Genomic DNA, 72,089 nt, shown 5'->3' with positions numbered 1-72,089 from the left:
ACTTTAGAAATTTTGATTCCACTCTTTCACGTCATGATTCCACAAGCCAAATGCTTACAGTCATACAATAATTTATAAAAATGTTGTCAATTAAATTAACAAAAATCAATCTTAATACTATGGAAAAATTAAAATATATGCATTTTAACTTATTTCTATCAACAATGATAAAAAAAAAAGGGGGGGGGGGATTATGGTTATGATTAAAATCCAAATACTGTTATCCAAAATCCCTGTTTCGACCATTGAGTCACAAATTAATTATGAATGTTAGAAGGAAGATTATGACTGGATTTATGATTAAAATATAAAAAAATAATTTTTAAAAGTAGAAAACCCGTATGATGAAACCGTAAAAACCCTTTTTGTGAAGTTTAATTCATGACAATTGCACCAAGATAACAAAAGAACTCATGGAAAGGGAAAAATGAATGAGGAGAAAATAACTTTCATAAAAGATAAAAAGTGACAATGAAAGAAAAAAAAATACTTATACAAGGCACGAAAATTGTGAATAATTTATTGCTTTGTGATTTTGATGTCATATATTTATAGGGAAAAAATTGTTTCATCTAATGTAAATGAGTCCCTAAAAAGAATTAAGGAATTAACAGACCAACTAATAAAAATTTAGTTATATAATTGAAATTTTCAAAAATTTAAAAAAATTGGATTAAGCTTTTGGAGACATTTGAGAGCAGACGATCTTATAGGCATTTGAAATTTATAATGCCTAGAATTAAATTAATCAATCAAAAAGACATAGTATTTCTTTTGATTAATTATTTTTTTATAATTATTTAAAAAATTAATAACTATTTGCACAAACAAATATGATAAAAATTGTTTATTTTTATTTTTCTATTTTCTATAAATATTGTAAACATAAAAAATTAATTCAACTTTTGTAATTTCCTTTTAACCTTTTTACAATATTTGTTAAACTTTTTGCATTTATTAATAAATAATAACTATAATAAAATTTAAAGTGCATGTAAGTTGCATGTACGGGGGAATAACCGGTTTGTCATTTGTTGGTTCTCTCTCCTCCAATCCTGAGCAAAGATCGATTTTTGGAAAGTCGGTTCTCTCTCATTTTAAATGTTCTCCTTTCTCTTGACATACCATCCACAAATTTCAATGCAACCATGCACTTTTTTAATTTTTTTTAATAGAGAATTGACTTTTTAAAAGTCGATTAAGTCCACCGACCTCCACTGAATCCAATGTAAATATATATTTTTAAATTTTTTAATAAAAAATTGACTTTCCAAAGTCAATTCTCTCATCTGTTCTTGTTAAAATTGATTTTTAAGAGTTTTATTTCTATAAATATTAATCCACTTGCCATACAATTATGTTTATTTTATTTTAAATTAAATATTTATGTAAAAAACTTGACTCCCAAAAACTTACCCTTAAATATTGAGTTTTTTCTCAGATTATCTTTTTTTAAAATATATTAAATAATACCTCTTTCTGGGAAATATTTCCTAGAATGACTCTGACGTAATCTTGCTGCTCCGAATAGCGAAATTTACTTTTGATTGAAGGGCTCGTGTTGACGCGTGGCAAATCTCACTACTCCATCCAGTGAGATTTGCTTCGGATACTTAAATGCTGAGCCACCCGCCGTTTGACGCGTAGCAAATCTCGCTACTTGGAGTAGTGAGATTTGTTTCAGATTTGAAATGTCCGTTCACTCGGCTATCGACGCATGGCAAATCTCGCTACTCCAAGTAGCAAGATTTGCTTAAGCCTAAACTCAATCGTTCTTCCTCCTTCTATGCGCTAACAGAGCAGTACCTGTTTGCAGAGGGGAGGAGTAGCGCTGCAGGTTACCGTTGAAGGACTCTGGACGTTTGCGCAGGTGACCGTTGCTACAAGTGGGGTTCAAACAGTTGAGAGCATGCGTATATAAACTCGAGATGGGGTAAGACATTCTCATGTTTGCTTCATAAATTTTGTAATTAATTTTGTTTAATCCAAAGTTTGTTTGATAATCGAAGAGCCTTTGAGTTTAGAGTGCTGAAAGTTTCTTTCGGAAGCGCTTTTCTTTAAGGTTAATATTTGTATTTTTGTATTTGAATTTTATTTTTTATGATACTGTCCAGAACATGTAATTTTTTTTGTTTAAAGTGCTTAAATTTTTTTGTATGTATTTATATGATATATATATAACAGACACTTATACATATTACTGTTTACATATAATATATATGCATATATATAAACATTTTTGATTGTGCACAGGATTTCTATGTGTCCGTTTTACGGTTCACGTGACTAATCCCGCACCCCTTGAAATCGACCCCACAACTCCAAAGGGAGGTAAATTTCAGGAATCCAAGAGCGGAAACAAATCCGGAAGGGTTTGAACACCTGACCTTATGAGAAGTATTCTCACAGCCTACACTACCACCTGAACCACACCCTGGGAAAAATCAATAGACATTAATGTTTTAATAATTTATTCATTAGACTTTTCAATTAATCTATTTGCTTTTTTGGTGGAAATTAAAGTTAGTTCCAAACTCTAGAATTTATTTATACATAAACTTTTAATTCATCTATTTATTTTTTTGATGAAAAAGTTAGGTCAAAACTTTAAGTTCATTGATTCTTTAAACTTTGTATACATCTATTTGGTTTATGTAAAAAACTTGACGTACTAAAAAATTATAAAAAAGGGCCAAAAGATGTATTATAATAATAATTTTTAAATGAAAATAGTGAAAAGGAAAGCGGTGTCAGACGGGTACCCTGTTATTTTTCTTCCACGTGTGCACACAATCATTACCCTCGGAGGTCACGTGATAATTTTTAATATCATAACACACGAAGGTCACGTGATCATTTTCACCATCATCACGCAGTCATGCTTGGGTTTAGTACGACGCGCTAACGTCAACGTCGTGCCCTCGACGGACCGTCCTCCTCACTCCTCTCCTCTCCTCTTCAGCATTTTCTTCTCCACTTCTCCCCCCGTTTTCTCGAGAAAATCCCTTGAGAAAATTACACCGTCAGATTTAGCATTTCTCAGGCCTTTCCCCAGTCCTTGAAGCCATGAAGGCCACGCTCGCTACCGAAATCTTAAAGCCCCCCATTTTAGTCAAAATTACGGGTTTCTTCCTCTTCTCCCTCGCCTTTTTCTACCTCGGCCGGCGCTACTCCCCCGGTTACCAGCAGCTCACCTTCTTCTCTCTCCGCCCTCTGTCCACCCACCCCTCCGTCGTCGCCTCCCCGAACTCCGGCAACTCTTCCGAACTCGCCGTCTCCATCCTCGCACCGATCACAAACGCGCCGCCACTGGCAATCCCGCCCCCGCCCCAGCTGACGACTCCGCCACCGCCCCCGCCCCCACCCCCGGGGGTGGAGAGGACGGGAATTATTGATGAGAATGGAACGATGGCGGCGGATTTCGATATCGGTGCGTTGGATCCTGATCTGGATGGGGATTTGGGGAATTCGAGCGGGAGAGAGGAGGGAGAGAGTGAGAAGAGGGAGTCTAGGGTTAGGATGGAGAGATATAAAGTGTGTAGAGACAGCATGAGGGAGTATATACCGTGTTTGGACAATGTGGAGACGATTAAGAGGTTGAATTCTACGGAGAGAGGGGAGCAGTTCGAGCGGCATTGTCCGGAGAAAGGGAAAGGTTTGGATTGCTTGGTGCCGGCGCCGAAAGGGTACCGGACTCCAATCCCTTGGCCCCGGAGCAGAGACGAGGTAATCCCAATGAAATATTTAGATGTATTTAGCGCTAATTTCAATATGTTTGATTTTTTTTTTATCTGAATTTATACGCATGGATTGTTGTATGCGGAGTTGTTTTGGATGCTCTGTGTTTGCAGTTATTTTTAGATTATTTGTTCAGGCTCCAATGCATTGTGGGTGTAAAACCAAACTGAAAAAAACGCCAAGAATCATTTGTTTTGCATTTTGGAAGCAGTTCTGGTTTTACATGAAATTCTAATTGAATGTGTCTTAATAACAATAGAAGTACTTGCAAGATATGAACCAAGTAAGACTGGACACCTTATTTTCTCTTGGTGGATGGGTGTAGGGGACTAAGGGCGTTTCATTTTCTCTAGGTAATGGTATTGCCCTCATACAGACATGTCTTTATATTATCACTCTATTATTTATCTATTCATAGACTTCATGTCAGGGTAGCTACTAAAATTGAAAAGTTATGAGTGATTTTTTTGGGCCTAGGGTAGCGGAGAACAGAGATCATTTGTTCATTGCTTGTAGGTCTAAGATGGAAGCGGTTTTGGGCCTTACTATATTGGTGTATGAAACCATTGCTTTAATAGGTTAATGGTTATGGTGGTTTCCCTTTGTGGACAATTTTCTTTCGTTTGAAGTTATTAGAAATACATTTGACCTGCAGGTCAAGTCAATGGGTGGAGTACAAATGTGGGAACCAGATATTCTATTGAGAGTCCTTCAAGGTTTATTTCATGGACTTATCCTCTCTTCATTCCCTATTCTAAATTTAGTATGAGTAAAATAGGTCTCAAGTTCACTCATGGGAAGATATTTGGTTGGGTGATACTATGTTTTTCTACTCTTTGCCTAATTTTATTGTCTTTCTTAGGCGCATAATAATGTCATCCCTTTTGGTTTCCAATGGTTCTAGTATCTCTTGGGATTACTATTTTTGTAGAACTCATAATGATTGGTAGTTGGAGGAACTATCTTCTTTGTTGTTGGTTTTTTGATAGGAGGGATGCTCAGTTGTGGGCTTTTAGATTCTTTGAGGTTTATTCCTGTGAATCTGTTTTTTGATCATTTGATTAGGGCTAAAATCTCCTATAAGATTAAGACATTTATTTGGTTTGTTATTCTTAATAGTATTAACACCAACAATCTAGTGCAGAGTAGGAGGGGTTCAAAGACATTATCTTCAGAAGTATGCTTTATGTTTTGACAGTTTTGTCTTCTCATCTTTTTTTGCACTGTTCTTTCATTTGGAAGGTTTGGAATAATTTGTTTTGATTATTTGGAGAGAAATGGACTTCTCTGGAATTGACGGAGGATTTGTTGGCGATTTCCTCCACAAGTTTTGGTAGGAGTGAAGATGCCTTGGCTTTGTGGAATGGTGTGGTTTTTGCTGTGTTGGCGGGAATTCGGTTGGAATGGAATGTGCACATCTTTATGGATAAAAAGGTTATGTGTTCCATGCCCTAGGACAGGATCCATTATATGGCCTCCCTTTGGTCTTTTGCAGCTAATAGTTTTAGCGGAGAATGCTTTTCAAATCTACAACGGGGTTGGCAGGCATTGTTATTTTGATTTTTTTGCCTTGGTTGTTTCTTATGCTTCACTTTTTTTTGCCAGGGGGGGGGGGGGATTGGGCAATTAGAAGGCCTTATGTAGTAGCTATGCAGTGGGAGTAGCCTGTCTCCTCACCCCTCCCAACTCTATCTCATGGATTGAACTTGAGTGCTCCAAGATGGAAGTACCATGAGCAAATTGTTAAGGACTCGCTACAAAATTTCCAAAAAAAAAATAAAAAATAAAACTAAATATATGTCATAATTTTCCCAAATAATATATTTATTTCTCTCTAAAGTGCCAGTGGCACAGACGGTCTGTTCAATGCTAATCTCAACTTTACTTTTGTACTTCTTAAAATTCCTATATAAGTCATTGAAATTCAAGTCTTTGAGTTGAACCCTCATGTTATCACTTGAGTGGAGAATACTTTGAAGATTTGAAACGAAACTGATCTAAGCCCAAGACAATAGGATTGAAATTTTATATTTTTGGTGAGTATAACTGTGCCTTGTACATTTGGCATGTGCCAATTAGATTTCAATAACAATATTTTACTTTTTTTCTGAAGTTTTTATGTTGACTTTCCCATATTTTCTATAGCCTAGGAGTTGAGGACACGCACTTAAGGGCAGCCTAGGTTGTGCTCCCTTTGAACATTGTATTTTGGTTTCATAACTATCTTGATGGCTGATTCTTGATTTAATTAGAATCTTTAAGATATAATATTTGCTGATCATTGGTTAACTTACTGCTCTTCCACTGTTCTATTTAATGAAAATTGTTCTGTTGGTTATTTGATTGCATATGACTCTGTCAGCTGGTTGAAAGGAAGATTCTCTATTCTCTAGGCTAACTTTGATTTGGAATAACAGGTATGGTTCAATAATGTGCCCCATCCACGCCTAGTTGAGGATAAAGGGGGGCAGAATTGGATCTCTGTAAAGAAAGATAAGTTTATTTTTCCTGGTGGTGGAACACAATTTATCCATGGGGCAGATCAATATCTGGATCAAATTTCACGGGTAGGTTGTGTGACTTGTGTCTGCAATTTCATCAATGTGCCTATGCTATTTGAATAACATCATTGCCATCTTTTGACTTGATTGAGCAGATGGTTCCTAAGATTGCATTTGGCCACAATACTCGGGTTGCTTTAGATATTGGTTGCGGAGTGGCAAGTTTTGGTGCTTTTTTGATGCAGCGCAATGTGACCACTCTCTCAATAGCACCAAAAGATGTTCATGAGAACCAGATTCAGTTTGCACTTGAGCGTGGTGTGCCCGCCATGGTAGCGGCATTTGTAACACGCCGTTTGTTGTTTCCAAGCCAAGCTTTTGACTTGATACATTGTTCAAGATGTAGAATTAATTGGACCCGTGATGGTATGCACTTCTCTCTCTCTCTCTCTCTCTCTCTCTCTCGTTTTTTGAATGTTCCTCACAATTATTTCTTGTCATTATTATCCTGCTTTTCACTGTTAAATCATAAGACTTGATCATTTTTCTGTGGAAGTATGAATACCATTACGGCACATGGTTAACAAATTTTTATGCATTTGATTGAACTGATTTCAGTGTTCCCGTAGCCTATGATTCTTTCTTTATTAATATATGAGCTCTCTAATTGAGGAGGAATGCATTGTTTTGAGTGAATTACTAGCGCTTTTTGGTATGGCTTATGATTTTTTTGGCTTGTAATGCAGATGGAATTTTGCTTCTTGAGGTCAACAGAATGCTAAGGGCAGGAGGATACTTTGCTTGGGCGGCACAGCCTGTTTATAAGCATGAGGAGAACCTACAAGAACAATGGAAAGGTAGCTTATTTTGTTCTTGTTAATCAAATACAATTTGCTCAAGTTGTTTATCTTAGTACTTCGAAAAGTGCTGTCTGGTGTTTTTGATTTTTATCTGAAAATCTTCCTAATTTTGGACCAAAATTGTGATATAATTATTTTCTTTCATCATCATCATCATCATCATCATTATCATCATCTTTTTGGTTTTACTGTCACAATACTGTGTGAAAGATGACAACTATTGCTTTGGGTGTTGTGTGTCCATATTATGTTCAGAAATGGAGAACCTTACTACCCGCATTTGTTGGGAACTTGTAAAGAAGGAGGGATATATTGCTATATGGCGGAAGCCTTTAAACAACAGCTGCTATCTTAATCGTGATACTGGAGTGCAACCTCCACTTTGTGATCCCAATGATGATCCAGACAAGGTTTGGTAAGTGCAGCATTACATTCATGATTGAGATGTTGAAGTAACATGAAAATTTTGATATGATCTGTTCAAATATTGTGCCTCTACATCAACCCATTTCAATCAAATGGGTTGTTGATATAATTGTACCACTTTATCTGAATTAGTGAGTGTAATACTGAGGCATAGTTCTATGAATACAGTGGGATCCTGCCCATGCAGTCTGATCAAACTCAATCCCTTCCCTCATCTTGAGGCATTACAAACCTAGGGTTTAAACTTTTGAAACATCTTCCTTAACAGTTTGCTACTTGGATTATCAAGCTGGCTTTTTTATTGATTCGTTGTCTGTCACTTTTTTTCCCTTTTCCCTGCTCATGCCCCCTGAAGCCCCAATCATTAAAAAAAAAGTGATCAACATTACGTTTGGTTCACAGAATGAAATGAGGTAGGAGTGGAATGAAATGAGAAATTGAATGAAGAGTATGCAAAAATCTAGTTATAAATTTGATTCCACTCTATCTGATTCCATTCCATTCCTACTCTGAGCACTCATCCTCACAATTATCAGTTGCCTGCCATCAAAAGTGAGGAGTATAAATTTTCATTTTGTAAGTAAATTTTTTTTTTATATTAATATGTGAAATCTTCTGAATCCTTTTCAACAACCACCCCCCCCCCCCCCGGGGCAATGCTTTACTATTGGCAGTTGGCACACTTAACAATTTCCACAAGACCGTAATTATCTAACAAAATTGGGGATTAGCTACAATAGAATATTGCTTTGTAGCAGGCTCCTGAAGCATAGTTTTGTTCATTTGATAATAAACATGTTGGATAAAAATATGGAGCAAAATTGAATTTTTGAATACTTGATGCAACTTTTCATGCTAAGCTATCACTATCACCAAATCTTTAAATCTTTTCTTGCTAATTGGCAGCAATCTTTGGGTTTACTATATCAATATTGGTTATATAAACAATTTTTGTTTTAATTGGATACACAAGAACAACATCAAACAAGTGACAACTTGGTATAGATAAGAAAAACTGTGTCATTATCTTAATTTTGTGCAGGTATGTTGGTCTGGAGGCATGCATCACTCGATTACCTGAAAATGGTTATGGAGGTAATGTTACCACATGGCCTGCACGCATTCATTATCCGCCAGACAGATTACAGAGCATAGTAATGGATGCTTACACATCCAAGAAGGAAATCTTTAAGGCTGAGTCAAAATATTGGAAAGAAATTATAGAAAGTTATGTTCGTGCTTACCGCTGGAAGAAATTAAAACTTCGAAATGTGATGGACATGAAAGCTGGCTTTGGAGGGTATTTCTTTAATGTTTTTTGGGCATCTTTCACTATTTTAATCAGTATTTGGATATGTGTGAAGCCTCCTTTAATTGCAGATGCTTCTTTACAAAATTTTTCAATTTGTTGTGGATTTTGATTGTCAGGTTTGCTGCAGCATTACATGATCTTGGGATTGATTGCTGGGTCATGAATGTTGTTCCTTTTAGTGGGTTCAATACTTTGCCCATCATATATGACCGAGGTCTGATTGGAGTCATGCATGATTGGTATGATCTACACATCATTTTCTATCAATTGTTTTTTAATTTGCTCAGTTGAACTTTAGGTGCTTCAATAGCTTTATCCATTGAGATGTAGTGAGCAACTTTAATTTTAAGCACCCCAGACCTCTGATGGAGTGGGAGCCTTGTGAACTTCATATACATTTTTTTTCAATAGCACCCCAGACCCCTGATGGAGTGGGAGCCTTGTGTCTCAAAATTGTAACCACGGTTTTCCTCCGCCATAAGTGAGGGGTTTTCTAATAAAGTTTAGGAGGTGCCGCTCTCTTTTTCAAAAAAAAAAGAGTGGGAGCCTTGTGCACTTCATATACATTTTTCCATAGCACCCAGACCCCTGATGGAGAGAGCCTTGTGCATTAATTTATTGCTATTGCATCAAAACGATTTAGACTACTGGTGCCGCTGGAGCTTAAAATTTAGGAGTGAATTTTTTTTCTTTTGGTATGGTAAATTTTGGACGAGGTGAACTTCATTTGCATATGTTTATTGGATTCCATCTTGTTTTTCTCTGGACTGCGAGTGCCATGTGGAATCCAGGAACAGAATAGAAGACTGATGCAACAAAAATATCATTAAATTTTTATTTCTTGATGCACTAAGCAAAGTTTGTATGTGAAGAAAGGGTGCACACAAAAGTGGCTGTCTGGCTGGTTTCCTGTAAACATAATAATTGACTTGCAAGGGGAAGAGCAAGGCCAGGAATGGAACTTCCAGCTTCAGCTTAGTTTTGGAAGATTATGACAATAAGTCAACATTATGAGATCACATCATCTTTGTTCCTCCTGTTAATGCCAGAAATTTTATATTGCAGGTGTGAGCCATTTGATACATACCCAAGAACATATGACCTATTGCACGCGGCAGGTCTCTTCTCTATCGAGAAAAAAAGGTGTAAATTCTGGTCTAATATTTTGCCCTTTACATTTTCATTCATCTGGCCCACATTGGATTTTTATTTTTTGTAAGGGATTTTTAATCATCAAGTCTATTTAACAAATCTGCCACAGATGTAACATATCAACCATCATGCTTGAGATGGATCGAATGCTTAGACCAGGTGGACATGTTTATATCCGTGACTCATTATCTGTTATGGATGAGATTCAAGAAATTGCGACTGCCATGGGATGGACATTCACTCAACATGATACAGGTGAGGGTCCCCATGCCAGCTGGAAGATATTGATATGTGAGAAACACAACTTACATTGAAAATTTTTTAGCAAAGCAAGTCATTTGTATTCTTCACTTCAAAGGAAATATGGAATCCGTATGAAATCTCACTGAGAAAAAGACTCTGCCTGCCCATTCTGAAATCTCAGCAATAGAAAGAGAGGCAGTGCCATTTACTAATTGTTCATGTCTTGATATATTTATTTCTGTACATTACTTATGCATAGCTAACTAACAGGATGCTTTGAAAGTTAACAGGTGCCCATTTGAATAATATTGAAAGAAGAAAAGAGAATTTTCTTTTTCTTACCATTTTAGTTCAAATCATGTTGCTTCATGTACCGCACCTAGTGGGCATAAGGCTTGGTTTTTTGTTGTTATTTTTGTTGTATCATGTAGCTTGTTGGGAGATCTTGCTGTTAAGGAAACCATTGCAACTAACCTATACTTTGAACATCAGTAATTTTGTATCTCCTTGGAATTTAAGTTCTTGGGACACTTCACCTCAGATGAATTTTCAAGTGGTGCCTTGGAGGTCCTTCTGAGTTTCTTTACCTGCCCTTCATGCTACCTCCACCAGAAAACTACTACAAGATTGGACATTCTAGAAAAGCATTTCGCATGTTAAGAATAGCTAGGATTTCCAGAAGAAGATGCCATTTGTTTGATGAAAAATAAAACGATAAATTTTATTTACCCAGAAAGTCTAGGGTAGGGTAAAAGGGTTTTTTCATTCGATGATATGAAAAATCCATTTTTTGTTTTCCATTGATGTTTTTATTTTCCCCTCTTTTTGACGAATGCCCGAATAAGTATTCACTGATATCATTAACCGTGCTAATCTTGGTATGGAAGTTATGCATGAACGTAATTTCGGGGAAAGGATCTCCCGAATATTGGGTAGCTGTCGTTAAACCAAGCCAAATACAAACTCTTCCCCAGTGAGCTAAAAAGGATAAATGGTTTTATAGAACTTCTATTCTTTGTAGTAGAATGGTATAATGTAAGGATTTGATACCTTACCAAAATAAATGTGTTATTGTAAAGCCCAATTATGGTGCACCATATCATTAATTCATAAAATGAAACATATCAGGAATGAGTACTTCAAAAGTTCACCACTATCCTTTTGGATGGAATAATATAAATATAACATGAACAAAAACAATAAAAAACTAAGGGCCAAGTCCCATTAGATGGGTATCAATTTACATGATTCTAAGTAATTTCTTCCAACAGTTTGAGGGCTATTAAATCCTTAAAATCTCATTTCAAGGCATTTTAGGCCTATCTCTGCCTCTTATACTGCCACTAAAAGTAATTTAGTTACTCCTGTCTGATGCTCTGTTTGGCCATTACAGATGTTGAAACAATACGAGCTGATCTTATCTTATCTTTGTATTATCCCTAACATACCATGAATTTTTTCTTTCCTTAGCTTTTTTCACCGTTATACCATTCATTCATCTAAACATTTTCATTTCATCAACCTTTACTCTTTGGATGTGTTTGTTTCTTGGTTGTCTACATTCTAATCCATATATAATAACTCATCTTATAGTTGTTCTATAAATTTTCATTCTAATTTTAAGGGCATTCGATGATAAACACAACATGCCTGAGGCATTTCTCTATTTTCACTTAACTTCATGTGTAACATCTTTTTCGACTCTTGCTTCAACTTGCATGGTTGATTTATCGAAATTTACTAATACTATTAATTTTTATACCAAGTATAATATTTTCTCTAACATTCCTCCTACCATTGTTGCATTTCATGTATTTTGTTTTATTTCTAATTATTCTAAAAGAAAAAAAAAACTTGTAGATTCCAAAGTTTTGTCTATAAATTTTACATGAGTGACTTTTTAAAATTTATTCTTACCCTTATGTTTGGGAGAGACCTTTGGATAAGATTTAATACAAAATTGTATAGAATTTGGTTCTCATTCAAATCAAAGACCTAAAATTCATGCTCCCAAACGCAACATTATATAAAATTTAATCCTTTCACATCTTTTTATGTTTTATTACATTTTATCTCTGAAAAGACATTTTGCAAACCAAGTGTAAGATAAAGGAAAAAAAAAAAAAAAACATACCATATTTTCAACAGTGCCTAAATGGATAGTAATCTTGTCATTAAGAGAGTCCAACTACTCATGTTTGCATGATAAAATTTGTTTTTTATGATCTGAAAGGAAATATAACTGTAATTGCAAGTGGATTACATAAAGAGACCACGAAGGAATTACCATGGGCTTAGCGGCATGCCCATGCCCTCCAGAAGAAAGTGGCAGGGGTTGGAATTCTCCCTGGTGTAATGAGAGAGTATGGGGACAGATTTGTCTAAATATCAGAGGGGGCTTTAGGAGAGAGTACATAAAAGTTATTAACCTTCATTACAATGGGCTCAAATGGCTGCTTGTTTTAAGGGAACGGTACTGTGAAATCTAATGAGAGTTTGTTGGCCAGCTACCAACAGCAGCTAACTTGGAACCCAGTTCAAGCAGTTCTTTGCTGGTATCATCCTTGTGCACAATCGCCTCAATGAAGCACAAACAATCCTTCTTCTCCCCTACTGCCATCTCAATTGCCAAAATGAGCTCCTCCTCATAGTGCACCTGCAATCACATAATCACAACATACGCTCATTAGGTCACTAATTTCTCCTGGCTTCACCAGATAACACGCTGAACCAACTTCTTGGACTCACCCTAGCAGTCCAACGCCGATCCTCCCCACCATTGATAGCATCGACCAAATATGTGTAATTCCAGTTCTTAATTATATTGTATGGTCCGTCGTGGATCTCAGCTTCGATGGTGTATCCACCATTGTTGATCAGAAAGATGATGCTTTTTTGCCCACATCGTAGCATGGTTGATACAGCTTGTGCGGTCATCTGTCAATCATTGACCAAGCAAAACAATGGTTACTTTGTTACTCCAAGTACTTGTCTGGTTCCATTAAAAGTGAAACCATGTATAATTCTTGAGATTCTCATACTTATAGTAATGTTAAGGTAGCATGGAGCTGCCTGTACCTGGAAGCTTCCATTACCAATGCAAGCTATCACTCGCTTATTTGGTGCAGCCTGTGCATACCCAAGAGTAGCACCAATGGACCAACCGATGGATCCATACTGCAATTGGGACTCATACCTGCAATGCACACTTAGTATACAACTCTTTTCTCAGGACTATAGGCATCAAACAGTATGATATCTCCAGCACTTACCCACCAATTTTAGTTTCTGGCAGTGAAACCACAAATCTCTGCAATCGCTGTTGTGTTTTTTGTCAACAACCTCTGGATGTGGTTGAAGAGAACATTAGCCCTCAAGGTCTCATTAGGCTCAAATAAGAGAGGAAGCCCTTCTGGAACAAATATCCGGCGGTGGTTCTTGTAAGCAGTTGTATTGCGATTAAGCTTCTTAGTGAGTGCTTTGAGGAAATCCTTCATACAAATGCACCCGAACGTAGGCTCATTTGCGATCACCACGTGATCTTGATGCACCATAATCGCCTTCTCCTTATTTAGCAGCAGTGAGAATCCAACGGAGGTTATGTCAGTAAAAACAGGCCCTGCTAGTAGGTAAGCATCTGCCGATTCCACTATCTCTGCACAGAAGGCAGTGCTTATGGCGCCCTCGTAGGTTCTGATAAACAGCGGGTGGTGCTCTAGCACAAGCCCTTTGGCTGAGGGCATCATTGCGAATGCATAGCCACATTCATCTTCCAGGTCAACAAACACTTCATATGCCTTCGCGGTTCGAAGATTAGGCCCCACCACCAATACTGGTTTCATTGCCTTGTTCAAGAACTCCGCTGCTGCCGCCATTGTAGCATCCAAGCCTGTTTGGTTACTTAATCTGCATTTTATAAAAGAAAATGAGAGGATATAATTTATCCCACTTTTATTTCCAGTGTCATGAGATTTCTATTGAGGATCCAAGAAGTTACCCAGGAGACGGTAAGAATGGAGCCAGGACAGGAGCGAAGCAGGATGAGGCATGGCTGCCAAATTACAGCTTATGTTAATATAAACAGGGTTGCTTGCTCTCAAAGCTGCTGCTATTGCTTTATCAATCTGTTGATGTGCTCCTTCCAAGTTATTGACGATTGCCTGAAATATTCAGATGGCAGTGAATAGAAAAGAAAACATAAGTGCGTACTTGCCTAATTATACATCCACAATACATATTTCCCAGTTAGGAGTTACCTGATGACAAGTAACAGCTTGGAAACATTGGAATTCTTGACTGAAATCCGGAAAACCGTGGGTGTGATGCAGAATTTTGTTGGGCATTCCATAATCATTCGAGTTTGGACCAACCCTCAATACAAATCACAGCAAGATTCTCGGCATATGCACCAGTGATGGCATTAAGAATACTGAGACCACCCACCATGAAGGTGACAATACAAGCAGCGACGCCCCGAGACCTTGCCTAGCCATCAGCAGCATAACCAGCATTGAGCTCATTGCAGTAGCCAATGAGGTTCAGACCTGGTTCTGCAAGAAGGTGATGGAGAAGGATGAGGTTGAAGTCTCTGGGAACAGAAAATACATCACTAATCCCAATCTCAACTAGTCGACGAGCGAGGTGGTGGCCAAGTGTGGATCCCTCAGATTGTTTGGTGCGGTTCTGGGCCACTCCATTGATACTGGAATGCGGGCAGCATGTGTCATTGTTGGTGATGGGCTTGGTGTAGCTACAGATTCCAGCAATTTCTGACATCAGTGTCCATGGAATGCCAGAAGTGTACTACCGAAGACCAGGAGAAGCAGCAGTACTATCAGGATTTTCCAGCAAAGGAAAATTCCAAATTGAAAGGAGGAAAGTAGGGAAAACTGGTCTGGGTATGGGTTGGAAGTCTTAGATAGGAGAGTGGATTGTGTCATATATGTAGAGGCATGGATGTAGCATGATTTTCGTGTATGCGTGGATACAAGCTAGCAGCAGCCAGGTCGCTGTACGTCACAATCTAGGTCGGTGTACATCACAAGATCTAAAAATAATCACAAACAGACCGGCTTTGGCCCACGAAGCCTTTGGATATAGACCCGCCGGCAGCCTAAACCCTATACCGGCTTTGAACCACCACCACTAAAATCTCACCCATGTAACATGCCCCTCACTCTTACATTTGCTGTTGGCTGCAAGGGTTTTTTGGGAAGCATTTTGCAATGTGTAACGATCCTAGACCCAACTCCGATGAGGTATTATCCGCATTAGCCCACTGATCTTACGGATTTGTCTTATAAAAAAATGTTCTATATAGTTGGAGTCCAAACCATCCTTATAAATTTAAGATCTCTCTAGTACACATCTGATGTGAGAATGTGACACTCTCCTGTTCAATCTCTAACGCCGTCGTTAGAGTGGCTTATACCTCTGTGTAGAATTCACCTACATGATAATGCCCCTAGGATAGCTCTGATTCCAAATGTAATGGTCTTGAACCCAAATTCGGTGAGGTATTGCCCGTTTTGGCTCACAAGTCTCACAGATTTGTCCTATAATAAGTTTCTCACATACTTGGAGTCCAAATCGTCCTTATAAGCCTAAGATTGCCCTAGTAAGTGGGACCTTGACACAATGCATAATTTAACTCTCTCTCTCTCTCTCTCTCTCTCTCTCCAAGGATGAATATTTTGCAAATTGTAGTGCTTGGATACGCCGGATCACACCTATTGAGCCATGACTTTGGTCAAATCATTATCCACATCAGCACATGCCACATGCACAAGTGGCCCTCATGAGAGGAGATAATAAAGCGTTTATTTAGTTGTGTAAAACAATATTTCATCTTTAGTTTTTGGATATTAAAATAATTATTAAAAAAAAAAAGCTTTTTCAAAGTTTTAAAAATTACATATAAATTTGTATTTAGAATCATGAATTTTAGGGTTTCAATTTGAATTTGTGCGGCTTTGAAAGAAATTCAATAGATAATTCACGCAAATCAAAATCCATCATCTGCATTCCATGCTCCCATATGGAAGGTAAGAAGTCAAAAATTAAAAAAACAACAGTAACATATGTGTTTTTTTTTTAAAATGGTATGTCTTTATAACTAATTGAAAAATTAAAAATAGAAAACAAAATTATTATCATAAGCAAATAATGCCAAAACATTTTATAATTGTTCATTTATTTTATACAATTGTTGTACATCCAAAAAATTAGTTAATTTTTTTGTAATTCATTGAAAAACTAAAGTGGAATATAAAATTGCTTCGGCAACTAAACAGGCACTTAACAATCCTAAACAATTTGAAAATATGTCAAACTCATTTTAAATTCTAAAAATTTGTTTCATTTCAAATTATGCGCTAAGCAATGTTAAAAACACTTTCTTAGATTTTTAGGTATTTCACAACTAGAATCTCTAATTACTGACAACGCATCAAAGTTAGTTCAAATTATATAGTAGTGTAGTAAACTTGAACTGAACTCGAGTTTCAGCCTAATGGTTCGCTGCCTAGCCTCTTGTAGGGAGGTCTAGGGTTTGAATCCAATCGGTTCCCAAGTTTTAGAATGGGAAGGGGGGGGGGGGTGTGATATTCAATGACATTGTATTCAAAAGAAAAAATACAGCAAAATAAAATAAAATAAACTTGAACTAGCACCTAATAAGAAAAAAAAAAGTTTTTGAACTAGCAAATTTATTTCACTGATAACTTCTTACACCTCTTGAAAGTATTCTTTTCACCATATAACTCTGTACGACTTTGTAACCATATCCTCTCATGAGCATTTAAAGTTAAAGCTATTTAAACCCTAAGAAATGGTCCACTTCTACACTCACATCTATTAAAATATACTATAATTTAGATATTTATTATAACTTCTTAAGTTATAGGCGAATTAAAAAATATATCCTCAAACCAATGATTGGCAAAAGAGATTGCATGATTGTTGTTAGCGCACATTGTGAAATATTGAGATCTTATCCAAGACAATGAAAATTGCTATTGAAGGAGTCTATCCTTGTGATTATAAATGGTTTTTCGAAGCACAATACTTTATCCTAGAACCAAGGTGTTGGTTGACAAAAGGAGACCAAATAATTGCTCTTGAATCACATTTTGAAGTATTGAGGACACCTCAAGACATAATCGAAACTAAGTCTCTAGATTCATAAGAAACTTCTATTCAAAACTCTTTAGAATCTTAGATCATAACTAAACAATTCCTCAAGCTATCTCCCACAAAAATAATTGGATGAAACTCAATGAGTTACTTGCGGAGTAGTAGTTTCGTTAACACCAACCAATGAGTAATTATGTACATGACTCAATTCTATTTAAATACCATCAAGCAACTCCACCATTAACAATAGTTTTTTTTTTTTTTTTTCATCTTGTTAGATATCAATAGCCATTGTTGCCTTGAACAAAAGTTGACATCTTCACTAAATAATGGAGATAGAGTACAAGGAATTCCTAAGCTTGCTTAGAGAAAGTCTTCAAAAGGATGGGGAAAATATGGGTGGTTCAAGGAAATATTATACTTTTGTGGAGACATGGTGCTAGTCAAATTTCATCACAAACAAGTCAAGCCTATCTCTAGGGTTAGGGTAGGAGAGTACTTTGCAAATATGAAAGACAAATTTCATGCCAACTGCTCAAGCCTTTCTGCATTGACAATGAAGATCCAATATGCAATAAGTCAACCAGAGCATCAAACAAGCTGATAGAAAGTAACTCAAAAAGATCTTTGCAAATAGAGTTTAGATCATTAATGCACCAATAAAAAAGTAGTTTTTAGAGAAGTGGAATGGCCTTGTGGATGAAAATTAATTAACTAGGGATTAGCAAAAGACATGTTTCCTCTTGAACAAAGTTCATTGATACTAACTGTCAAAGTCTACAAGAACATCAATCACATAAATAAGTGAGAATGTGATTACTAACTAGTTGAAATTTGTATATTATAATTAATTTAGCTCAACCGTGATATTAAGTGAAGTGTTTCCACTAACATGGAGGTAAGATGGCTATAACGTTTGTCGTAGCTAAATTTAGGATTGACATCCCTGAAAGTAAAATTATGATGATATCAACAATTTGATGTCGCTAGAGCTTTATTTTAGTAATTTTTAAAAGTTATGTCCTAATAATTCTATCAATGACAACTTTGATGCCAAAGTTGTTTGTTCGATTAGTGCAAGTTTAATCAATTTTCTAAATGTTCATACACGAATAAAGATGTGAATATGTTATAATGAATTGAAAAAAAAAAATCAATTCAAAATTTTAAAAAATAAAAGGCATTGACATCTTCTAAAGTTTGGCAAAAGATGATGTGTTGTGATCATAAAGAAAACACATGACTATGTAAAAGATTTTACTAAAACATTGAATGAAACCACTAGGAAATAATTATTTTCAAATTTTATTATGAAAATTTATATTCCTAACATATTTACATTGGATCAATTAATATAAACTTTTATATGAATGGCTTATATTTAAACATTTTTGCATCATATCATATCCCATTTCTTGTTAATTAATAAATATTTCACAAACTAAAAATAATCTAAGTAAATTACAAACTCAAATAAATTACTACTTTCTTATCAACATTATTTGTCACATGACACAATTTCCCTCATTATAAGTTAACAAATAACCTTTTAAGTTAGACGACTTAGAACTAAATCTTTGTTTTTCCCCGCGAGTGTATTTATTATTATATCATTGGCATAGATATGTGTCCCACTGCATGTGATGTGCTTCCCCATATTTGCAACATAGAGCTTCTAACATTCATAAAACATGCATCGATGACAAAGTGTGCATCGGGAAGTATAAAATTTTAAGGTAGTATTTAAAATCATGAATTTCAAATTTTGAATTTGAAAAGACTTGAAAAAATTTTATGGTGTATTTTATGCAAATCCATACAATATCTAATCTAAATATTTCGAAATATGTACTCTCAACAGTAAGGTAAGCCTCAAAAATTAAATTTGTGTGGTTTTAGAAGAATAATTTTGTGTTATATTTTATTTATAATTAGTCAAATTCTAATCATAACGTTGAAAATTAAGCTCCCAAAAGTTGAAGTTTGTTTAGAATGTAATATAGGGAAGAGGGAAGATGGGTTTGTAAATTTTGTCTTACATGGAAGTTTTGAAAGAATTAGAATAGGATTTGTAAGACAACTGACAGCCAACATAAAATTAGTTATATTTAATTGGTGCTTGGCTCTAATTGGCCATTGACACAATGTGTCGCTTGAATAGCATCCATTAGAATACTATTCTATGGTGGCTTGGACGAGAAAGTAAAATAAGCACTTAACAGTGATATGGAATGTTTAGTTATGCAATTTTATCTCATGGATTTAGACATGATAATGTTGACAAATATATTTATCCTAAGTTTACAGACAAGTCTATATGGTATTATTATATGTATTTAGATGGATGACATGCTAACTACTGAACTAACATGAAAAGTGTGAATGATAATATTAAGAAGTATTTATTTTTCACAATTTAAATTGAATGGTCTAAGTGAAGTGGATATTATCTTGCACATAAAGGTAAAGAAACATAGTGGTGGTTATACTTATGTCAATCTCAATAAATTGAAAAGTGTCTCTTTAAGTATAAATAATTAAGAATTAAATCTTATGATTTTTTTTAAAAAAAGAGCTAAAAATTTTAGTAGATCAAAGTTTGCTAGTACAATTGGTAATCTTATATATGTCATGCATTACGCTAGGCAGATATTGCGTTTGCAATTTGCGAGCTTTACAGTATAGATGTAATCCCAGTACTAGCCATAGGAAAGGAATTGGAAGGATCTTGATTATTTTATAACCAATTTCTTGGAATACTATAGGATTACACTTTTTTTTTTATTGGAGAACTAATACAAGTGATAATAAATCCATGTCTAATTGTATGTTTACGCTAAGAGGACGAGTAATTTCATGGGGATCTAAGAAATAGGCACACAACAACAACAACAACAATAACAATAATTGTTGGCCTGGTAGTATGTCTAGAGGGGGGATCAATAGACTTTCTTCAGTGATGTGATTACTTTCTACAAACACTGAAATCTTACCAAGAGCAAGTGCATAAAATTGTTGTGTAAAAGGAAATGTAGCAAATCACAATAACAATATAAATGAGATAAGAGAGAAGAAAAGCTTAACACATTGATATTTACGTAGTTCGGCACCCCGCCTACGTCCACGCCTTGAGACCAACTCAAGGATTCCCAAAATCCACTAAAATCCTCCTTCAGGCGGAGAAGCCAATACACATCAGCTCACAAAGAGTTTCAACAAGGTGTTCACTTAGAGACACCCAAAAACAACCCACAAAGAGCCCTTTGTTTACAAAAGAGTAAATGAAGATTAAATGTAAGCTTGAATACTCCCTTGAGGTAGTTAAACCAATAAAATCCTTACTCAAGATCTTCTGTCAATAGAGTGAATGCAATACTAAGAGTAGCAAGAAGAGGGGAAGTGAGTTTGTGAGTAAACCCTAGAGATGACAACACCAATGAATGTTCTTCTTTCAATATAATTTCTCTAGATGTGAAGTGAATGCTATTTACTTCAATTTATACATTAAATGGGCAAGAGCAACGCTGGAGAGCCGTTTGGCATTTATGAATGTAAGACAAAATTCAAAAATAGCCGTTCGCAGCATTTAATGTTCATTGCTGCCGACATTCGTCGACGAAGCCCTGTGTTCGTCGACGAGTTGCTGGTTCTAAATTCAGGTACCTCTCGGTATCTTTTCGTCGACGAGACCCTGTGTTCGTCGACGATCTATTCAGTAATTTCGTCGACGAGGCCCAGTGTTCATCGACGAGTTGCTGGTTCTGAATTCAGATGTCCCTCGGTATATTTTCATCGACGAGAACCTGTGTTCGTCGAACGAAGTTTCCACTAAACTCGTCAACGAAGCCCTGTGTCCATCGACGAGATCCTCCTTCTTAAATTTTTGTCCTTTTAAGTTTCTGAGAAGGTTCTTGTCCGTTTGGTAGTTTCTTTATACTCTTTAAAAATGACTTTACTAGTTTTTATTATGTGTGTGTGATACGCCCCTTTCTTGCTCTTAGTATTGAGTTCCACTCTATGTAAAGGATATTTACAAGATGATATCTCTCTTATTTTACACACTCATTTTTCAGATGACTTTTGCACATTTGTATTGTTCATGAATGCTTTGAGAGACTTGTACTTCTAGTTATGACATGAGTTGCTTTGACTGTTTGTTGGTTCAGATGCCATTCTATATACCTGAAACATATTTTAGAAAAACGTTAGTGACCTTGAGAGCAGCTAATGGGTTGATAACATCAAAACATAGTAGGAATGAAAGACCTTTAACTATTTGGTCTAACAATAACAATAACAATAAGCCTCAAGTCCTACTAGGTGGGGTTAACTACATGAATCCTTTCTCGCCAATTCACCCAATTTAGAACGGTTTTCTCTATTAGATTAAGTGCTATTAAATCCTTCATCATAATCTCATTCCAAGTTGTTTTAAGCCTACCCCTACCCCTTTTCATGCAAAAAATAATAACTCCCTCCTCCTCACAGGTACTCTACTAGGTCTGCGTTTCAAATACCCAAACCATCTAAGTCACCCCTCCCTTATCTTGTTTTCAACTAATGCTATACCTAAATAATTGCGTAAATGTTCATTTCTTACTTTATTTTTTAATGTTAAACCACTCATCCATCTTAACATACGCATTTTAGCAACTTTCATTTTTTGTATATGTTGTTTCTTAATTGCCCAACATTCTGAATCATAAAACATAACTGGTCTTATAGTCGTCTTACGAAACTTTCCTTTTACTTTTAAGGGTATTCTATGATCACATAATTGTTGTAGTATATGGCTTATATTGAATGGAACACGTGTACACAGAGAGTAGAATGATGTCCGACATCAGCCTTTTGGGCTTGTAATTTATTGTTTTATTAGTTAGGACGATTGATAGGTTGAGGGTGCAGGGGCAATGCCTCTGCGGTACAGTATAAGGGTATTTGAGAAAATTTTCTAATACCTCTGTACGGCTAGGGTTAGTATAAAATACAAATGATGTAACCCTACTTTCTATAATAGTAAAATTCAGCCGCAGCTCACTCCTGCGGATGTAGTCATATTGCCTAACCATGTTAAATCTGCGTGTTTTTGTTGCTTTATCTATCTCTTTGTTTTTCGGTACTATTCATCATAATTGCCACATGTTTCACAAAAATAACACATTTGATGCACTCCACCATTTTAAGCAACCTATCGTAATTCTATATACTACATCTTCTTCAATTTCCCCTTCAACTTGCATAATAGATCTAAGATATGTAAATCTATTAATGCTACTAACCTCTTTATTATCCATTTTAATCTTCTCTTTATTGTAACTCCTTACATTCCTGAAATTACATTTCATATATTCTATCTTGTTCCTACTTATCCTAAACTCTTTAGACTATAAAGTGGCTTTCCAAAGCTCTAGCTTAGATTCCACTCAACTTCTACTATCATCAATCAACACCATATCATCTGCAAACAATATACATCAAGGGATCTCATTTTGGAAATTCCTAATTAGTTCATTAATTACTTAAATAAAAAGATAAGGACTCAAAGTAAAACCTTGATGTACACTAATTATGATTGAAAACTCTCTAGAATCTCATCCTCCAGTCCTAATGCTAGTCACTAATCTATCACATGTATCCTTAATGTCTTCGTATATGTATTGCAAACTCCTTTTTTTTCTAATATCCATCAAAGAACTTGCCTAAGTACTTTATCATAAGTTTTCTTTAGGTCAATAAAAATCATATGCAAGTCATTCTAATTTCCCCTAAATTTTCCATTAAATTGCTTAAAAGACAAATAGCTTATGTTGTTAATCTTCCAGATATAAAACCAAATTAATTTTCTGAAATCTTCTTTTCTAATATTATTCTGTGTTCAAATACCCTTTCTTATAATTTCATCGTATGACTCATAATTTTGGTTTCAAGATAGTTATTACAGTTTTGAATATCGTCCTTATTTTTGTATAAAGGTACTAACATACTTTTTCTCCATTTTTTTTTTTTTTGTCATTTTCTTGATTTTTATAATAGTGTTGAGTAGATTAGTCAACCAAATAATTCATTTGTCCCCTAAACATTTCCAAACTTAAATTGATATTTTATCTGATCCTATAGATTTCCCACTTTTCATCTTTCTTAATGTCATCTTAATTTCAAGGACTCTAAATTTGCAAATAAATATCCTAATTTTAGTCTTCTCCTCAATTGTCACTTCCAAGTTCAATCTTTCATTTTGGTTTTCATTAAATGACTTATCAAAATATCTCCACCACCTCTTTTTTATATCTTCTCTAATTAAGACATTATAATTCTCATCTTTATACTTTTTACATCACCTAAATCTTTATATATATTTTTTCTCTAACTCTAACAAGTTTATAACTGTTTTTTTCTCCTTCTTTTATATCTAGTTTAGTATATAAAGTATCATAAATTTTATGTTTAGCTTCATTGATAACATTTTTTTTGTATTTTTTTTTCGCTTCTTTATATTCTTAAGATTTCCTATATTTCTACAATTTTACCATATTTTATAACAATTTCTTTTTGTATTAATGACTTTTTGGACTTCTTTATCCTATCATTAACTTTCTCTACTACCCGAGCATCTTCCTTTGGATTCACCTAAAACTTCTTTTGTTATCCTTACTAGAATTTGCCATTATATTTCAAACAATATTTACATCAACCTTATCCCCTACTATCTAATCACACTCTTTGTTTATTTTATCTTTGAATTTTACTATATTATCTCCATTCAAGTTCCAACATCTAGTCCTATTGTGTTGATTTATACTACTCTTTCTCTTCCATTTTTTAATATGTATATCTAGTACTAAGTCTCTATGTTAGGTAGTCAAACTTTCACTTACAATAATTTTAAAATCCTTACAAGATAGACAAATCCCTTTTTATTTAAGAAGAAATCAATTTGACTTTTATTATACACACTCTTGAAAGTTGTTAAGTGTTCTCTTTTTATAAAGCAAGTATTCAATATAACCAAATTGTAAGATATCAAAAAATCTAAGATTGTATCACCAGCCTCATTTTTATCTCCATATCCATGATCTTCATGTATCCTCTCATATCCTATATTATCTTTGCCAATGTGGTCATTCAAATAAGTTCTTATGAATATCTTTCCAAAAATTGGTATCCCTTATAAAATACTATCCATATCTTCCCAAAATTATATTTTCTAATTTTGTGTTAAGCTTATTTGGAAAGCATACGCACTAATGACAGTCACTATCTCCTGGCTTAAAGTTATCTTGATTTTAATCATCCTATCCGCTATTTTTTTTTTTTTTAACATCTATTACATTATCTTTTATATCTTTATCTACAATAATACCACCCCATATTTATGTTTCTCTTTACTAGTGTACCAAAGTTTAAACTCTAATTTTTTTAATTTAAAGTTTAAACTCTAATTTTTTTAATTTCTTTAGCTCTCTCTATTTCGTATCTTGAAGACAGATTAAGTTAATTTTTCTTCTAAACATTATTTCTACTGTTTCCACACTTTTCCCCATCAGTCCCTGTATTCCAAGTTGCTAATCTTATCTTAGTTCCTTGAGCTAACTTATTAACCCTTTCCCTTTTATACTGACCCGATCTATTGCTTTCATCTAAGTGAATTTGGAAAGAACCCATGATAACAGACATGTATTACACATTTATTAATAGAATTTGAATTTGTGTCATTAGCACAAACAAACAGCAAAATGACTAAGAAATTTACTTACTACATGTTAGCTTATGGCAGCATTTGATGTTAAGTTGTTAACCATCTACCTGCGCTATAATTGGGAAGTGATTAGATTATGTCTACAACATTTAGTGAATTATATGATAGGAAATCTAAACATATTAGCTTAAGATGTGAATATGTTAGAAAACTACTTTTAGAAGGAATAATCATCATTGCATATGTTACAAGTAACAACTTGGCAAGTCCATTCACTAGAGGCTTCTCAAGGCTGATGTTGAAAACAACATTAATTGAAATGGGTTTAAAACCCTCTTAAAATCACTAGGAGTATGATTATGTTGCAAACATAGTGGTAGTTATACTTCCGTCAATCTCAATACATTAAAAAGTATTTCTTAAGTATAAATAATCAAAAATTAAGTCTTATATTTTTTTAAAAAAAATTTTGAAAACTATAGTAGATCAATTGCAAATTAAGTATGCTAGTACAATTGGTAATCTTATATATGTCATGCATTACACTAGGCAGATATCGCATCTGCAATTTGCGAACTTTACAGTATAGAAGTAATCATAGTACTAGCCATAGGAAAGGAATTGGAAGGATCTCAATTATGTTATAACCAATTTCTTGGAGTACTAGGAGTACACTTGTAAATTGAATAACTAACACAAGTGATGATAAGCCCATATCTAATTGTATATTTAGACTAAGTAAACAAATAATTTCATGGGGATCTAAGAAGTAGGCATGTGATGCACATTTAATAATAAAAATTTGAGTTTGTGTCATTGGCTGCTGAATGACTAAGAAACTTACTACTACATGTTGACTTGTAGCACCAATTGATGTCAACCATCTACTTGCTCCATGATAATGAAGCGATTATTTCTAGAGCATTTAGTAAACTGTATGATAGAAAAACTAAACATATTAGCCTGAGATGTGAATATGTTAGACAACCAATTTTGGAAGCAATAATTATCATTACATATGTTAAATCAAATAATTTGACAAATCCATTTATTAAAGTTTTCTTGAGAGAGATGGTGAAAACAACATCAATTGAGATGGGCTTGAAACCCTTTTAAAATCCCTAATAGTATGAACCCAACTTTTTTTCTAGTTCCATTGTTAGTTAATTGCTTTAACAAGTTATTAATACGTGTTTGAACACACTAGAATTAAGTATTTTAAGAATAACTAGAGACAATCGTTGCAGGTATACGAGGATATTAAAGTTAACAATTATATTATGCTTGCAATAACAGAGGCATAATGAAAATTCATTGATATCAATAGGACAAGTGGTATTGCTTCTAAGAAAAAGTTATGGAGTTGAGCTTTTGTAAGTGCTTAAAAATAATTAGAAAATAGTACAAGACCATAACAGTGCTAACATTTTTAGAAAACTTCTAGCTAAAACATAATAGAAACCAATATATGACATTTCCAAGTATAATATAAAGGGATCTTTGTTTAAGCTTAGGCCACTATAACTGCCATTAGAACAAATATGAATACACAAGCATATGCCTTTAAATTATACTACAATTTAAGTGATGGATTGTTGAAGCTCGTATAAGGGATTCCCAGCTTCTTGTTGAAATCTATGAAGTTTATCTCTCCAAACAGGTTAATAATGCTGGCCCATAATTCTTCCCCGAATCCATAATAGGCAAGTTTAGTTTCTCCTTCCTCCTCCATTTTTTGGTTATTACTTGTACACGATTGAGGCCTCCTTGGATGAGCAAATGGCCTATGATCTCATTGTATTGGCATCAAAATATAAAGTGAAACACGTCAAAGCCTATTGTGAGAATTTACTGGTATAATTTAGTAGTGAGCTTTGCATGTCGGCACAATGCCAAGCACCTGCTTGATGCTGCTTTGTCACTAATTGTAGAAAACATAGAGAAGCTAACCAATCTAGGAGATTATACACAGCTTGTGGAAAGGGATCCCCAGCTTATTGTTGAAATCTATGAAGCTCATCGCTCCAAGCAGGTTAATACTGCTATCCTATGAAGCAGTATTAACCTGTTTGGAGAGATAAGCTTTATAGATTTCAACAAGAAGCTGGAGATCCCTTTCCATAAGCTGTGTATAATCTCCCCAATTGGTTAGCTTCTCATGTTTTCTACAATTAGTGACAAAGTAGCATCAAACAGGTGCTTAGCATTGTGCTGGTGTGCAAATGCAAATCTCACCACTGAATTATCCCAGTTCAATTTCGATACCATGAAATTCTCACAACGGGCTTTGACGTGTTTCACTTCATATTTCGCTGCCAATACATCACTAATATTGATTCTACCACTCCGGCTTTCCTCCATTTCATTCTCGAGCATTGCTTTGAAAAATGGGGAACGGCTTACCTAAATATAAATTTAAATGATTGAAGAAACTGAGGGAAATCAGTAATGAGAGGACAACCTAACATTCATGGTACACACACTACAGAAGACACAGATGACATTAATAATCAGAATTCGTATGCCACAACATATAATCAATCAGAATTCATACGCCACAACATATAATCAAACAAGCGAATTTTTTTGTTCAAGGACTGTTAAACAAGAAAAAGCATGAACAAATTTGTCCAGTCAAAAAAAGTTACCAGAAAGCCTCATAAATCATAATTCTAAAAAATTATTTGAACAAACACACACACACACACACACACACACACACACATACACACACACATTGCATCAGAATCACGTGTTTATTCCACAATTTAATTACAGTAGTTCTTTCCTAAGATTTATGTGAAACTGCTTCTAGATTGCAGCATCAACCAGCACAAATACTTTTCTAGCATGATTGTTAAAGTAAAGATCCTACATTGGGTCAGTGAGAAGGTTGGCAAGATCAAGTGAGTATCGCAAGTTTCTAATATCATCAAATACTATTTTTCATAAATTTAAACATTATAAACCCTAAAAAATTGTCTAATAAATATTCAAGACAAGGAAAATAACAAGTAAGAAAACTAGTAAGGTAAAGCCCCAGTGAAATGAGGAGATTAAGAGCTCAAATTGTTGCATTCTTAATAAAATCAGCTTATAATGAAAAAAGGAATACAGTGATACAGAAAAAGAGACAAAAAACATAATTTTTAACACAAATTTGTCAAACAAATATGCACATGAGCATCTAAAACAAATTTTAAAGTTAGCAAACAAATAACAAAAGCCTAACTATCAAACCAGCTCATTAAAATCAGTTTGAACATTCAAATGGTTCATCAATATTACAGAGATCACGAGGGGTCACTTCATCAAGCCCATCACTATAACCATCTTTTCATAATCATCTCTATTATAATCTAACAAATTAGAGCACAAAATATCTACATACCTCTTTAAAGTTGGACTTGGTTGTGCCAGGTGTCAATTATGTGGGTGTGTTAACCGGAGCTTTTTCTTTTTTCAGTATTATTATCTTTACTAATTTGTCTTTCTGTTGCTGTGTAGTCTTTGCAACATTAGCTAAAATGATTTTGTCAATGGTTGTAATTGTTTGCTCTTGGGAGTATAAATTTATTAAATTATTCTTACCTTGCATTTTTTTTTTTTTTTTGGTGATCCGCTGCGAAGTGTGGGCTCTCTGCTAGTAATTTTGTTAATATTAGATAAAAAAAATCACTTACTAAGCTGTACAATTCATATACAAGCTGTATGATCTTCCTATCCCACCATAATCCTACAAATCCCACTGATCCTACTCTGATCCTAACAATTTGCAATTCTGACATAGGTGGTAATTCAGGTTAAATCATCTCACATTACTTCCTTGAACTTATGTAATAAAGTTTGCACTATGGTGGAAACCTCACCTTGGATAGTCTCCTAATCCTTTACCACAAGAGCACAACTCACTCCCATCTACAAGGAATGCTAGACTAGAACTGGTCAAGAATTCTGACTTTCCTTAGCTTTGGTAGCCTTGGGATGAATAGGATACACATTATCCTTACCCTCATGAGTAGCATTCAAGTCAAAACTGTCAAGGCCTACCCAATAGTAGGCCGCATGCATCTATATCCACAACATCACTCAAAACCGCACCTTGGCACTTGCCAATAGCAAAAGAATTAAGCATCGCTCGCTCACTTTGATTTTGCCAACTGCCTTAATCCAACCAATTTTATATAAGATTGGGTGCTTCTCACTATGCGAACACAATTTTCTAATGATGTCTTTGGACATGATATTCTTGCTCCTCATGCAATCTATAATGACATTTTAAATATACGTTTGATTTCGAATCAAGTTGGAAAAATGTTATGGTGCTAGGAGTCCTTTATCTCCTTTGCTTTGGGATCCCATCAATCTCCTATTACAAAAAAAATCAGATTCTCCTTCCTTCTTTTGCGTATCATTCAAACCAATATATAACTAAGCTCATTCATCTTCACACTCAAGGTAATTCTTTGGGTCACAGTGTTGTTCACATTCTACAACATTGACCTGCCTCCAATCTCTTCCCCTATCGCTATTTAGGAACTTATCAAATTGATACCCGTACTTTTGACAGCTTTTAAAGATTGGCTTGGCATGAGGATTCCCCTGTGCTTCTTTCCATCTTGCTTGTTATTTTCTCCCTCTCAATTTAAAAAAACATGTGGTTAGGTTAAGCCTCTGCAAGTTGCTTTATTTTAGTCACTTTGCTGGCCACAAAAGTTGAATCAAGAACAAACCTGCTTATATACTGAGTTCATTATGGATCCCTCTCCAACTACATCTATAGTCTATCCCTTCATATATACACCTATGTATCTAACTTCTAAAGAGTATGTAGGGAAATTCAAACTTGTCTCACTAGAAGAAGACCATTCACATACCTCAACACTTGTTGAGCTTCAGTTTCTACTAAGTTAATGCGAGATGTCAAATTGATGAACTTGTTCATATATTCTCAAAGGGGTTGAAAATCCTTGTGACAATTCTAGAGCTTTTGAAATAGGTACTATCATAGCCTAGAGGCAGAAACTTGGAGATTTGTATGCTACATACTACACCTACTTGTCTTCTAGGATCCTCAAATAGTCAAAAAAAATGTCTAAGCTTCATGGATCCAATGCAATAATTCATGTATTCCCAAATTCTTATTGAAGCTAAGTAGATCCAATTTTTTAATCCAAAATGGTGTGGATGGCCAGCAGCTTTAGAAGGCAATTTATAGCGGTTTTGTTAAAGCCAGCTCAGCCTGGCCCAGCCAAAACCCAGTGCTCCAAATCTAAAAACTGGGATGATTTTTCATGTTAACCAGTAAAACAATTGACTTAGTCAAACAAAGTGAAACCCAGATTGACCTAGGCAGGTTTGGCTGACCCAAAAATTTAGTTGCATAAGTTTATAATTTCACAGTTTTTTAAGATAATAAATATGTCCATTAAAAAGAAAACATAATTACAATGAAATGAGGATAGGAAATTCCCCAAGAAAAAAGCACAAAAAAAAATTACATCATAGCTGGCTTCCTATCCCTTTAAATATCAGGCAGAAAAAGACCACCAAAAATCGCAAAAGAATGAGCCCAAAAAGAAGCAAGAAAAACAACTTTCTCCCAAAGAAATCTTAGAGAAGTCTATCGATCTTTAAAAATTATAGCATTCCTTTCCAGCCAAAGCGACACAAGATTGTAAAAACAGAGCTCCAAAATATCCTCTCTCTTTCCTTCATCCCAGAACTTCACGTTGAAAAAATGCTGAATTGTAGTTGAAGCCACCCAAGCCTCACCAAAGTACAAAAACAAACTGTTCCACATGCATCTTGCTACTTTACAATGAGCGAACAAATGACTAGTAGTCAGCATTAGACTTCTTTTTGGTAGCATAGCATTTTTGTTGATCTTGTTGAATTAAAGTCCAAATGAAGGCCCGGATTTGAAAGGAATCTTTGCTTTCCAAACGGCTTTGTGTAAGAGGAAAGGGCTAGGAAGCCCAGGATTTGCAGACATTTTTTTTATCAACAAAGAGAAAATAATATTAGCAAGGCATCAAGGGGACAAACCCGTGTACAAAGCATCAACCACTCTGTGGAGTGTCGCAAACATCAAGGATTACATAATGATCATTAACAATTTTCCCACCAAGCCCACTGGAGACCGCAGCAATCCATTGGTCTTTGCAAGTTTGACGCAAAGTAGTTGAATCTAAGATATGGAAAAGAGAGATTTTGAAGAGAAAGACCCTGAAGCATCCCCAATCCAAAGCCTTGTATCCCCCCACAAATTTGGCATGAAAGAGTCCAGCACACCCAGTAAAAAGTTAATTCACCAACATCTCTTTCATTGAGACTTCTAAAGAAATGAAAATCCCAAGAAAGAGAGCCCCGCTCAATAGAATAAAAAGTTGAAATTGGTGCATTGTGATCAACGGAAAGTCTAAGCAGACTCGGCACCAACAACTCCAACAAAGACTCACCAACTCAAATTCCTCAGAAAATTAAATTTTATCCCCAATACCTACTTTAAAATGTATGAGGGGAAAGAAAAGACCATCAACTTGGGAAAAAAACTTCCAAGGACTCGCATGAGTGGCATAATTTTACACAGTTCGTGTTCGTTTTTAATATATATCGTTGGCTCCATTTCATTTAAAAAATTTGTAGGTTTTTTTTTTTTTAATTGAAATTTAAGACATCAGTTTTCTAAAATTTGTTACTTCAACTAATACATGTGTTCCATAAACATCATATTCTTCCCAATGGCCTACAATTAGCATACTTCGCTTCTTAGTTTAGTTTTTATCTTGGTAATATGAAAAAGTTAGATTAAGTTTGCCTCAAATTTTAGATTTAAAGATGTTAATTCTTAATGTTTCAGTATGAATATAATTTTGAATTTAAATAAACTTTACAATATATAATTTCTTTGAAGTGTATTTTATATGAAAAAAATAAAATAAAATGAAATAAATTATTAATTAGATTGTTATTAGTTCACCATCTGAATATTGATAGCCAGTTGTATTAAAATATTTTTCAAAGGGATATGTAATAATTTCTCCCCCAAATCCGGAAAAACTCAATCCTCCAGAGTTTATTTACATCCAGAGTTTATCTTCATAACCAAAAAAAAAGAGAAACTAAACTTACTATGGATTCAGGGAAAAATATGGGGCAGCAGTTTGGGGAGATGAGCTTCATAGATTTCAATAAGAAGCTGGGGATCCCTTTCCACAAGCTGTGTATAATCTTCCCGCTTGGTTAGCTTCTCCATGTTTTCCATAATCAGTGACAAAGCAGCATCAAGCAGGTGCTTGGCATTGTGCTGGCGTGCAAATGCAAAGCTCACTATTGAATTATCCCAGTTCAATTTCGATACCATGAAATTCTCACAATAGGCTTTGAGGTGCTTCACTTGATATTTCTCTGCCAATACAATGAGATCACAGGCTATTTGCTCTTCCAAGCAAGCCTCGGCCGTGTACAAGTAGTTGATGAACATTCGAAGGGCATCATATGAAACATTGCTAATATTGATTCTACCACTCTGGCTTTCCTCCATTTCATTTTCAAACATTGCTTTGAAAACTGGGGAATGACTTGCCTAAATATAAATTTAAATGATTGAAGAAACTGAGGGAAATCAGAAATGAGGAGAGGGCAACCTAACATTCATGGTACAAACACTATACAAGACACGGTTGGCATTGATAATCAAAATTCGCATGCCACAACATATAATCAAACAAGCCAATATTTGTTCAAGGACCGCTTAGCAAGATAAAGCATGAACAAATTTGTGCAGCTGAAAAAAGTTAACAGAAAGCCTCATAAATCATAATTCTAAAAAATTATATGAAACACACACACACACACACATACACATATATTGCATCAGAACCATGTGTTTATTCCACAGTTTAATTACAGTAGTTCTTTCCTAAGATTTCTGTGAAAGTGCTTCCACATTGCAGCATCAACCAGCACAAACACTTTTCTATCAAGACTGTTAAAATAAAGATCCTACATTTGGGTCACTGAGAGGGTTGGAAAGATCAAGTGAGTATCGCAAGTTTCTAATATCATTATATCCTATTTTTCATAAATTTAAATATTATAAACCCTAAAAAATTGTCTAATAACTGTTCAAGACAAGGAAAATAACAAGTAAAAAAACTTGTAAGGTAAAGCCCCCGTGAAATGAGGAGATTAAGAGTTCAAATTGTTGCACTCTTAATCAAATCAGCTTATAATGAAAAAAGGAATTCACAGATAGAGAAAAAGAAAGAAAAAAACATAATTTTTAACACAAATTCGTCAAATAAATATGCGCATGAGCATCTAAAACATATTTTAAAGTTAGCAAACAAATAACAAAAGCCTAACTATCAAGCCAGCACATAAAAATTAGTTTCAACATTCAAACCAGTATTTGGTTCATCAATATTACAGAGATCACGATGGGTGACTTCATCAAGCCCATCACAATAACCATCTTTTCACAATCATTTCTATTATAAACTAACAAATTAGTGCACTAAATATCTACATCTATCCTCAACCTAAATTTTGATGTCTGAAGTGTGAACCACTTAATGAACACCAATCTAAAAATGGATTTTTTTAGTTCATCTATATACCTCTTTAAAGTTGGGCTTGGTTGTGCCAGGTGTCAATTATGTGGGTGTTTTAAGTGGAGTCTTTTCTTTTTTTATTATTATTATCTTTACTAATTTGTCTTTATGTTGCTGTGTAGTCTTTGCAGCATTTCTTAATTATTACTATTTTTCTTTTTGGAGGCTGCTTCCATCTCCAAGCCAGTGTGCTCCTACTGAGAAAATGCCTCTTCTTCCCAACTCTTGCTGTTCACCTTCACGACTTCATTGGTGACTCATCTTCTCCTACATTCATGGCAAAATTATGTTCTCCCCTTCTCTAAATTTATGTTTAAATTTATGTGTCTTTTGGGGGTTTTTCATATATAACTATGACCATTATGTGTGCCATGCCTTAATAAGGATACCAACCTATTTAAATGGAAAAAATATGGGAGTGCATTAAGGGTGTTATGGAAATATGTAGAAACCCTAGGATTCTCAGTGCAACAACATAAACTAAACGTGGAAATACCCAAAGATCAACAAAAATTCCTGGGAATCTTACTACATAAGAGCATTACAGTCAATACATCCTAAGCAATGCTCAATGATTTATTCAACACTCAGCCTAATGAACAAGAATTTCTAGGAGCAACTATCACTCCGCAGTATTGGATGTAAGTGTGTTATGAGCCAAGCTTGTCTGTGACCACTTATCTTATGTGCATGCGAGGGATTACCATCATGTTAATTATCTTATGTGCATGGGATGGATTACAAGCATGTTAATATTAATAAAGATTTTATATTTTAAGTGTAAGACTTAGTGTAAAAGGGGAGTATAATTCCTTAGATAAATTGATATTTCCTAGTGCCAAAGTTGGCATATAAAGCTCTTTAGGAGAAGTAAGAGTTCATTAGTCTTGTATAACTCACTAGCATTTGTTAAATAAATTTAGCCTACTTGCCTCCCTCGCTAAAGACACGTTACTTACAGAGGTGTTGTTAATCTATACATTATTTCAATGTTTACTGCTTAAGTGCCATTTATTTTCATGAATTGCTTACTGTTTTCACTTACTTTACATTTAACTGCTGTGAATATGTTCTTGTGATAAACCACAATAATCTTTGGCTAACTAGTCAAATAAGAGTACTTTAGCTAGTGTTACTCAACCCCTTCAAGGTGTAAAATGTTTTGTTGTCAAATGCTTATCAGCCTCATCTTTGCAAAGAGTTACTAACTTTCCATTGTTGAAGATTAAAGAATGATTAATGATGTTATTCAATTGCCCGAAGCCTACCACCTGAAAGGGCTCAGCCGTTCTACTAGAAATGCAGTATAAACAACAGAAGGAAAAATTCTTCGACAGACACCCCACTAGTGTTTTACAAGCTCCAACAAAGAGGGAACTTTCTATTCCCACAAATGACAAGGATAAGTCTTCAAAAAAAATCCACAATATCTAAGTATTAACAATTCATGGCGGACAAAAGAAAAATATTGACGGTTTCAGTTTTAATGTATCTTCCAACAGGCACTCCAATCATTTGCGGTAATTGAAGAAACAGATATATTTTGAAATAATCGTTGCTTCATGCGCGATACTACATTCATTGGGATCAAATATCAAACATATAATTCATATTTGGGCTGATCAAACAATTTTTAAAAAATAAAAATGAAAAAGTAATAGTGATACCAAATGGGTACTGACCAAAACAGCCTTTTGAGCGGGGACGGGGGGAGAAACGTGATCCGAGGCAACCAAAAAGACGTCGGGGTAGGAACGGTAATTTCCAGGGTGATTAAGAGGAGACCAGAGCCTGAGAAAGGCGACTTTGTCCGTGAGGTCTTCCATGCCGTTCGGCTCCCCGTTTTGGGCGCCGACGATAAGAGGCGGCTAGGGTTTCTTAAATGCAATAGGTGAAGATGAAGACAAAGTCGAAGATGGGATGACGAAGCTAGAGTGTGTTGGGCTTGGATTTGGGCTGATTGTTCGAAAATAATACAGCCCATTGGACTCTTCGATGGGCTTGTTGGTTAAGAAGGCCCAAAAGTAGTCTTCAAAAGTACGCTCTTTACAGTCCTACTTTGTGACTCTAGAATGAAATTTGTTTGCAAGCATGTCATATTTTGATTTATGTTTTTATTATTTCATGTTATAAAAGATTTAAAAGTTGAATAAAATATGTGATTATAGATAACTAGGGAGAAAAATGTTTTTAATAAATAGATTTGTAAAATAATGCCAATTCTAAATGAGCTTTGGACTATTTAATGAGCCTAAGCCATTACACGACTTAATTTTTGAGCTTATATACAAAAAATTCATGAACTTAATTGTCTCATTACTTAACTCATAAGCCTAATAAGCAACCCTATTGTAAAACAAGTCAACTCACGAATTAGTTCAATAGGCTGACACGTGAGCTCACACCTGAGTTTAATGAGTTGAGTATCATCGAATTCAAGTTTGGTCGTTTAGTTATCGAGCTACAAATTTAAACTTAAGTTTGACTCATTTATCTTAATGAATGAGTTTATATAAGTTATTATCGAGTCGAGAACCGGATAACTTATAAAATAAAATAAAAATTGGCTCATTTGCTGTCCTAGTTACTTAGACAAAAAAATGCACAAGGAATGAGTTTTATTAGCGCATGTCACATGCTTTCCTAGATCCCGTTAGTGTTTTTGCATGCCTTCAAAAAGGAATATGACTAACAATAGTGGAAAACATTGGTTATTGTTTTACATCCAGACAATAGGCTCAAACAATGGTGGACCTAAATTTTTTTTATCAATAGGGGAAAATATATATGTAAATAAAATAAAAATATTTCTCATCAAGTAAAAGTTAAAAATTCTGTCTGTGATGCACTTAATGTCCAAATTTTTTCACACACAGCTTGTCTCAAGTCCAGGTAAAGGAGGAGGGTTGTGTTAGGTAACTGACAGTAATCGCAAAATATGTCAGATCATTATGATATGAATTCTTACCAAATATTTGATGGGGCATTCCTTATGAGCGACGCATTGCACTTGAATCACCTGAGTGTAGCGAAAAGTTGGCGAGGGTAGACTAGGTCATCACCCGGGTACGGTGTCAAATATGCGAGGGTTCTGGCACCATTCAAGACGTGGGCAATAAAGACGTTAGTTCAGGAAATTAGGATTAGATTAACAACTTGAAATATAAGAACACTTACGAGTAAAAGCATGGAAATTGTGGATAAAATGATCAAAAGAAGAATTAATATAATTTTCATTCAAGAAACTAAGTGGGTGAGGGAGAAAGTTAGAGACATTGATAAATCAGGATTTAAACTTTGGTACACTTGAAAAGAAAAACATAAGAATGGAGTAGGCATTATTATAGACAAAAACTTAAAAGATAGTGTTGTGAATGTAACTAGAGTAAGAGATAGAATTTTAAAAATCAAGATGGTAGTAGGACAAGAGATAATAAATGTCATTAGTGCTTATGCTCCTCAAGTCAGCTTAGCAGAAAATTTTAAGAGGTAATTTTGGGAAGATATGGAAAATATTACACAAGGCATACCAAGGACTAGGAAAATATTTATAGGTGGAGATCTGAATGGATACGTTGGAAGGAATAATAAAAATTATGAGAGGATATATAGAGGATATAGATATGGAGACAAAAATGAGCCTAGGTAGATGATCTTAAACTTCGCTATGTTATATGATTTTAGTATAATGAAAACTTACTTTACGAATAGAGAATAACACTTAATAACCTTTAAAAGTGGATAAAATAGAAGTCAAATAGATTTTTTTTTTTAAAACTAGGAAGGTAGATCGTCTATCATGTAAGGATTGTAAAGTTATTCTAGGTAAAAGTCTAACCACACAACATAGAGTTCTAGTGTTATTTTTCAATTTCTTTAGCTTAAACCCTAATTTTTCAATTTCTTTAGCTTTCTCTCCTACCCATTTCGTCTCTTGAAAGTAGATTAAGTTACTTTTTCCTCTAACCATTATTTCCTCTATTTCCATACTTTTTTCCGTAAGAGTCCTATATTTCAAGTGGTTAACTTATCTTAGTTTCTTAAGTAAATTTATTAACTCTCTTCCTTTTATTCTGACCCAATCAATTGCCTTAATTTAGGTGAATTTGACAAGAACTCATGATAATAGGCATGTATTACACAATAAAAGAATTTGAATTTGTGTCATTAGCTAACACAAACAAATAGCAGAATGACTAATAAATTTACTTTCTACATGATGACAGCATTTGATGTTGGGCATCTACACTATAATAGTTAGATTATGCCTATAACATTTAGTGAATTATATGATATGATACCTAGACATATTAGCTTAATATGTGAATATGTTGGAAAACTAATTTTAGGATAAATAATTATCATTGCATATATTACAAATAATAATTTGGCAAGCCCATTTGCTAGAAGTTTTTTTGAGCGAGATGGTGAAAGCAACATCAATTGAAATGGATTTGAAACCCTCTTAAAATCACTAATAGCATGTGCAATACCCCAAACCCCAAAGGATATGGGGTGTTTACCTTTTACCATTAATTTACAGTGAAAGTAAAAAAACTTGATTATTATTAAATTAGAGTGCTAATTAACCATATTACAATCATTATTCCAAAAGAAGAAAAATTACACAAACATAGTCATCTGTCATCATATTAATATTACTAATCAAGCTTCTTTTTTTCTTCTATTCCCACCCGCATGTTTGCTATGCCTAATGTCCGAAATGTAAAATATGATTGGGGTGAGATGATGCTTAGTAAGTAAGTAAGATTATTATTAGTGTGTGACCAAAAAGAGTTTTTATAATTTTGTAAAATAATATTTAATACTATAACTTCAAAATAGTTTCTAAAATAAATTTAAATTTAAAAATTTCTACATAAAACTTTTACCATCAATTATAACAATAAAATTTAATAATCATATATTGTGACTGTTAAATTAAACTTTTAAAAAATGTCCATTTTATAACAGTAAAATTTAATAACCATATATGCATTATCCATCAGCTTATAACTCTATTCACAATTAAACACAAGGTAACTATTATGTTGCGGTAAACTTGGACATCATGCACCTTAGTGTAGGTTTCGTCATAGGGATATTATTATTATTATTTAATAAAACAATTGTAAAACAAAACCATGCATTACAGACAGTCGACAATTAACAAGGGCAATAGAAATAAAGTGTATTTGCTTTGAAAAATGAAAAAGAAGAAAGTTCTAAAAAAGATAGCATATTCTAGCAAACTATTAAAAAGAAATTTGTCGCGATAAAATGATCAAATCTATTGTAAATCAATTGTAAAACAAAGCCATGCATTACAAACAGGCAATCAACCATGAACAAGGCTACAAGAGACAAAATAAAGCACTTCATAGAAAGCAAACATTGAAAAATAGTAAAAGTATTTTTGTTATTGGTCTTATTATTATTTTTTAATATATATGTAATTTTTTCTTTTATTAATATTTAAATTTATATGATCATTTAATTTTGATTTTAATTTAAAAGTATATAAAATAAATAATTAAATCTTAAAAAATTAATTCTGGATATTAAAATTTCTGGCAATAGGTTGCCAAAACAACTGACAACCATAAAATTTGATTTTTGATTTTTTGATCAACAATTGAAAGCAAGCAATAGAAACAAAAAATCAACAATAGAACAAATGCTTTTTTTATAATCTATTTTTTCCCTGTGCACGAACAAAAACAACAACGGTACCAAAGAGGCCCTATCTTTAATTACTTGGCACTTAGCTATTTGGCGTGTGTATAAGGGGGGCATTTATTAAGGTCTTATATTTGAAATTAATTTTTTTCAAATTTAATAATTAAATTTCAAAAATACAACTAGTTCAATTTAAAATTTATTTTGAAGTTCAAATATAATAGTCATAATCATTTTAAAATGTATACGCTAATATCTCTTTAAACAACCGTGTTTGTTTGAAAGGGAATATGAATAGTTCTTCACGTCTAATAAGAGACCTTAATAGCATGTTTAATCATCAAAAAAAGATTCGACTTTCCCTCCCTCCTATTTTGTTCCGTCTAAAAACATTCTACCAAGAAATCTTGACGTTTGATGCCCACATAATTTATGATTTTATTGCATTTTAAAAGTAATTTATATTATTTTTTTGCAACAAACTCATTTTGAGCCGGTAAAAACATTGAAGATAATGAATTATTCACGCATCAAAACTAGAGTTTTCTGAATTTGTTCTCTTGGCAACACATTGCCCAAATACCAAATATGAATAATTTATTTAAAGAGATGCAATTCTTTTTAAATTTAAGATATAAAAGTGTGACACTGCAGCACCAATACACAGCTATTATTTTTAAAGCAACATTTTTTTTGGGTATACAAGAAGCAAGCAATGAGAATGTTTTTTTCTTTTTTTAGCAGTAGTCTTGTAGGGGAAACTTAGGGGTTTAAGCTTGAAATTTTTTTTGTTTAAAGCTATTTTGAAAAAAAAAAAAACACACAAATGGTCTTGTAGGAGAAACTTTAGTTGTTTAAGCTTTAAAATTTTCTGGTTTAAAGGTTCAAGCTTTGAATTTTGAAAAGGATAAGAGAGAATATGAAATGAAAAAATGAGTTATCTTTCTGCGTTGCCTACACGGCTAATCCAGTATAAACCTCCAATTGACCAATAAAAAAACAATAATAAACTACCAATCTAAAGCGAATTCCTATGGCACAATGGCACGTGAACAAATATTACACTTCTCCTAATTAGTCTCCGGGCATTTAGTTTGCACAATCATGTACCTAAGAATCCTATGGACATTCTTTTCGCAGAATTAACATCCTCTAATGCCATTGTTTTATAAAGGACTTGAAGGTTTATAATTCTGTATGAGGATTCCTCAGATGTCAACCATGCATGATTTTCGAAATGAACCAAATGTGAACATTAAGAATTTCCGGAATTTATCAAAGATTCCTTTAACCAAACAAGCCAAATAATAATAAGCATATATATTTATTCATTTGTTTATCTATTTGTAGCACAATAACAACAAAAACGACAAATGGGTATACTTATTTATAAATTTATCAATTTTTTAATAGCCCCTTGTATGAAAACTTTATTTATTGACTAGTTTTTGAAAGAACATAACCCTTTTAAGCAATTATATAGGAGAAAAACGAAACACAAAATTGTCTGCCCTCCCTTCAGTGGTTTAACTGCTAGTCAGGTCCAGTTTCTATCAACTGAAAATGGGTATGAACCAAAAACAGAGAGAGAGAGAGAGAAGTTAGGCCATTTTCAGAAATGCCAAAAATATTTAAAATTACAAAAATAAAACTAAAATAGAGTTCATTTACATCCAGACTTTATCAGCATAACCAAAAAATAGAGGAAAAGGGAGAAGCTAGACTTGCCAATTATGGATTCAGGGAAGAATTATGGGGCAGCGGTATTAACCTGTTTGGAGAGATAAGCTTCATATATTTCAACAAGAAGCCGAGGATCCCTTTCCACAAGCTCTGTATACTCTTCCCGCTTGGTTAGCTTCTCCATGTTTTCCATAATCAGTGACAAAGCAGCATCAAGCAGGTGCTTGGCATTGTGCTGGTGTGCAAATGCAAAGCTCATTACTGAATTATCCCAGTTCAATTTCGATACCATGAAATTCTCACAATAGGCTTTGAGGTGCTTCACTTGATATTTCTCTGCCAATACAATGAGATCACAGGCCATTTGCTCATCCAGGCAGGCCTCAGCCGTGTACAAGTAGTTGATGAACATTCGAAGAGCATCATATGAAACATCGCTAATCTTGATTCTACCACTCAGACTTTCCTCCATTTCATTTTCAAGCATTGCTTTGAAAACTGGTGAACGACTTACCTAAATATAAATTTAAATGATTGAAGAAACTGAGGGAAATCAGTAATGACGAGAGGACAACCTAACACTCATGGTACAAACACTATACAAGAGACAGTTGGCATTGATAATCAGAATTCGTATGCCACAACATATAATCAAACAAGCCCATTTTTGTTCAAGGACCGTTCAGCAAGACAAAGCATGAGCAAATTTGTCCAGTCAACAAAAGTTGACAACAGAAAGCCTCATAATATCATAATTCTAAAAAATTATTTGAGAAAAAAGAAAAAAACACACACACACACACATACATTGCAAAAGAACAACGAGTTTACTCCACAGTTTAAGTACAGCAGTTCTTTCCTAAGATTTCTGTGAAGCTGCTTCCACATTGCAACATCAACCAGCAAAAATATTTTTCTAGCATGATTGTTGAATTAAAGATCCTACATTTGGTCGCTGAGAGGGTTGGCAAGATCAAGTGAGCATCGCAAGTTTCTAATATCATTGTATGCTATTTTTCATAAATTTAAATATTATAAACCCTAAAAAATTGTCTAATAACTATTCAAGACAAGGAAAATAACAAGTAAAAAAGCTTGTAAGGTAAAGCCCCCATGACATGAGGACATTAAGAGATCAAATTGTTGCATTCATAATCAAATCATCTTATAATGAAAAAAGGAATACACTCAGAGAAAAAGTGAGAAAAAAACATAATTTTAACACAAATTTGTCAAAAAAATATGCACATAAGCATCTAAAACATATTTTAAAGTTAGCAAACAAATAACAAAAGCCTAAATATCAAGCCAGCTCATTAAAATTAGTTTGAACATTTAAACAAGTATTTGGTTCATCAATATTACAGAGATCACCAGGAATGACTTCATCAAGCCCATCACTATAACCATCAAATCTAAAAAATTAGTGCACTAAATATCTACATATATCCTCAACCTATATATTGATGTCTAAGGTGTAAACCACTTAATGAACACAAATCTAAAAATGGATTTTTTTGAGTTCATCTATATACCTCTTTAAAGTTGGGCTGGGTTGCACCAGGTGTCAATTATGCGGGTGGTATAAGTGGAGCGTTTTCTTTTTCTTTTTTATTATTATCTTTACTAATTTGCCTTTCTGTTGCTGTGTAGTCTTTGCAGCATTTCTTTATTATTACTATTTTTCTTTTTTGGAAGCTGCTTCCATCTCCAAGCCAGTGTGCTCCTACCGAGACAATGCCTCTTCTCCCCGACTCTTGCTGTTCCCCTTCACGACTTCATCGACGACTCATCTTCTCCTACCTTGATATAAAAATTATGTTCTCCCCTTCTCTAAATTTATGTTTAAAATTATTCCTACAGCTTGTAGATTCCTAAAATTTATAAATATTTATTTTCTAAAAATCTTTAAAATTCCAAGCATCAATTTCCTAAAAATCTCTATGTTTTCTCATCTTTAATTTCACAAATAAATGTTCCTATATAATTCCATCTACCAATATTTTCAAGTTTCTCAATTTACCTGTTTGTCTCCCCTTTCCTAAAGCCATTGCTGATCTCTGCAATTTTCCTTCCCATTTCAAGTAGTTGAATTAAATTTCTTCATTGCATGGCCACTCCAGTACAAGACTACTTCCATGGCTATTGCTCTTCTACATATCTAACCACGCATGGCTCAATCCTTTTTTCTTATCTTAATTCGCTGCTCCACAATGACTCCTAATTCTTTCTAAAAAGTTGGACTTGCCAAAACAATGAACCCACCATTGGCAGTTTCCAATGCTAAAGTACTTCCAATATAATCATCCTTCCCATTTTCATATAATTTAGTCAATATGCAGTTATTGTTTAGAAATATTGAAATTTTGAAATCATTTCCTATTCAAAAGCAATGGATTAGTGGTTAATTCCTACTTCATGTTATCTTTTATATTGCAGGCACTGTTAGCATCTAGACTTTTGTTTCTCTGTTATTATTTACTTTCATATGCTAATTTTGAAATTTGTTTTCTAATTATTGTACATTTAGGCTACATAAACCAGTTATTGTTTTTGGAGTTGAACTCTCTGTGCCCATTGTTGCTGCCTTATTCTTGAGCAGTTTAGTGCTTTAGTGATGTTTGGGAAAATGCCCAAATGAAGTCATAATGCGTTTTGAGAGAATTCCTAGATGAAGTCAATGTTGTGTTTTTCCTTTCCACATGCGTTTGTGAATGTCCACACAAAAAACAGGGCTTTGTGTGCATGTGATGTATTTGTGAAAATGCATCAATGAATATAGCAAGTTTAGCAACTGCATTAGTTTGAATCATTTTGTTTGAGGCAGTTGCTTATGGGTATTAAAGAGCTGGGGTGCCAATTATGGGACTGGAGTGCCAATCAGCCTTTGCATGTTGAATTTGTGCATGATGTGTTTGTCAAAATGCAAGTGAATAACCATTGCAATAGCTAAAATGTTTTTGTCAATGGTTTTAATTGTTTGCTCTTGGGAGCATAAATTTATTAAATTATTCTTACCTTGCATTTTTATTTTTATTTTTTTGTGATCTGCTGCGTAGTGTGGGCTCTCTACAAGTAATTTTGTTAATATTAGATAAACAAATCACTTACTAAGCTGTACAATTCATTTACAAGCTGTACAATCTTCCGATCCCACCATGATCCTACCAATCCCATTGATCCTACTGATCCTACTCCAATCCTAACAATTTGCAATTGCATATAGAATCAGGATTTTTTGGTGTAATATCATCCAACCAATCACTTGTCAATCAAGCATTTAAAAAGAGAAGAACCCTTCAATCTCAAAGAACAACAAATGCTGCAGGAGACCCAATAGCAAGAAAGCAAATTTCATTACCAAAAGCACTGATGCATAAATAATTTTCCCATGTAGAAGTTAAATATATACTCGTGTACCATTTATCAATTCCCATGCACGTGCACATGCATAGGTGTGCATGCACACAACATATATAATGCTTTCCATCTATCTCTACTCAAGCTACCAAAAGAAGGGGGTTGGATACAAAAAGAATGCATAACGAAGAAGATGGTGTAATGCCATGATGTAGGACAAGAAGAGACTATGTCAAAGAATAGGGTGAATGGTTTATTGGGTCCAAAACCCAAATGTGCCTAGTTATTTAGTTATTTAAGTATGTGTGTGCAGTTCGCTTGTATTAGGATTATTTATGTCGGGAGCTTATTTAATTGTATTTTAGGGGTATGTTTGTAATGTAATGTAGTTTTAAGGGTATGTGTGTAATTTCATATGTTTGGAGGCTTTCTTATAGTGTGCGAAAGCCATGATGTAAGGAGTTGTTGATGAATTTGAATTGAAGTGAACGTGAGTTGCCCCCTAGTGTCTCCTCTCTTCGCCCTTCCCCACCCTCCTCTTCTAATTTCTCTATGGCTGCAGAACCTTGATGCTGCCCCTGCATCATTTATTCCCTCCTTTCAAAAAGAACTTGACTCCATCGAGTTGGGGAAAGAACCAAGGAGTCCATCACCATGAATAGAGTCATCTCGTTTCATAAAAAGGAACCAGCAGTACACTTCAACTTGGTGAGTGGAAGAATGAGTGATGGCATTAACTTATACCTCTTTTTATCAATGGAGAAGGAATAAGAATTCTCATATCCATCATGTGTCACCTTTCTATCAAATAACCAAGGTCGGCCCAAAAGAATGTGACAAATTTTGAGAGGAAGGATATCACATTGCATTGTCTCCATAATGGAACTAATCTTAAAGGTAAGTAAGCAGTGATCATGGACCTTCATATTGGTATTATTCACCCAAGCAATTTTGTATGGTTCGGGATGAGGCTCAACTTCCAAATTTAACTTCTTCAAAGCTTCCTCAGAAACTACATTTGTGCAACTACCAGGATCAATAACCAAAGTACAAAGCTGTTTTTGGCATATGACTTGAGTTTGAAATATGTTGGTCCCACCTCCAATCCTCTTGTCTCTTTAACCTTCTGGGAAGAAAGTATATGTCGAAGCACTAATCAGGTTCTCAAATTGTCATCATCATCCAAGTGACTTGGAATTTTTGTTTCAGCTTCAACTACTTGATCGTCATCTTCTCCTTCCTTTTCGGCAAAAGCCATGAATTGGTTAGGACATTGTGCAGCTCGATGTCCAAAACCTTGATATTTAAAGCATTTGAGTGATGGTTGGCTCTTAGAAGTTGTTCTAGAATGCTCAGGAGTCTTCCAAGAGGTATTAGTCTGAACACCTTTACCCGATTGCACAACTGTCTTCTCTCATACCACTCCACTAGTAATCTTCTTAAACCGAAGGGCTGATGTAGCTCTAGGAGGATTGCATTGCATGTCCTCCTCAATTTGAGTGGCAACCTATGCTGCATCCCTAACTGTGATAAGATGACATGCAGCAAGTTTGGAGGCAATAGCTGGCTTCAACCCTTTTCTGTCAAAGCTATCGTAAACGTCCTCTTTCCATTCTATATCGGCACAAGTAGCCAAATGATAGAATCTGCTAGTGTACTCCATCAGTCTTTTCTTCTTGCTTTGAATCAAAGAGCTGAGATAAACATGCTGCTAATAATTGGGAGGCACAAATTGCTCCTGCATAGCTTGCTCATCTCATCCCACGTTGTAATCTCACCAAATCTCCTTCTTTTAAAGATTTCCCTTTGTTTAATCCACCAAATTCAAGCAGTTCCCTTCAATTCTGACTCAGCAAAGTACAACTTTCTAGCTTCATTCATGTCATGCCATCGGAAATGGTACTCCAAAGAATACACCCACTCATCAAATTCATGAAGAGAACCATTACCATTAAAATCTTAAGACTTCTAGTTTAATTCCCTCACTCAAATGATTATTTTGGCCTTCACACAAATCAAAAGCATGAGGAGCAGCAGCTATTCCACCATCTTATTTGATAGGAAATTCCATGGGCCTTTAGCCTAAGGCTGCAACTTCGGTTGTTAGCCTAATCAAAGCACTGGTAATAGTCTCCAAAGCATTTTCCATATTTTGTACCCAACTAGATAACAACTCAACCTTTGCAGACAATTCAATATTGGTCACCAATCACCATGATGCACTTCTATGAAGCAAATCACAAACTTCACTTTCAATTATTTAAGAATAATCTTCAAGCCACCTTTAATCTCGAGTATCAAGCAAAAATGAAACAAATCCACAAGCAAAACTTACAAATAGCAGCAATAAAACCTGACTTTTGATGCTGGCAGAGGCAATTTCTAGGGTTTCATGCCAAATTATCACGCTTGCTCACACAATTTCAAGTTAGGAACCAAAATATGATGCTGCAAAAATAATATCATGAGAGCACCAATTTCTCGATGCTGGGAACCAATTTCTCGCAATTCTGGCAACAAGAGGGGAGTCCAGCAGAATCCCACTCGCAGTCACCGGTGCGTGAGTCACCGGCGGCAACTTTCCAGCAATGATTTTCTGGTGAGTGGTAGATCGAAGGGTGTTGAGTCGAATGGTGGTGGTGGTGTGTCAAGAAAAACTCCAGAAATGGTGGCTTTTGGAGGGGGCAGCAGCTGGAGAATTTCAGGTGGAGCGTGAGGCTTCACAGCTGGCTGGTGATGAAATTTTGAAATGAAGGATTCCGGGGGTTTCTGTTTTTGGTTGTATGGGTGGTGTTGCAGGATGGTGGCTGGAAGGTGGAGTTTGAAGAAATGGGGGCACAGATTGAATTTTATGAAAAGTTCAGAAACTGCAGAACTGCTTTTCAGTTTTTTCCTTTTTTTTTAACACTGAAATTTCCGAATAGAAACTAAGATGAGAGAGTAACAGAGAAGGAGAGATTACTGGAGATAATAGAAGAAGAAAAAGAAGAAGAAGAAGAAAAAGAAGAATACCAGAGAACAAGATGAGAGGTAAGAAGCAGCAGCGAGAGGAAAGAAGAAGCAGGCAGCAGAGAGGGAGGAAGAAGTTACAGGACAGAGGAAGAAAAGGAAAGACGAAGAGAAGAAGAAAAGGAAGAAGAGGAAGAGAAGAGGAGAAAAGTGAGGAAGAATGGATGGACTGAAATGGAAGAATGGAGATCGAAGTTTGCTCTCCGATACCAAATTATGCAGGGTCAGCATCAAGGTTTTGCAGCCATGTAGAAATTAGAATAGGAGGAAGGGGAAGGGAGGAGAGAGGAGATACCAGGGGGGAACTCGCTTTCACTTCAATTCAAATTCATCAACAGCTCCTCACATCATGGCTTTCACAAACTATTTATAAGAAAGCCTCTAAACATATAAAATTACACACATACCACTAAAACTACATAATATTACAAACACACCCCTAGAATACACAATTACTACAAACAAGCCCCCAACATAAATAATCCTAATACAAGCAAACTAGACATACATACTTAAACAACTAAATAACTAAGCACATTTGGGTTTCGGACCCAATAAATCATTCGCCCTGTTCTTTGACAGAGGCCTCCTAATTGGGTCAAAATCATCCATCCAAATAGCTGCTTCCCATCCTACATCATGCCATATATAAAATTTATGGCATAAGGTAAGCATAGCATGCTTAGTAGATTAATGCTGAAGCAATCAGTCATATCATAGATCAATTATGGTTTCCTGTGAAAAAGGATACAAGGAAAAACTTTAACTTTTTAATCCAAAATGGTGTGGAGAAGCTCACTTATAGCCCTCAAAACACAAAAACTAAGCATAAATTTAATAGAATAAAATTAAGCTTAGAGTTATGCCTAAAATTAAATCTTCTGGACAGCTAATGAAATCATGGTTTTAAATAACGGCCGCGACCATTACGTAACGCCGTTACGTAATGGTTTTTTGGGTTACCGATACCGTTACCACAAAAATCAGTGGGAAGAAAAATTACGGCTGTAGCGGCTGTTACAGACCGCAACCATTACATAACTGCTACAGGACTGTTACACCAAAAAAGTTTATTTTATTTTTTACTTTTTCTTCTCACTTTTTCCCTCTCTTTCATAAATCATTCTCAATATACCATGTGGCGAGACTCGAGAGGGGGAAAATATTATAATGAGGATGACAATGATACAAAATTTACTATTTCTTTAAATACTCACAAGAGATGCATTAATTAACAATTTGAAAATACTAACTTGTTGGGAAAATATTTTATTTTGATAATATTAGTAATGTGATATTTATGTTCTATATTTTTCAACTTCAACTTTCTTTCTTTTCTAGCTCTTTTATATTTGTATTATTTGTATGTCTTATGTGTCTAATAGATTAATGGAGTGTATAATGAAATTTGTTTTATTAATTAATTTAGCCCACATAAAAATTTATCAACAATAAGAACAATGAGAAGTATAAATATAGACACACACATAAATTTTCTATCAATGATGGTTTAAAACAAATGTAAACTTGTTGCCCTTACCAAATAACTTAGTTACTCGAACTAAAGGTTCCAAAATACGCTTAAACTCTTTCTAAGAAGGGTCAAAAGCTTAAAACATGCAAGTACGCTAATATGCACAAGGTTGTGTGTGCTTCAAAAAAATTCACGGCCGTTACACTTGCTTCCCGTTATGTAACATCCACTACTCCCGCTTCCTGTTACACCCGTTACCGTTACATTACACTACCCGCTACCGCAATTTAAAACCATGGATGAAATATTAAAATTAAACCTTCTAGTCAACTCATAAGATCCCAAAATGAAATGAAACAAAATAAGAATAAAATGTAAAATTAAAACAAGAATAACCTAAAACTAGGCCTTCAAGATATCAATACTATTCTACATTGGCCCCCCAACCCCAACCAACAACAAAACCAAGCCTTAAGTCCCACTAGGTGGGATTGGCTACATGAATCTTTTTCCGTTAATTTATGTTATTATGGACCATTTCTTTTGAAAAATTTAGAATTATTAAATCCTTACTCACTATCTCATTCCAAGTTATTTTATGTCCCCTTCTACTATCCCTCACAGTAACTAACTCGCTCTTCCTCACTAGCGCACCATGTGGCCTACCTTGCAAGTGCCCAACCATTTAAGTCATCCCTCCCTTCTCTCATCTTCTACAAAAGTTACACCTAACTTACTACGAATATGTTCATTTCTTAATTTGACTTTCAATGTTATATCACTCATCCATCTAAGAATTCTCATCTCAGCAATTTTTACTTTTTGGATATTCAGTTTCTTCGCCGCTCAACATTCTAATCCATATAGCATAGTTCGTCTTATAGCCATTTTATAAAACTTCCCTTTTAATTTTAAGGGTATTCTACAATCACAAAGCATACTTGAAGCACTTCTCCATTTTACCCAACCTGCTTTAACTTTATGCGTTACATCCTCTTCAATTTCTTCCTTCAACTTGCATAATAGATCCAAAGTATCGAAATCTTCAAATGCTATTTATTTCATAATCATCAAGTTTAAATTTGTCTCCAATATTCCTCCTACCATTACTGAAATTAATTTCATATATTTTGTCTTATTTTTACTTATCTTTAAGCAGCTAGATTCCAAAACTTCTCTCCATAATTCTAACTTAGCCTCTACACCGCTCCTAGTTTCATCAATTAATACAATATCATTTGCAAATAACATCCACCATGGAACCTCATTTTGGATACTCTTAGTCAATTGATCCATTACTAAAGCAAAAGGGTAAGGCCTCAGAGCAGATCTTTGATGTACACCTATTGTGATTGGAAATTCTCTAGTCTCTCCATCTATAGTCCTTACACTAGTCATTACTGAATCATACATATCCTTAATCCTTAATGACATTAGCATACCTACTACATGCACAATACATCATTTTTTTCTAAAACCCACCATGGAACTTTCCGGGTTCCTATCATATGCTTTCTCTAAGTTAATAAATACCATGTGCAAGTATCTCTTCTTTTCCCTAAATTTTTCCATTAATCTTCTTAAAAGATATATAGCTTCTGTAGTGGATCTCCCAGGCATAAAACCAAATTGATTTTCAGAGACTTTCATTTCAAGCCTTAATCATTATTCAACCACCCTTTCCCACAGTTTCACTGTATAACTCATAAGTTAAATTCCACAATAGTTATTACAATTTTTAATTTCTCCTTTATTTTTGTATATACGTATTAAAGTGTTTTTCCTCCACTCATCTGGCATTTTATTAGGTTTTATAATTGTATTAAATAAATTAGTTCACCATATAATTCCATTATCATCCAAGCATTTCCAAACTTCAATTGGGATGTTATCCGGTCCTATAAATTTTCTATTTTTCATTTTTTTAGTGCAAATTTAACTTCGTTAACTCCAATTTGAAAAAATCTCATAGTTTTAGTCCTTTATTCATTTTTCAATTCTAAGTTTAGGCCTCTTATTTGGTTTGCATTAAACAACTTACTAAAGTAACTTCACCATCTTTCATTTATGTCTTATTAACCAAAACAACATCCTCACTTTTTATACATTTTACATTACCTAAGTCCTTACTCTTTCTTCATTTAGCCCTAACAAGTTTAAATATACCTCTTTTCCCTTCTTTCGTATCTAATCTATCACACAAATTATTAAATTATCTATGTCTTGCTTCACTAATGGCCTTTATTGCATCTTTTCTCGCCTCTTTATACTTTTCAAAGTTATCCATGTTTCTACATTTTTGCCACATTTTATACAAAATTCTTTTTGCCTTTACTGTTTTTTGGAGATATTTATCCCACCACCAACTTTTTTTGTTATTTGAGAATTTTCCCCTTGATTCGCCTAAAATCTCTTTTGCCATCTTTTTAATAAAGCTAGCTATCCTACTCCAAAGAGTATTTGTATTTTATCTTTAAATTTTATAATATTTTCTCCCTTTAGGTTCCACCACCTAATTCTCTTACACTGGTTTATTTTATCCTTTATCTTCCATTTTTTAATACATATATCTAACACTAAGCCTCTATGTTGCGTGGTTAAGCTTTCACCCAAGATAACATTACAATCCTTGTATGATAAACGATCTACCCTCTTAGTTAAGAAAAAAACTATTTGAATTTTATTTTTTCCACTTTTAAAGGTTATTAAGCGTTCTTCTCTCTTCTTAAAACAAGTATTCATTGTAATTAAATCATATGACACAGCAGAGTCTAAGATCATCTCCCCAGTCTCATTTTTGTCTCCATAACCATATCCCCCATGTATTCTCTCATAACCTTTATTATCCCTTCCAGCATGTTCATTCAAATCTGCTTCTATAAATATTTTCTCAGTCCCTAATATGCCTTATATAATACTATCCATATCTTCCCAAAATTGTCTCTTAAGATTTTCTGCTAAGCCTACTTGAAGAGCATAAGCACTAATGATATTTATTATCTCTTGGCCTAAGACCATCTTGTTTTATTATAATTCTATGTCCTACTCTACTTACATCTACAACACTATCATTTAATTTTTTGTCTACAATAATTCCCAGCCCATTCTTATGTTTTTCTCTTCCAATGTACCAAAGTTTAAATCCTAGTTGATCAATTTTTCTAGCTTTCTCCCCCACCCGCTTAGTTTCTTGAAGGTAGAAAATATTAATTTTTGTTCCAATCATTGTGTCCACAATTTCCATGCTTTTACCCGTAAGTGTCCCTATATTCCAAGTTGCTTGTCTAATCCTAGTTTCCTAAACTAACTTCTTTACCTGCACCCACCACCTAAAAAAAATAAAAAAACTATGGCAAAACTTATGCTCAAGTTAAAGCTTGGATAAAGAGGAACGACGTGATACTCGTAAAGAGATCAGCAACATTGAAAGTAAGAAATCTAAATCTTTTGGCAAGTCCACCACACAAGCACTGCCATTGATCTTTAGTAAAACCCAACAAGGCCAAATCTTCTTCTACTTTAACTTGTTATAGGTACCTATTGAGGATTGCACTTTATGCAAAAATACCAACACCAAATCTCTTTCTTTAAAGATCTTCTTATGACAATGTTGGCTGCGTTTCTTTCTAATTCGCATTAGACGATTCTACCTTTTGCTTTGCTTTAACCCAATTTTTTATCCTTTCAACTACATCCACTCCTGCAACCCACAAGATCTGGGAAGCAAACAAGATTACAAGGTATGTTGTGGCACCCTTTGATAAATGATCTCAAATGGCACCATTTCCCCGTAGACCTATTCACCATGTTATTGTATGGAACTTAGTTGTAGGAAGGCTATGGTCCCATTGCAGTACAAAGGCACCAAATGATATTGCCAAGACTCTATTCACTACTTTAGCTTGGTCATCAAGTTTGAATAAACTAAAAGATACTTCAAGTTAGTTTCGAACAACCGCCACAAAATCTGCAAAAGCGACTAAGGAACTTTCCATCTTGATCAGATGTGATTGACATGGGTACTCCATGTAATCAGACCACCTTGTCAAAGAGTAAACTGGCTGCTTGACATGCATTTAATGCCTTCTCACATGGTATAAAATGTGCCATGTTCAAGTATTTGTCAACCACAACAAACAACAGAGTGCATACCTTGTTGAGGTCGCAAAAGACCCAACCATGGAAATATGCTCCTAGGTTCCTGATGGGATAGGCAGTTGCATGTACAGTTACATACCCAAAGAAGTCTAATAAATCACACTTCTGGACATACTTGGACATGTCACTCTTCAACTGAGATTAGAAATAACACTTCTCCAGGTTACCGTCTTCTTTTGACCCACCGAGACCACCAACATGTACTTCTGAAATCAGCTACTCCCTCAACAACCCCCAAGGGATGCACAATCAAACACCAAAGAACAAAATTCCTTCCAACAAGGTCACAAATCCTACGTTGGATTGGCAGTTCTGCCACCAATCCTGAAAATCCTCATCTTCCGCATTCCATTCCTTAAAACAATCAAAAAACCCACTACTCCTATGTTCAATGGGGAAGCTTGTCGACTAAGCGCATTAGCCACTTTGTTCTGCCATCTTGACTTACACCTAAGAATAAAATTGATATGTTGCAAGCAGGAAACCCAACAAGAATGCATTCTACTCAAAATTTTCTAACAATTGAAGTACTTCAAATTCTAGTGGTCAATGTAGAGTATTCACTCCCACGCCACCATACGCACAGCTCCCACTTTTTGATGGCTTTAAAAACTGAATAGAACTCCAACTCACATGCAAAGCAATTTTGCCTGGATGCACATCTATCATTGTCAAATGCCACTGGTCAGTCTTTTTGAAAAAGAATGGCACCAACACCCGCAGTTAAAGCATCACAAACTAGCTACTTTTCTTTTATCACTATGAAAGTCTCTTACTCTCCCCCTTATTGGAACTTACCAGCCTTCAAACACCCAATAATTAGGACTATGAGTAGGTTGAAGCCTCTAATAAATCTTTGCTAGAAGGTTGCCAAACCCATGGAAGCTTTGCACACTATTTTGGCAGGGGGGGGGGGGCGCAATATCCGATTGCACGAACCTTCTGGTCATCCACATTTATTCCTTCTGCACTCTGATCATTAATGAAAATATCATCAAAATAATAATTACCAAAGGTTTAAGAACTTGGTTCCTCAAGTGTGTTTCAACAATCTGAAAGGCATCACAAATCACTTGCATAGCCTCTTCTTAGTTTTGAAGATTGTCTTCCACTTGTACCCTTGCCTACTACAAATCTGGTGATAGCGACTCCATAGGTCAATTTTGTGAACTCCAACAAACCAACCAACATATCCTATAGGTCTTTCAAGGGTTGAACAGGAAGTTGATATTTTGTTGTGATATTGCTAATCACCCTACTATCAACACACATTCGCCAAGTACCATCCATAATTGAGGTTAACAATGCAGGCACTACACCAGGGTCCATGCTCTCCAAAAATTTCCCTTGACAAAATAGGTCCTCCAGTATCTCCTATAACATTGTATTCTCCTGTGGGCCCATACATTTGTATGGTAGGTCCAGAAGACTGGCTCTAAGAACAAGATCGATGTGGTGTTGTATACCCTACATTCTGACATAGGTGGTAATTCAGGTTAAATCATCTGGCATTACCTCCTTGAACTTATGTAATAAAGTTTGCACGAAGGTGGAAACCTCACCTTGGATAGTCTCCTAGTCCTTTACCACGAGAGCACAACTCACTCACATCTACAAGGAATGCTAGACTAGAATTGGTCAAGAATTCTGACTTTCCTTAGCTTAGGTAGCCTTGGGATGAACAGGACACACATTATCCTTACCCTCGTGAGTAGCATTCAAGTCAGAACTATCAAGGCCTACCCAATAGTAGGTTGCATGCATCCATATCCACAACATCACTCAAAACCACACCTTGGCACTTGCCAATAGAAAAAGTATTAAGCATCGCTCGCTCACTTTGATTTTGCCAACTGCCTTAACCCAGCCAATTTTATATAAGATCGGGTGCTTCCCACTATGCGAACACAATTTTCTAACAATGTCTTTGGACATGATATTCTTTCTACTCCTGCAATCTAAAATGACTTTTTAAATATTATGTTTGATTTTGCATCAAGTGGGAAAAATGATATGGTGCTAGGGGTCCTTTATCTCCTTTGATTTGGGGTCCCATCAATCTCCTATTACAAAAAAATAAGATTCTCCTTCCTTCTTTCGCACATCATTCAAACCAATATACAACTATGCTCATTCATCTTCACACTCAAGGTAAATCTTTGGGTCACATTGTTGTTCACTTTCTAAAACATTGGCCTGCCTCCAATCTCTTCCCCTACCCCTATTTGGGAACTTGTCAAATTGATACCTATACTTTTGACAGCTATCAAAGACTGGCTTGGCATGAGGATTCCCCAGTGCTTCTTTCCTTCTCACTTGTTATTTTCTCCCTCTCAATTCACAGTAACATGTGGTTTAGGTTAAGCCTCTGAAAGTCGCTTTATTTTTGTCACTTTGATGGCCACAACACAAATTGAATCAAGAACAAACCTGCTTATATACTGAGTTCATTATAAATCCCTCTACAACTACATATACAGTCTATCCCTTCTTATATACACCTATGTATCTAACTTCTAAAGAGTATGTAGGGAAATTCAAACTTGTCTCACTAGAAGGAGACCATTCACATACCTCACAACTTGTTAAGCTTCAGTTTCTACTAAGTTAGAGCAAGATGTCAAATTGATGAACTTGTTCATATATTCTCAAAGGGGTCGAAAATCCTTGTGACAATTCTAGAGCTTTTGAAATAGGTACTATCATAGCCTAGAGGCAGAAACTTGGAGATTTGTATGCCACATACTTCACCTACTTGTCTTCTAGGATCCTTGAAAAGTCCAAAAAAAAAAAGTCTAAACTTCATGAATCCAATGCAATAATTCATGTATTCCCAAATTCTTATTGAAGCTAACCAACTTTTTAATCCAAAATGGTGAGGATGGCCAGCAGCTTTACAAGGCAATTTATAGCGGTTTTGTTAAAGCCAGCTCAGCTCAGCCTGGCCCAGCAAAACCCCAGTGCTACAAACCTAAAAAATGGGATGTTGACCAGGAAAAAAAAAAAAAGGTCCAGTCAAACACAATGAAACCCAGATTGACCTAGGCAGCTTTGGCTGACCCAAAAATTTAGTTGCATAAGTTCATAATTTTACAGCTTTTTTAAGATAATAAAAAAGTCCATTAAAAAAAAACAAAATTACAATGAAATGAGGATAAGAAATTCCCCAAGAAAAAAGCACAAAAAATACAAATTACATCAAAGCTCCCTTCCTATCCCATTAAATATCAGACAGAAAAAACCACCGAAAACCCCAAAAGAATGAGCCCAAAAAGAAGCAAGAAAAACAACCTTCTCCCAACGCAATCTTGGAGAAGTATTTTGATCTTTAAAAATTGTAGCATTCCTTTCCAGCCAAAGAGACCACAAGATTGTAAAAACAGAGTTCCAAAATATCCTCTCTTTCCTTCATCCCAAAACTTCACGTTGAAAAAATGCTGAATTGTAGCTGAAGCCACCCAAACCTTGCCAAAGTACGAAAACAAACTGTTCCACATGTATCTTGCTACTTTACAATGGGCGAACAAAAGACTAGTAGTCACATTAGACTTCTTTTTGGTAATAGCATTTGTGTTCATCTTGTTTAGAATTAAAGTCCAGATGAAGGCCCAGATTTAAAAGGAAACTTTGCTTTCCAAACAGCTTTGTGTAAGAGGAAAGGGCTAGGATTTGCAGAAATTTTTTTTATCAGCAAAGAGAAAATAATATTAGCAAGGCATCAAAGGGATGCCAACCTGTGGTACAAAGCATCAACACTTTGTGGAGTGTGGTAAACATCAAGGATTACATAATGATCATTAACAATTTTCCCACTAAGCCAGCTGGAGACAGCAGCAATCCATTGGTCTTTGCAAGTTTGAAGCAAAGTAGTCGAATATGAGATATGGAAAAGAGAGATTTTGAAGAGAAAGACCCTGAAGCATCCCCAATCCAAAGCCTTGTATCCCCCCACAAATTTGGCATGAAAGAGTCCAGCACACCCAGTAAAAAGTTAATTCACCAACATCTCTTTCATTGAGACTTCTAAAGAAATGAAAATCCCAAGAAAGAGAGCCCCCCTCAATAGAATAAAAAGTTGAAATTGGTGCATTGCGATCAACGGAAAGTCTAAGCAGACACGGCACCAGCAACTCCAACAAAGACTCACCAACTCAAATTCCTCAAAAAATTAAATTTTATCCCCAATACCTACTTTAAAATGTATGAGGGGAAAGAAAAGACCAGCAACTTGGGAAACAAACTTCCGAGGACTCGCATGAGTGGCATAATTTTACAGGGTTCTTTTTCTTTTTTAATATATACCGTTGGTTTCATTTCATTTAAAGATTTTGTGGGTTTTTTATTTTTAATTGAAATTTAAGACTTCAGTTTTCTTAAATTTTTTACTTCAACTATTACATGTGTTCCATAAACATCATATTCTTTCCAATGGCCTACAATTAGCATACTTCGCTTCTTAGTTTAGTTTTTATCTTGGTAATATGAAAAAGTTAGATTAAGTTTGCCTTAAATTTTAGATTTAAAGATCTTAATTCTTAATGTATGAGTATGAATATAATTTTGAATTTATATTAACTTTACAATATATAATTTCTTTTTAAGTGTATTTTATTTGAAAAAAATAAAATAAAAATATAATAAAATTATTAATTAGATTTTTATTAGTTCACAATCTGAACATTGATAGCAGTTGAATTAAAATATTTTTAAAAGGGATATGTAATAATCTCCCCACCAAATCTGGACAAACTCAATCCTCCCCAAAAACTGCAAATAGCTTATTCCAAATCCCAAGGAGAGAGGGGAATGCAAAAATAGATGCGCAGCAGATTCTCAGCAATCAAAACAGAAGAAACAGACATCCAGAGATAATGCCTTCAAAAAACTCCTACTCTACAGCAGCTTGTTGGTGTTAACTCTATTAAGAACAACCAAGCAACCAATCACCTTGATCTCAGAGGGGACTTTAGCTTTCCATATGAAATGAAGAGGAAAGGATTTAAAAAAATTTGTCCAAGCTCAAAGAAAGATTTTTGAAGAATAGAAACCTGAGGAATCCAAGCCACATCATCACTCGAACATGAGAAATGGCAGCCCTCCAGAAGAACCAACAAAGAACATAGTTCCTCCAACTCCCTATCATTTAGAGGCCAGCGAAAATGAAAATCCTGAGATTTTTCTTATCATTTGGCTCTTGGAAACCCATGCATCCATTTTGCAGAAAGGAAAAGAGCGATGCCCTTGGTCAAGGAGCCAAAGGCACATAATTTTACTTTCTTAAGTTTTCCCAATTACTTAGGGGAGTTCTCCCAATCTTATAGCACGCATTTTGAATACGTCACAATGCAAGAAGTAGGCCCATTTGAAAGTAATGACATCAGTACGCACTAAAGAAAGATGATATAAACGAGTGACTGTGATGGAAAGCACATAATTGCCCAGTTAGACATCTTCCCGTAAAAGTATCCAAGACCCAATGCCCACAGCATATTTAATGTAAGGAATAATCAAAGGATAAAGTCTGTGCAATACTTTTCCGAGGGGCAAGGACTCTCCATAAAACATCTTAAACCTCTATTAGCATCCCACCCATTATAGTGAAAGCCAAATTTACTTTTTATAACTTTATACCAAAGAGAATTCTCATTAAGGAAAATGCCACAGCTAGTTACCCAATATGGCAATGTTTTTCAACACCGAATTTCCCAAGACCCAAATCGTCCTCCACCTTAGATCTACACACATCCTCCCAACTAACCAAATAATCTCTCCTTTCCCCTGCCCCTGACTAAAGGAAAATTTCTCATTACTTCCTCAATTTTCCTAGCTACCACAAAAGGAATTTCAAAAAATAAACAATGAATAAAGGTGTATACTAGAAAGACAAGCCTGCATAAGAGTGATATACCATTAGAGAGAATAAAGCACCTTTCCACCCCTCTAAACACTGGGACACCCTCTCCACTACCAGACCTAAGAGCCCAACAAACCTAGGATCAACCCCCCCCCCCCCCTCCTCCCAAAAAAGGGAATTCCTAAATAAGAAAAGGGCCACTCAAGAATTCCACACCCAGCTAAGGAAGCTAATCCAAAGAACTGGCATGGCAGAGATTTGACTACTACACAAATTTATTTTTAAACCCAAAACCTTCTAAAAAATCTATAGATCTAGGCGAACATTCAAAAGGACTCTCTTTGATCATCTAAGGAAAAAATTGTATCCTTTGCAAACTGAAGACGAGACGCAACCACCCTCCTACTACCCACCCATATCCACTTCACATAACTTTTAAGGATCCCCCTTGCTTAACCACTCTCCAAGCTCTAAACCACTCCTTAGGCTCCCCATTGATAAAGACCGAGTAGAAAGCATTAGAAAAACACCTCCTCATCCAAATCCACCACCTCTCCCCAAACCCCTTGTTAGCAAAGATTTTATCCAAGAAATTCCAATTAACTTATCATATGCCTTTTCAAAATCCAACTTGAATATAACTCCCTTTCTTATTCCTCCTATGAATATCCTCCACTACTTCATTAGCCACCAAATTAGCATGCACAATTTATCTTCTCCAACAAAAGTACCTTGAGCCTTAAAAATAGTATCTCCTATTACTTTATTCAACCTATCCGCAAGCAATTTTGCAACAATTTTTTGTTAACATTTGTGACTATACTGATAGGTCGAAATCAGTAACTTTGAAGCTTGATCCATTTTAGGCATTTAAGTAATGAAAGTAGAATTAATGTTTTTGCCTAAGAATCCACTAAAATAGAATTCATTAAAGACCTTAAACCAGTCTTAATCACAACCCAACAATCCTAAAAGAAGGCCACAGTAAAACCATCTAAACCCACAAAGTTATCATTATCCATCCCAAACACTACATTCATAATTCCCATCTCCTCAAAAGGACTTTCCATCCATGTCATTTGGTCACTAGAAATAGGGCTCCCCTCCAATCCCTCAATCATTGATCTACTCGCAACCTCCTTTGTAAATAAATTGGAAAAATAAAAAGAAAAAGAAAAATCAGTGATCTCATAAACAATCAATCTAGGATGATAAGAGACTAGTCCTTCTCTCGACTAAATTTTTCAGCACCATACCATTAGTCAATCTTTGGAAAAGCTCAGTATTAGAGTCACCTATTAGAGTCACCCTCTCTAACCCATTTAAATTTAGGATTTTGCCTCCAGCTCATTTTTCAATGGGCCTCTTCCATCTCTATTAAAAATTTATCACCTACTTTGCATCCAGCAAATCAATCTCAGCTAAGATGTTAAATTTCCTAACCCTATATCTCCAAAACTTCCACATTCCATTTTCTCAAAAGCTACTTTTAAATGTTAGTTTTTTGGTAATCTAAAAACACTCCCAACCTCTACAAACACGACATCCCAAGAATTCTTAATCAGAGAGTGAAAAGACTTATGATCTAACCACATATTCTTAAACTTGAAGGGGGTAGGACCAAACTTTACTTTCTTATATTCTAACAAAAAGGGGAAGTGCTCTGACGCTGGTCTAGATAAAGAGGTCTAAGAAAGATTAGGAAAATCATCCACCCACTCGCTACTAAACTCTAGTTGACTAGCCACCAATTAACCTCCACACGCAAACCAATAGAGAACAGCATTGTCCATGGGGATATCCCTCAAACCATAATCCAAATCTATCAAAATTCTGCATGCTTGAGGTAAACCTACCTCCCCTTTCTTCTCCCTTGGAAATCTTACTACATTAAAATCACCCTCCACTATCCACTTTGGACAACAAAAACCAAACAGTGCATGAAACTCTTCCCAAAGAACAGTAATAAGAGGACCATAGACTGAAGAAAACTACCATTGAACCCTACCTCTAATTTCTATCAGTGCAAATAAAGAATAAGTAGACTATCAACTCAAGAGAAAGATCAAGTGCCCCACAGGATAATAACACCTCCAGCAGCTCCTTGAGAAGGAAGGAACTCCCAATCCTTAAAACTACCCTCCCAAACACTTCCCCTCAACCAGCCGTCTATTTTCCCAAGTTTTGTTCCGTGTAGGAAAACAATATCATGTGAGTTTGTAGCTAAACTTCCTTAACCAAGCTCCCTTTCCTAACATACCATAGGCCATACACATTCCAACTAATAAACTTCATACCTTAAGCAATTTACCCCCTTATCTCAGTCTCTGCTGCCCCTATAGTTAACAGAAGTTTCTAACTAATTTAAATTTTTTGGACTCTCTTTTTTTTCGTGTCATAACTCATAAGTTTCAGGGGATACAACAATGCTAAGATCTTTCCCTATAGGTCTGACTAACCTAAAAGCCATTCCCTCTAAAAGGGCCTGAGAGTCAAGGACTCATGGCCGTCTCTCTCCCACAGGACTTATGACCAAGACTTCTCCCCCATTAGAGGCCTCTCTTTGGCATTTAGAAATAATAGTAATATATCTTCTTTTAGAAATATCTTCTCCCTCGTATAGAAATTCTCTCTTAACGTATCATCTTAGATATATATATATATATATATATATAAGTACATTATGAAGAGAATGAAGTACGTTGTTGATGCACCCAATGAGGATGAAGGAGAAGTGGTTGAGGAGGAGAGGAAGAGGGGGAGATAGAGAGATTGCGAGCATCAAATAATTTTTTTTATCTTCACCATAGAAATGAGAGTCTTTTTGGATTTTTCAAATAAAACTGTGACCATTATGCATGTCATGCCATAATGAGGATACCAACCTATTTAAATGGGAAAAATATGCGTGTGCATTAAGGGTGCTATGGAAATATGTAGAATTCCTAGGATTCTCGGTGCTACAACATAAACTAAACATGGAAATACCCAAAGATCAACAAGGATTCTTGCAAATCTTACTACATAAGAGTATCACAGGCAATACATCCTAAGCAATGCTCATTGATTTATTCAACACTCGGCCTAATGAACAAAAATTTCCAGGAGCAACTATCGCTCCGCGGTATTTGATGGCAATGTGTTATGAGCCAAGCTTGTCTGTGACCACTTATCTTATGTGCATGGGATGGATTACAATCATGTTAATATAAAAATAGATTTCATATTTTAAGTGTAAGACTTAGTATAAAAGGGACGTATGACTCCTTAGATAAATTGATGTTTCCTAGCGTCAAAGTTAAAATGGCATATAAAGCTCTTTAGGGGAGGTAAGAGTTCATTAGTTTTGTATAACTCACTAGCATTTGTTAAATGTATTTAGCCTACTTTCCTCCCTCACTAAAGATACGTTACTTGTGGAGGTGTTGTTAATAAATACATCATTTCAATGTTTACTACTTAATTGTCATTTATTTTCATGAATTGCTTACTATTTTCACTTGCTTTACATTTAACTGTTGTGAATATGTTCTTGTGATAAACCGCAATAATCTTTGGCTAACTAGTCAAATAAGAGTACTTTAGCTAGTGTTACTCAACCCCTTCAAGGTGTAAAATACTTAGACCGTGATACAATTTTTTGTTGTAGAATGCTCATCAGCCTCGCCTTTGCAAAGAGTTGCTATTTTTCTAATTTTATAGATTAAAGAATGATTAATGATGTTATTCAATTGGCCGAAGCCTACCACCTGAAAGGGCTCAGCCGTTCTACTAGAAATGCGGCATAAACAACACAAGCAAATTCTTTGACAGACACCCCACTAGTGTTTTGCAAGCTCCAACAAAGAGGGAACTTTCTATTCCCACAAATGACAAGGATAAATCTTCAAAACAATCCACAATATCTATGTATTGACAATTCATGGTGAGCAAAAGAAAAATATTGACAGTTCAATTTTAACGTATCTTCCACCAGGCACTCCAATCATTTGCGGAAATTGAAGAGACAGATATATTTTGAAATAATCGTTGCTTCGTGCACAATACTATATTCATTGGGATCAAATATCAACCATATAACTCATATTTGGGCTGATCAAACAAATTTTAAAAAAATAAAAATGAAAAATCAATAGTGATACCAAATGTGTACTGACCAAAACAGCCTTGTGAGCGGGGACGGAGGGGAAGTGCTGGGGGGAATCGTGATCCGAGGCAACCAAAATGACGTCCGGGTAGGAAGGCGAAGATCTGGAGTTATCAAGAGGAGACCAGAACCTGAGAAAGGCGACTTTGGCCTTGAGTTCTTCGATCTCGCGCTTGAGCTCCTCCTCCGTCTCGCTGGCCTCCTCATAACACTCCTTGCAGGTGCCAGCATCGCGCGGGCCGTACTCCTCCCGGCAGGATATACACCTCATTCTCTCTGACATCGCCTTTCGGCTCTCCGTTTGGGACGCCGACGACTCGGTTGATCTCAGCCTTCGCATAGGGTGTAGGGGACTGCAGGTCAAACGACTAGCCCACTGGGCGGCCAAGACAGAAATGCGTGAAATCCGCACTCACCAGAAGGCAATGGACGAGAGGGCAAGATATCAGATATGTCCACGGAATTATGCAAGTTGGGATAGGTCCATTGGTAAGAAAAGGGCAAGATTCTTGTCCTTGTTACAGTTATAGAAGTACTAGTAATTTTGATAGGTCCTTATTATAGGAGCAAGGACTAACTTACATTAATAAAATAGAATAAGAACAATAAATGATAGATTATTCACTAATTTTCATAGTCCTAAAATATAATTTTAGAAACTTTAAGCGCATTAATTATAGAATAAAACACAATAATCAAAGTGAATAGAGTTTTATAATATGAACCAAGTAAGTAACAATGACCCATTTAAGAATGGTCTCTCGATTCAAACCACACCCATTTAAAAGTTCTCCATTTTACAATGTTACCGTAACTTTACTAACTTAAGTTTCTCAAACAATATTTGGTTATTGCATGAAGCACCAACCATATCGGTTAAATTTGGCATTCAAATTAAAATGCACAACAATTTCAACTTGCTTTCTTTGCCATGGCTACAAATGCTAATTCAAGCTGATAAGAAAAATAATGAACATAAAAAATTATTTTCCTTCATTTATTTATTGAGCTCCCTTTTATGTTACTTGCTCCATCAGACCTTGTATATGCACTTCGGATAAACTCAACCCATGTCTTAAAATAGGGGCTCGATAGTAGCTTTAAGTGACATAACAGTTGTATATAAAACATAAACAATGCAAATAAAAGTAGTGTTCAATGACATACTCATCTTTATCTAGTGCAAAACAACAACCATTTGCCTTTTTATTAAAATATCATGAGCTTGATCAATTAAATTGCAAATAGTTCATCACCAAGATAGTTAATAATGGAGCAAATAACCTCTTTGGCTGCAATACTAACAACATACTTCTAGATCTTATGGGGCATTAACTTGAGATTTCCTTGAGCATTTTTCAACACCCTATTGATAATTTCATTGGGATTAGCAAGAAAATGCATAAGTTTAAGAAAGTTTTCTTGATTACTTGATTTCCAATATTCACCATGACCTCAAAATGTTAACCTAGTGTCGATGCCCATTTTGCTTGGGCAAGTTTTCCACCAAGGAGCTAAAAGAGTCAAAGCCCCACTGTACTTTTTGATGTTTCTTTTCTAACGTTTTTATTTTTTCGTTGTTTTTTATTGTACCAGGCAATCTATGATAATTCGAAATAGTAAAGGGTTTGACAGCGATTTTGACCTCAAATACACAAATTGAAGCAAAACCTTTGTTACTATGGACTTTTTTGCTCTTTTTCTGTCAAATATGAGTGCACTAGGTAATTTAGAGTAGTTCAAAATTATAAGAAGATGACTGACAATTATTTTAACCTTGGCACGAAATTGAGGCAAAACCCCAATCATTTTAATTTGTTTTGCCACTTTTTTTACCATATAAATGCACTAGGTGATTCGAAGCAGTTAGACATGGTAAAAAGAAATTTTTACAGTGATTTTGATCTCACACATAAATTGAGGAAAAACCACAGTCATTCTGAACTTTTTCTACTCTCTTCTCACCAATTTGATTGCATGAAGTGATTCAGAATAGTTCAAAATAGTAAGAAGAGGTTTGATAGTGATTTTGACTTTGAACACACAAATTGAGGCAAAACCCTTACATTTATAATTTTCATGATTTTTTTTTTGTTTTTGTCAATTCTGCACTAGGTCCAAAGTAATCTAAAATGGTAATGTTGTGCTCCATAACAATTTTGCTCTCTTATAGGAAAATTCAAGTGGCAGCCCCGTCATTTTTTCTGTTCTCTTTTTGTCAAATAAGACAATACCAAGTGATCTAAATTAGTCTAAAGTGGTAAAAAATTGTTAAACTATAATTTCAACTTTTACATAAAAATTGAGGCAAAATTCTAACTTTTTTGTAATTTTCTAACATTTTTGGAGACTCTTGAAATTTTTTGACATTTTTTGTGGACCCATGTGCCTTTGTACTTATTTTAATAAAAAAAATAAAAATAAAAATAATAATGTAATAACATATTGTTCAAATATTTAATTTCAAAAAAAATTAAAAATAGGAGAAAATTAAGTAAAATAGGTGGGGTACGTGAGTGCACATGCCTATGCATGAGGACCACGTGCAGGCACATATATGCACACACCCACCTGCCATTTAAATAAAGCGACATCATTTTATTTTGGTATTTTAAAAAATATATATAACGGAGGGACCAAAACAACGCAATTTGACAACCCCCTTCTTCTTCCTTGAACTTTGATGGGGTCCCCAGTTATCAATGCCACCATTTTTTTGTGGTAGGGGTCCCATTTTTCCCTTATTCTCTCTCCTCTCCCCCCTTTCAACCTCAACAGCACATTATCGCCTTCTTCTAATTAACCTCCTTAAGCCCCCCTTTTCCCTCAGTCCCTCTCAATATCCCATCGCACCCACTCCCTCTAGCAACTCTAGTGGCTACATCAACTGCCCCTTTATCCATTTTTCTTATTTTATTTTAATTTTTCTTCTTCTTATTCTCTTCCCCCCTCTTCTTGCTATATATAAAGCAACATGATAGGCTCGCCCCTCAATCGAAACCTCTCTCTCTCTCTCTCTCTCTCTCTCTCTCTCTCTCTCTCTCTCTCTCACACACACACACACACACAATGACTCTATTTCTTTTTTTTTCTACTCTCTCTCTCTCTCTCTCTTTCCCTCTCTCTCTCTACCTTTCCCCCTTTTTTATTCCCTTGTTCTCTATCCTAGAGCCAAAAGTCGACCCCACCCTTTTTTCCTCTTTAAGCACTACAAAAAAACTGATTTTTAGTGATGAAAATATTAATGATGGTTATAAAACCGTCACTAATAGTGTTATATTAATGACGGTTTTTAAAAACCGTCACTACTGGTGTAAGTATTAGTGACGGTTTTGACAACCATCACTAATACATTCATCACCAAAAACTAGTTTCCCCACTCAAACTATTGCGGGAAATCACTTTTCGCACAAAAACTATCCCGAGAAAATATTAGCGATGTTTCTTAAGATATTGGTGATGGTTTCAAGTCATTGTTAATAGTATTATATTAGTAGACAAAGTCAACAATATTAGTGACGGTTCATAGAAACCGTCACGAATAATACATTATTAGTAACGGTTCTCTTAAACCGTCACTAATAGTCTATTCTTAGTGACGAGTTTTCTAAACCGTCACTAATAGTATTTTTATTTAAAAAATACTAAAATAATTTATTTAACAATATTAGTGATGGTTTATGAAAATCATCACTAATAGTCTATTATTAGCAACAATTTACAAAAATCGTCACTAATAGTCTTTTATTAGCGACGGTTTACGAGAACCGTCACTAATAGTGTTTTTGAAATAAAAAATATAAAAAGAATTTATTTAACTATATTAGTGACGGTTTAAAAAAAATCGTCACTAATAGTGTTTTTTATTAATTTTTTTTTAAAGATTCTTATTAAAATTTTAGAAAATCAATAGTTTGGTTAAATGTGTATAATATTTTTTTAAAATTTTTTATCTATAGATTTCAATATGATTACAAAAAAGATAACTTGTTTTCAATTTTTTAAAATTATAGAAAATAAATTTTGAAATCATTTATTTTGGAATTTGGATTTGAACTTATGTATTAGAAAAAACTTTACATATGGTCAATATAATTAAAATCCAAAATCTGAATTTCATCATCTCATTCCCAATGCGAGAGTTAGAAATTTATAAAATAATTAAAAAATATTTTCTAAATTTTTTATATCAATTTGAAAATTTTGAGATAAAAGCTATTTTCAACTACTAAAAAATGAAAAAATAAAATTATTTCCATAAGCATATAGTGTGAAAATTATTTATTGTTATTTATTTATCTCGTAAATGTTATAAAAATGCAAAATTAGCTAGTTTATGTTTTTGTAAGTTCTTGGAAAACTAAAATGAAAAACAATTCAGAATGGATCAAGAACTTCCGAGCAAATTTTCTAACTTGAATTTAGCTGGGAGAAGGTTGAATTCTTGTTTGTCCCGTTAATATGATTCCAAGTTGGAGTTTCCATTGGGAACTACAACTAGTGGAAGAGTCATATGTTGACTCAAGCAAATGTAATGAAGTATATGTTTATGAAGATGAGTAATCCTAAGATTTCACCATCTTATGAAACAAGAATGCACAGGAAAGGTTGCAATGTCGCTATATCGAGAAATCTTGGAAATTCTAGTGAAGGACATTCCATGATTAAGGTCAGTAAGTGAATGGAGCAATGAGGAAGAAGATTTCCCTCTGGATACGGAGGTTCAACCCAGTGCTAGGGTGACTCCAATGTGAAATCAAAAGTGGCACCAATGGTTCCACCAGAAAAAGGTGAAAGAGGTTGTCATGGCCCAGTCGCATAAGGAGTACTCTAAAATTGTCACTAATATAAGATTACTAGTGATGGTCTTGTTAGTAGAAACAACAATACTCAAACTCCCTCTTTGTGTGAATCTGCTATGACCATAAAATAGAGTAATATATATGCGGAAAATATATATCCAAACACCACAAGCACAAGACACACGATTTTTATGTGGAAAACCTTCTCGATGTGAGAAGGAAAAGTCACGGAACTATAGTCCATTCAAACAATTCTACTATCAATAATAACAGGAATACATGAGTTTTCTTTAGTTTCAACTAGACGCATACAATCAGCAACTATCTTCAAGAAATAGAATTATTTGGCATAAATCAACTTATACAGGAATTAAAGAAAGATGTGATGCCATGATTTTCATACCAATTTTTTTTATAAACAATAATAAATATTCACACATCATCAACAATATTCACAAATCGGTCACGTCAACAACTCACTTACCACCCATATGACCCGACCCGCATTGAGTACCAAGTAAATAGTCATTTCATTTATACAACCTAACAGCAGAAGATGGTATATACATAACAATCAGAATACAATACCCAGAGTATCAACATACATATATATACATTATCATTACATACCCAAAAATAATACAACCCTAGGGAAATTACACCTCACTAGTCTAAGAACTCACCCTATGTATCAGGGTCTCAACTCCCTACAGTCTTAGAGCTTTATCACCTGACCTATCTCTGTTTGCTGAAAAGTTTAGATAATTTGGGTGAGACACATCTCAGTAAGAAGGAATAAATTATTTACAGTGTGTGGCAATATGAGTCTGTTATAACACACTTTACTTTTCAAATCATCATTTCATCTCATAAAATACACTAATATACATAGTCTCATAATCATATAGATATACAATACAAGCTTTTATAAGTTTTAAAATCATTTCTCAAGTTCATTCATTTTCAACATATAATTACCCACGAAGTTCCTGAGAATATGGAAGATTACGCGCCCATACAAGTAGTTTCCTTCTGCCCTAACACGTTATGCAGTCAGGTATGATCACATATGATACCTATTAGGGTACTCACCTTACTCAGTAAGCCCTCAGGCGGAGAGTTTCACTTGGCCTCAATTATTTATATTATTAGCTCACACGGATCCATTTCTTAATTTTATCATTCTCTATTGCTCAATTTTCGTTATTTCTTTCATTTCTCATTTTAGCCCATTTTTATCATTCTTTTACTTTCCATTTCTATTTCACTATCCAACTCATGAGTATCCTTGGTATCTAGTACCCACATCGCATTTGTAACCCATGGCTACCCTGAGGATCTTTCTTTCCATGCCACGCTTCCCCCCATGGTCAAGGTTGTGCGGCTCGAAGGCTGGATCTAATTGTGGTTGGTTGACCTAGTTAAATCAAAATATCATATCACATATCTCGCATCTGTAGTACGACTGGCCGGCCTATAGCCTTGATCCGGACTCCAAGGGCACAACAACTCTACTAAATAGCTCAATCGACTGTCACGCCACACGCTCCAAGAGTCCGTGTGGTTGCACTACACCACTAGCAACGGTACCGTGCTCAATATCACAACCCATCATTAGGGTTTTCCATAACCATCTATCGGGGTTATCATTGGCACATACCCGCAATCATTATGTGGTATTGGCATTTCATTAATCATATTTCAATGATCCCATTGCAGCTTTCGCACTTTGCAATGTTCACTTTTTCCCAACATTCATAATCAGTATTCTCATTTCAATCATCACATTCAACTTCCATGTTGCATTTCATATTTCCTATATTCACATTCTAGTACATGCGTTTAGAATTCACGTTTTCATTTTCACATTTCAATATTTTCATATCAATATACATTATTAATCTCATATCAGTATATCTAAATTCATCTCAATAAAAGTATTCTCATCATTTTCTGTGCACATTTCATCACCTCATAATAGTATATATCGTGTTTCACGTATTTCAATATTTCTCAAAATACTCATATCAGTAATTTACGCAATCTCATTTTCATAGAAATCATTTCTACTCACATATAAATACCACATTTCTTTATTTTCCACTAACATATCAACAATTCTCATTTCATTATTTTCTCAGAAATTACTCATCATTATATTTCACATTTTTCAATATGCGTAATATGCTACACAGTTTTCATCTAATATTCATAATATATTAATTTGACAAGGAAAAATATCATAGATTTATTTTCCACATATTTATTTAATCAATAATGTCAAAATACTGCTATAATTTATTCCCCCTACCTAACTTATTAAGAGTTTTATTAAAACCCAAATCCTATGCCCCTGGCACCCAAAACTCAAATCTTGCAATTCGCGTATTCCCCAAATTAATTAACTCATTTTCCAAAATAATACCCATATAACCTTCCCTAAGCTTCATATACTTCAAATTAACATTTAAACTAGTATTTAACACCCTTACCTGATTTCTTAAATTATGTCTGCAAGGTCTCGAAATTACACTCGCGGCGCTTACCCGAGCCTTGAATTCAATAACCCAAATTCAAACTCAAAATGCTAAATATTCTAACATTTCTAAATTTACATTAATTAAATAATAATTAGCCCCTTAATAACCCCTTTATCCCAATTTTGAGGTTATGCCTACGACAACCCCACGAGAAATCTGTTCCTCTAAACTTGTAGAGAATTATCCATAGATTTTCATGGTGGTATTTGATCATCAACTAGACTTAAAATTTACAAGAAATTAAGGTAAAAGTGAAAATTCAGCTTACCCTAGGAGATATGTCTATGCCGCTCCTACAACCAATCCACTCCGGTAGAAATGATGGCGGCGAAAAATGGAGTCCAGTGGTATTTTCTGATTTTCGATTGGGCAAAAATTAGTCGAGAAATTGAAGGAAATGGGAGAGAGATGGAGGTGAGCGAGAGAGACTCGAACAGGGCTCTGTGCAGGAAGCAAGAAAAAGGGGAGATGTTTTGTTGGTTTAAATATATATATATATATATATATATAATTATTTAAATTATTTATTTTATTTATTTATAATTTATTATTTTATTTTACTTTTTATTTTAATTTTAATTTTTTTTTATTTTTTAGGATCCACTACATCCTTCTGTAATAATTGTTTTTGGGGTATTATATTCTTCCCTCCTTATAAAAAATTTAATCTTCGAAATTTGCTATTCTTCACTTTTACATTCTTAAAGAGAAATACCCAAATTTTATTAATTACCCTCACTTATAGTGAAGGAATACGGTGGTTACAAAGAGGGTTCTGGGAGATTACAACTATTTAAAATTCTCCCAAAGCCATTCACATCCCAAAACTAAAAACTTTATCTATCTTACGTTATACTATACAAATGAAAATACAACATTATTATTCACTTTTATTCTGACTAGCTCAACTCTATGCTACACTGAATAGATGTGGGTACCTCTGGCGCATCTATTCTTTTAATTCCCACGAAACTTCTTTTACCGCATGATTGCGCCATAGCACATTTACTAGTGGAATCTTCTTCGTACGTAGCTCTTGTTCATTCTAGTCCAAAATTTGCACTGGCACCTCTTCATAAGATAAGGTATCACCTAACTCCAGTGCTTCATAACTGATCACATGGAAGGGGTCTAGGACGTATTTCCTCAGCATAGAAATGTGGAATACATCATGAATCCTAGATAGGACTGGTGGTAATGCCAACCGATAGGCAACTGGATCCACTCTTTCAAGAATCTTGAATGGTCCAATATACCTAAGGCTTAGCTTACCCTTCCTCCCAAACCTCATAACTCCCTTCATTGGTGCCACCTTTAGGAATACGTGATCTCCTGCGTCAAACTCTAGTTCTCGCCGATGAGTATATACATAACTCTTCTGCTGACTCTATGCTGTCATGATCCTGTCTCTAATGAGTATGACTTTATCCTGAGTCTGTTGTATCAGCTCTAGCCCCAATATTTGTCTCTCCCTGATCTCATCCCAGTACAACGGGGATCGGCACCTCCTGCCATACAACACCTTATATGGTGTCATCCAAATGCTGGTCTGGTAGCTGTTGTTATACTCAAACTCGACCAGTGGTCTCTGTCTGAAACTATGGACACTAGCACGCCATGGAGCCTAACTATCTCCTGGATATATAACTCAGCCAATCTGTCCATGGAGTAATTAACTCTAATCGGCAAAAAGTGTCCAG

The 72,089-nt window shown here is 34.8% G+C and overlaps 3 protein-coding genes and 1 pseudogene across 5 annotated transcripts; 1 reads left to right on the top strand and 3 right to left on the bottom strand.

The window, feature by feature from the left end:
* Window positions 1–2,885: 2,885 nt before the first annotated feature.
* On the top strand, window positions 2,886–10,576 carry LOC131161669 (probable methyltransferase PMT10). Its single transcript, XM_058117596.1, has 9 exons — window positions 2,886–3,726; window positions 6,156–6,305; window positions 6,395–6,665; window positions 6,986–7,096; window positions 7,355–7,514; window positions 8,568–8,825; window positions 8,954–9,076; window positions 9,903–9,980; window positions 10,099–10,576. Exons 1-9 carry the CDS (start codon window positions 3,067–3,069, stop codon window positions 10,301–10,303), a joined length of 2,016 nt encoding a protein of 671 aa, XP_057973579.1. The 5' UTR covers window positions 2,886–3,066; the 3' UTR covers window positions 10,304–10,576.
* Window positions 10,577–12,429: 1,853 nt separating this feature from the next.
* On the bottom strand, window positions 12,430–15,008 carry LOC131162561 (pyruvate decarboxylase 1-like; annotated as a pseudogene).
* An 11,358-nt stretch (window positions 15,009–26,366) lies between these two features.
* On the bottom strand, window positions 26,367–35,603 carry LOC131161668 (BTB/POZ domain-containing protein At4g08455-like). 3 transcript variants are annotated; one of them, XM_058117594.1, is made up of 3 exons: window positions 35,366–35,603; window positions 32,200–32,653; window positions 26,367–27,497 (listed from the first exon to the last, which is right to left on the bottom strand). In XM_058117594.1, exons 1-2 carry the CDS (start codon window positions 35,507–35,509, stop codon window positions 32,207–32,209), a joined length of 591 nt encoding a protein of 196 aa, XP_057973577.1. In that variant the 5' UTR covers window positions 35,510–35,603; the 3' UTR covers window positions 26,367–27,497; window positions 32,200–32,206. The 3 variants fall into 3 exon arrangements, with proteins under 3 accessions (XP_057973577.1, XP_057973575.1, XP_057973578.1); XM_058117592.1 differs by having other exon boundaries at window positions 26,367–27,468; XM_058117595.1 differs by lacking the exon at window positions 26,367–27,497 and adding an exon at window positions 30,453–30,879.
* A 5,350-nt stretch (window positions 35,604–40,953) lies between these two features.
* Window positions 40,954–63,546, bottom strand: LOC131161667 (BTB/POZ domain-containing protein At4g08455). Its single transcript, XM_058117591.1, has 2 exons — window positions 63,058–63,546; window positions 40,954–41,559 (listed from the first exon to the last, which is right to left on the bottom strand). The coding sequence occupies exons 1-2, from the start codon at window positions 63,385–63,387 to the stop codon at window positions 41,113–41,115; spliced, it is 777 nt and encodes a 258-aa protein (XP_057973574.1). The 5' UTR covers window positions 63,388–63,546; the 3' UTR covers window positions 40,954–41,112.
* Between the last annotated feature and the right edge of the window lie 8,543 nt (window positions 63,547–72,089).

The sequence above is a fragment of the Malania oleifera genome, chromosome 8 (assembly GCF_029873635.1).
Source record: "Malania oleifera isolate guangnan ecotype guangnan chromosome 8, ASM2987363v1, whole genome shotgun sequence".
NCBI lineage: Eukaryota > Viridiplantae > Streptophyta > Magnoliopsida > Santalales > Ximeniaceae > Malania > Malania oleifera.
Note: the sequence above shows the minus strand (reverse complement) of the source record. Positions and strands in the feature narration are given on the sequence as shown.

Coding starts and splice junctions, on each gene's coding strand:
- LOC131161669 (XM_058117596.1), top strand. CDS start 3,067: ATGAAGGCCACGCTCGCTACCGAAATCTTAAAGCCCCCCATTTTAGTC. Junction 6,666..6,985: donor AATTAATTGGACCCGTGATG/GTATGCACTTCT, acceptor CTTGTAATGCAG/ATGGAATTTTGCTTCTTGAG. Junction 9,077..9,902: donor ATTGGAGTCATGCATGATTG/GTATGATCTACA, acceptor TTTATATTGCAG/GTGTGAGCCATTTGATACAT.
- LOC131161668 (XM_058117594.1), bottom strand. CDS start 35,509: ATGGAAGACCTCACGGACAAAGTCGCCTTTCTCAGGCTCTGGTCTCCT. Junction 32,654..35,365: donor CCGCTCAAAAGGCTGTTTTG/GTCAGTACCCAT, acceptor ATTTATATTTAG/GCAAGTCATTCCCCAGTTTT.
- LOC131161667 (XM_058117591.1), bottom strand. CDS start 63,387: ATGCGAAGGCTGAGATCAACCGAGTCGTCGGCGTCCCAAACGGAGAGC. Junction 41,560..63,057: donor CCGCTCACAAGGCTGTTTTG/GTCAGTACACAT, acceptor ATTTATATTTAG/GTAAGTCGTTCACCAGTTTT.